Raw genomic sequence first — 72089 nt, 5'->3', positions numbered from 1 at the left:
GCATCGCCGCGTTCTTAACAGCCTAAACTATAAAAATATCAGGTTATTTAACCCGCACGGTGAAAAACAAGAAAAACAATGACAGACTTTCCTTTGTTGGTAACCTTGTCTCAAAAAAAAGGAATAAAAAGTGATCAAAAAGTCACAAGTACCCAAAAATGGTACCAATAAACAATAAACACGCAAAAAACAAGCCAGCTCAGACAACGGAAAAATAGTTTAAGTTATGGCTTTTAGAAAATGACTTGAGTTCAATAGGGTACAGACCTTGTAATAGCTAACATATGGGTGTGCCGTGCTGTAAGAGACGCCTTCTATGTCTCTGGATAACGTTGCATGTATAGTGAAGCACGGATCAGAAATGACAGGCAATTTCTAGTTGAGTAATGTGTATTTTTCAGTTGTAAAACAGCATATCAAAAAGCATTTCATAAAGTGGGTACAAAAAAAGGTATATCACCCATACATGCTAGAGTCCATGAAGTGCTCTGGGTAAATTTTATTTTATTCCCTTGGTTCTTCTCGTGGACTAGGTACCAGAGACCACACGTGGAGGGTTTGTTCGGTGTCTCACTACACCTGTGCGACGTTTCGGGGGTACGCCGCCTATCTCAAACATTTTAGAAAATGGCGACACGATTTAAAAAAATAAATAAATGTGTTTTTAACCCCTTAAGGACCCAGCCTGTTTTGGCCTTCAGGACACAGCCGATTTTTCAAATCTGACGTGTCACTTTATGTGGTAATAACTTGGGAATACTTTTACCTAGCCAAGCGATTCTGAGAATGTTTTCTCGTGACATGTTGTACTTTATGTTAGTGAAAAAATTAGTGGAAAATTCAGTATTTATTTCTGAAAAACTCCAAAATTTAGAGAAAATTTGAAAAAATGTGCATTTTTCTAAATTTTAACGTATCTGTTTGTAAAACAGATAGTAATACCACACAAAATATTAACTAGTTAACATTTCCCATATGTCTACTTTATGTTTGCATCATTTTTTGAATGTCCTTTTATTTTTCTAGGACGTTACAAGGCTTAGAACTTTAGCAGCAATTTCTCATATTTTAAAGAAAATTTAAAAACGCTATTTTTACAGGGGGCAGTTCAGTTCTGAGGTGGCTTTGAGGGCCTTATGTATTATAAAGTCCCCATAAATCACCCCATTTTGAAAACTGCACCCCTCAAGGTATTTGAATCAGCATTCACAAAGTGTTTTCACCTTTTAGGGCGTTTCACAGGAATTAAAGCAAAGTAGAGGTGAAATGTACAAACTTTTATTTTTTTTGCCGAAATTAATTTCTGCTGGACTGATACACAGGCCTCAGAAGAAAAGGAGCACCTAGAGGATTTTGGGCCCCCTTTTTTTTAGAATATATTTTAGGCACTTTGTCAGGTTTGAAGACGTCTTGTGGTACCAAAACAGTAGAAACACCCCAAAAGTTACCCCTTTTTGGAAACTACACCTGTCAAGAAATTTAGCTAGTGGTATAGTTAGCATTTTGACCACACAGGTTTTTCGCAAAATATATTGGAATTAGTCTGTAAAAATGAAAATGTACTTTTTTCTGAAACAACATAGAATTTTTTTATATTTACAATGAATAACGAAGAAAATGCACCCCAACATTTGTAAAGCAATGTCTCCCGATACAATGTGGTAATAAACTGCTTTTTGGACCCACAGCAGGGCTCAGAAGTGAAGGAGCGCCATTCAGATTTTGGATTTATGATTTTGCTGGAATGTTTTTTGGTGCCATGTCGCATTTGCAACGCCCTGGAGGGACTAAAACAGTGGAAACACCCCAAAAGTTTCCCTATTTTGGAAACTACACCTCTCAAGGAATTTAGCTAGGGGTATAGTTAGCATTTTGACCATTTTGATATTGGAATTAGTCTGTGAAAATGAAAATGTACTTTTTTCGGAAAAAACAGAGACATTTTTAATTTTTACAAGGAATAAAGGAAAATAAAAAAGAACCACAACATTTGTAAAGCAATTTCTCCTCATTATGGCAATACCCCATATGTGGTAATGAACTGCTGATTGGACCCATGGCGGGGCTCAGAACGGAGGGAGCGCCATTTGAATTTTGGAGCACGGATTTTGCTGGATTGGTTTTCAGTGCCATGTCGCGTTTGCTATGCACTGGAGGGACCAAAACCGTGGAAACCCCCCAAAAGTGACCCCATTATGGAAAAACTCTCAAGGAATTTTTCTAGGGGTATAGTGAGCATTTAGACCCCACGGGTCTTTTGCAGAATTTATTAGAATTAGGCCACGAAAATGAATATCAAAATTTTTTCCACTAAAATTGTTAAGGATCTGCCAGGCACAGCTTCTGTATCTAAGCCCATAGGTAATCAGTCTGCACCTGCTTCTATGTCTGTGAGACTGACTCCATCTTCCACCACTCAGGATGGCAGGCTTAGGAGTGGGAGAGCCTATCACAGCCTGGCCAGACGGAGCTAGCTCCCGCCCTCTGTCTATTTATACCTGCCTTTCCTGTTCCTCCTTGCTTGTGATTCTTCTCGTTTGGTTTCCTGGCCCTGCTGCAGCTTCTTGTACTATTTGACCCTGCTTCATATTGACCCTGGCTTACTGACTACTCTCCTGCTCTGCGTTTGGTACCTCGTACACTCCTGGTTTGACTCGGCTTGTTCACTACTCTCCTGCTCTGCGTTTGGTACCTCGTACACTCCTGGTTTGACTCGGCTCGTTCACCACTCTTGTTGCTCACGGTGTTGCCGTGGGCAACTGCCCCTTTTCCCTTGCTTCTGTGTACCCTTGTCTGTTTGTGTGTCATACACTTATTGAGCGTAGGGACCGTCGCCCAGTTGTACCCCGTCGCCTAGGGCGGGTCGTTGCAAGTAGGCAAGGACTGAGTGGCGGGTAGATTAGGGCTCACTTGTCTGTTTCCTTACCCCCATCATTACAAAAATGTTGAATTTTCTCATTTTCACAAGGGATAAAGGAGAAAAAAAAAAACAACCATTTTTTATAAAGCAATTTGTCCCGAGTACGGAAATACCCCACATGTGGTCATACGTTTTTCACTCCCCGCCTTCCAAGAGCCATAACTTTTTTATTTTTCCATCAATAGAGCGGTGTGAGGGCTTATCTCTTGCGGGAGGAGCTGTAGCTTCTATTGACTCCATTTAAAGTACCATAAAATATACTGGGAAACTGAAAAAAAATTATTTGCAAACTGAAATTGGAAAAAAATCTGATTACATTTTTTGGGGGCTTTGTTTTTACAGCTTTCGCCGTGAGATAAAAATGAAGACTTTACTTTATTCTGCGGCTCAATACAATTACGGTGATACCAAATAGTTTTTTTTATATTATACTACTTTTACAAAGAAAAATCTATTGGTTAAAATAAAAATGGTTTTGTTTCACCACATCCTGAGAGCCGTAACTTTTATTTTTCGGTTAATTGAGCAGTGGGAGGTCTTATTTTTTGCGGGACGAGCTGTAGTTTTTATTGGTACCATTTTTTGGTACATAAAAATTGATTAGAAAGTTGTATTAATCTTTTTTTTTTGAGAGCTAAGGTGTTAGGGATCTGCCAGGTACTTCATCTAGGTATACTCCTGGGACTAATCAATCCACACCTGAGGCCAGACCTGTTCCACTGACACCATCTCCCACCAACCAGGGTGGCAGGCTCAGGAGTGGGAGAGCCTATCGCGGCCTGGTCTGTCGGAGTTAGCTCCGCCCCCTGTCCTTTATTACCTGCCCTGTTCTCTCCCTCAGTGCTTGTAATTCTTTTGGATTCCTGGCCCCACTGCTGCTTGCTCCAGCCTGCTTCTGCCGTGCTTCTGCCTTGCTGCAGTTCTGCTTGACCTGCTTTGCTTTGCCCCTGGCTTGCTTCTGTCTCCTTGCCCGCTTGGGTGTACTCACTTCGTCCTGGTCCTGACTGTCCGTTCGCCGCTCCGTTTCCTCGTGGCGTTCCGTGGCTACTGCCCCTTCCCTTGCATGTTCCCTGTTTGTTTTCCTGTGCACTTAGACAGCGTAGGGACCGCCGCCCAGTTGTACCTCGTCGCCTAGGGCGAGTCGTTGCAAGTAGGCAGGGACAGGGCGGTGGGTAGATTAGGGCTCACTTTCCCTTCACCTCCTTCCGGCCATTACATAATTACAAGCCCTTACCTAGTCTACCATTTCTCCTACGCTGACGCTATCATGGACCCCCTTGAGACCCTGGCCCAGCAGATGCAGGGCCTCTCCCTACAGGTCCAGGCCCTGGCCCAAAGGGTCAATCAGGGTGACGCTGCTTTAGTAGTACCCCTCACCTCACCTCTAGAACCCGACCTCAAGTTACCTGACCGGTTCTCAGGGGACCGTAAGATGTTTCTCTCCTTCCGGGAGAGTTGCAGACTGTATTTCCGCCTAAAGCCCCACTCCTCAGGTTCCGAGAACCAGCGGGTGGGCACTATTCTTTACCAGATTTAATTTCTTGGTTACCTATAGGGCTGGGTCCAAGAATATTAAGGCTGATGCTCTGTCACGTAGTTTCATGGCCAATCCTCCTTCTGAGAAGGATCCTGCTTGTATTTTACCCCCTGGTATAATCGTCTCTGCCACGGATTCTGATTTAGCTTCTGATATCGCGGCTGATCAGGGTGCAGCTCCCGGGAACGTCCCTGGGGACAAACTGTTTGTTCCCCTGCAATACCGGCTGAGGGTACTCAGGGAAAACCATGACTCCGCTCTATCTGGTCATCCTGGCATCTTGGGCACCAAACACCTCATTACCAAAAACTATTGGTGGCCTGGGTTGCCTAAAGACGTTAGGGCTTACGTCGCCGCTTGTGAGGTTTGCGCTAGGTCCAAAACCCCTAGGTCCCGACCTGCGGGCCTACTACGTTCCTTGCCCATTCCCCAGAGACCTTGGACCCATATCTCCATGGATTTTATCACCGATTTGCCTCAATCTCAGGGCAAGTCGGTGGTGTGGGTGGTAGTCGACCGCTTCAGCAAGATGTGCCACTTTGTGCCCCTTAAGAAGCTACCTAACGCCAAGACGTTAGCTTCTTTGTTTGTGAAACACATCCTGCGTCTCCATGGGGCCCCAGTCAATATCGTTTCTGACAGAGGGGTACAATTTGTTTCCTTATTTTGGAGAGCTTTTTGTAAAAAGTTGGAGATTGATCTGTCCTTCTCCTCCGCCTTCCATCCCGAAACTAATGGCCAAACGGAAAGGACCAACCAATCCCTGGAACAATATTTAAGGTGTTTCATCTCTGACTGTCAATTCGATTGGGTCTCATTCCTTCCCCTTGCTGAATTTTCCTTGAATAACCGGGTCAGTAACTCGTCAGGGGTCTCCCCGTTTTTCTGTAATTTCGGGTTTAACCCAAGATTCTCCTCCGTCTCCCCTGGTTGTTCCAATAATCCTGAGGTAGAGGATGTTCATCGGGAACTGTGCACCGTCTGGGCCCAGGTTCAGAAGAACCTAGAGGCGTCCCAGAGCGCACAAAAGATTCAGGCGGATAGTAGACGTTCTGCTAACCCCCGGTTTGTCGTCGGGGATTTGGTCTGGTTGTCGTCCAGGAACTTGCGCCTTAAGGTCCCGTCCAGGAAGTTTGCTCCCCGATTTATTGGACCTTATAAGATCATTGAAGTCCTCAACCCTGTACCCTTCCGTCTGGAGCTCCCCCCATCATTTCGCATACATGACGTCTTCCATGCCTCCCTCCTTAAACGCTGCTCCCCGTCCTGGTCCCCCTCGAGGATACCTCCTGTTCCCGTTCTCACCCCTGAGGGGGTGGAATTCGAGGTGGCCAAGATTATGGACAGTAGGATGGTCCAGGGCTCCCTCCAGTACCTGGTCCATTGGAGAGGATACGGGCCGGAGGAGAGGACTTGGGTACCTGCCCGTGATGTTCACGCTGGGGTATTGATCAGGAGGTTCCACCTTCTCTTCCCCACTAAACCGGGTCCCCTTAGTAAGGGTCCGGTGGCCCCTCATAAAAGGGGGAGTACTGTTAGGGATCTGCCAGGTACTTCATCTAGGTATACTCCTGGGACTAATCAATCCACACCTGAGGCCAGACCTGTTCCACTGACACCATCTCCCACCAACCAGGGTGGCAGGCTCAGGAGTGGGAGAGCCTATCGCGGCCTGGTCTGTCGGAGTTAGCTCCGCCCCCTGTCCTTTATTACCTGCCCTGTTCTCTCCCTCAGTGCTTGTAATTCTTTTGGATTCCTGGCCCCACTGCTGCTTGCTCCAGCCTGCTTCTGCCGTGCTTCTGCCTTGCTGCAGTTCTGCTTGACCTGCTTTGCTTTGCCCCTGGCTTGCTTCTGTCTCCTTGCCCGCTTGGGTGTACTCACTTCGTCCTGGTCCTGACTGTCCGTTCGCCGCTCCGTTTCCTCGTGGCGTTCCGTGGCTACTGCCCCTTCCCTTGCATGTTCCCTGTTTGTTTTCCTGTGCACTTAGACAGCGTAGGGACCGCCGCCCAGTTGTACCTCGTCGCCTAGGGCGAGTCGTTGCAAGTAGGCAGGGACAGGGCGGTGGGTAGATTAGGGCTCACTTTCAGGTGACAAAAAAAACAGAGGTTTTGGAGGTTTCAATTATTCAATTTTTTTACGGTGTTCACCATGGGAATTAAATAATGGTATATTGTAATAGTTCTGACTTTTACGGACGTAGCCATACCAATTTTCTTCATTTTTTTTACATTACTTTAGAAGAAAAATGGGAAAAGTTTTTTTTTTTTTACTTTAAAAAACAAAAATCTCACTACTAATAACTTTAATTCTTTTACACATTTTATTAGATCATTGGATCGCTGGTACAATATACTGCAATACTAATATATTGCAGTATATTGTTATTTTTACAGGCTTCTGTAACAGCGCGATCGCTGTACCTGTCCGTTAGTCTCGGGTGTCAGCTGTAATACACTGCCGACACCCGCAGTGTATGGAGCGGGCTCAGCATGTGGGCCGGCTCCATAAATCAACCCCCGCACCATGACGTGCTATTAAGTCATAGTGCGCAAAGGGGTTAATGCAAAGCAGATGGTTCAAAGTGAAAATTGCAATTTTCCACTGATATGCATTTTAGTGCATAATATGTCGTGCCCAGTTTGTGCCACTGAAGACAAATACCTCATAAAACGTTAAACGGGTTCTGCCGGGTATGGCGATGCCATATATGTGGGCGCAAACTGCTGTTTGGGCATGCTGCAGGCCTCAGAAGGGAGAGACGCCATTTGACTTTTGGAGAGCAGATTTTGCTTGGCAGTTGTTCTGTTTGGGGTTTTGCTGGTGGGGGTGTATGTAAGCTGGGCAGAGTACATCAGGGCATAATAAGAGGGTATAATAATACGGTAAATAAAGAATAATTCAAAGATATGTGGCCGGTGTCGCACTGATAAATGATGTCCGATCTTATCCGCTTTTGGAACACTCTGCACATTTTGCATCGCCATATTCTGAGAGCCAGAACTCTTATTTTTTTCTCTACCGGAGCGGTGTGAGGGCTTATTTGTTGCGGGACAATCTGTACTTTTCATTGGTACCATTTTGGGGTAGATGCGATTTTTTTGATCACTTTTTATTTAATTTTTTTGCAATCCTGACCAAAAACCAGGAATTGTGACAATGTTTTTTAGTTTATTTTTTGTGGCGATCACCGTACGCTATAAATTACATTGTTTTATTTTTTTTTATTTCTAATTTTTTATTTTCATGAAAGGAAATGGGGATAGATACAGAAAAAAGAAAAGGGGTGACATGGGTACAGAAAAAGCCCATAAGGGCAGATCATTTCAACCTTTATTTCAACAAAAATAAGTAAATATGCAATTAAGGTCCTCCCAACATAATACCATCGATACACAGCAAACATTAGTATAGAGAGACATGAATACCAGCATTACGCCCTCATCCGACCCTCCATCACCCATCACCCATATCTCAATCAATTATTAGTGAACGATTGATCCAAAGAGGGAAGACGGAGTGTAGACAGGGTAAAAGGAAAAAAGGAAGGGGGGGGGGTGTGTAGAGAAAGTCTTAAAGGAACAGTGTCACCCCAATTTTTTTTTTAATATGTTAAAGATGTTAGTGCTTTATTAAAAACGTTTGGATTAATTTGTGTGTTTGTGTGTTACTTTTTTTTATTTTTACATTTTTTCTTCCCTATGGGGGCTGCCATTTTTTTTTCCATTTCTGTATGTGTCGATTAACGACACATACAGACATGGAATACGGCAGCTCCAGTCCCATAGGGACTGCGAACGGGGCCCGTTCCATCCACTTTCATGTACGCCGCTGTGTGGGAACGGCGCATGCGCCGCTCCCACACAGTTCAATTTGAAATGCGCGCCGTCCGGCGCCATTTTCCTGTGGACCGGAAGTCGCGGCCGGACAGTAAGATTACTACTTCCGGTCGCGGCTTCCGGACTTGTGCACATGGAGCAGCGGCAGCAGACGGAGCGGATGGACCGGAGGGAGCGGCGGCGACTGGAGCAGGTAAGTGATTTCTATGTATGTTTGTGTTCAGTGTGTGTTTACTACTGTATGTTAACCTTCTACACTGTGTGTTAGCTCAAAAAATGGCGACACACAGTGTAGGAGGTTAGACCGTTCAAACCCCTCGTTTATCCCGGCACTAGCCAGGATAAAGGAGGGGGGGATTCTGAGAGCTCACTAGAGCGAGGGATTTTTACCCAATTTTGCAGCATAAAGCAATGTGGTTGCTTTACCACATGCAATGCTGCAATTTTGGGAATGGCTCCATCTAGTGACCAGTGCTGGGAAATATTATCAATTGAATCCAATTGATAATATTTCCTGACTCGTGAAAAAAAATAAAAAATAATTAGAACAATGTTTAATCACCTATACACTAACTGTTTAATTAAAAAAAAAAAAAACATGTTTTGCTGGCAACACATTCCCTTTAAGAGGGAGAAAGGGAGATGTTCTCCCATCACTCTCCCCCCCCACAGCAAATCAAAGACAAGAGAGAACTCAGGAGCTCCCCGGCTCCCCACTAATCAGTTCACCCATGACCCTCTTGTATCTGTCCGACTTGCAGAAGGCAAACCAATACAACCAGGTGTTCTGAAACTGCGTTGCCCGTTCAGGTGCGGAATGGAGCAACTCCTCCATTCTCCGAATTTCGTGAATTCGCTCCAGCCATTGTCTAGTCACAGGAGGCTCAGAGGATCTCCAACCCACCGCAATACAAGCCTTAGCTGCGTTCAACAAATGTCTCACTAACATCTTCCTGTAGCACCCCACGGGTATGTCGTGGTGGTGCAGCAAAATCCATGCCGGATCATCTCCCAGCGAGATTCCCGTGATCTCAAGAATGATATCTTGAACCTCTGACAAATAGGGGCAAAGGCTCTCACAGCTCCAGAATATATGTAAAAGCGTTCCTTCTTCCCTGCCACATCTCCAACATAGAGGAGAAACAGCCGTGTTCTCGAGAGATCACGCTGTGTCGTCACTCACAGGTCCTGCATCGTGTCAGACGAGCGAGGACACCGGCACCAGAGGCTACAGTTGATTCTGCAGCAGCATCAGCGTTTGCAGGTAAGTAGCTACATCGACTTACCTGCAAACGCTGATGCTGCTGCAGAATCAACTGTAGCCTCTGGTGCCGATGTGTCCTCGCTCGTCTGACACGATGCAGGACCTGTGAGTGACGTCACAGCGTGATCTCTCGAGAACACACTGTTTCTGCACTGCCAGAAGCTGGGCGTTCTGAAGAGAAGTGGATGATACTTCTCATCAGAACGCCCAGCTAGTAAAAGTATTAAAAACACCCCGATGTACGCACATAATACACGCCCACTTGGACTTTTACTTTTAAACACACCCACTTGGACTTTTGCAAGCCTCATTTGCATAACTACAAAAATGGTCATAACTTGGCCAAAAATGCTCGTTTTTTAAAAATAAAAACGTTACTGTAATCTACATTGCAGCGCCTATCTGCTGCAATAGCAGATAGGGGTTGCAAAATCTGGTGACAGAGCCTCTTTAAGTGTGAGGAGCATGATCTTTTCCCTCTGCCCTTGTGTTAGAGTAATCCGAAGATCTCTTTCCCATTTCGTAATATATGGTGGGATGAAATCCTCAGCAGGAGTGAGCAGTACGCAGTAAAGACTGGACAGGGCCCGTCTCACATGCCCCGTTTGAGAGCACAAAGTTTCAAAGGGAGTTAGTGCTCGGTCATAGGAAGCCGGTGTAGGCAGTCGTGATGAGTCAATTGTAACGTCTGCCATTGGGACACTTCCTGGAGACCCTCTGGCTGGAAAAGGTCTCCTCCACACAGCCAAGTGTTGTATAAATTACATTGTTACTTTATTCTGCGGGTCGGTACGATTACGGCGATACCATATGTATATAGGTTTCTTTATGTTTTGCAGCGTTTGCGCAATAAAATCACTTTTTTATAAAATAATCTATTTTCTGTGTCACCGTATTCTGAGAGCTGTAACTTTTTTATTTTTCAGTAAAAAAAGCTGTGTAAGGGCTTGTTTTTTGCGGGACGGGTTGTAGTTTTTATCGGTACTATTTTTGGGTACATGCGACTTTTTAATCACTTTTTATTCTTTATTTTGGGAGGGGTGGTGACCAATATATAGCGATTCTGGCGTAGTTTTTTATTATTTTTTTTGGGGTGTTCATCGTGCGGGAAAAATAACATTATAGTTTTATAGTTGGGGTCGTTAGGAACGCGGTCATACTAAATATGTGTACTTTTTTAACGTTAATATTTTTCCTATAATAAAAGTCTTATTATAGGGGGAAAAAAGCATTTTTGGTTTATGTAACTTATAACTTATTTTTACACTTTTTTAAAACATTTTTATTACCTTTTTTTTTACTTTATTTACTTGTCCCACTAGGGGACTACGAGACTTGCAGCTCTGATCGCTGCTAGAGTACATTACACTACCTATGTAGTGTAATGTATTCTAACTGTCATTGTGACGTGACAGTCCCACTGACAGGAATGTCGGAGGACCAGCCTCCAACTGCTGCTCCTAGGCTTCCGTACATGGCAACCCGGAGGCCATTGTCTGGCCTCCGATTGCCACAACAAGCATCGGCAGCTACCGATGTGCTTCAAACCCAATAAATGCGGCGATCGCAATCGTTCGCCGCATTTAAGGGGTTAATTGCCGAAAGCAGCGGCGATGGTCCGCTGACCGGCAAGATTGTCGCGGTCTTGTCGCTCTGTGTATACACAGAGTGACAGTTTGAAATAGTGACGAAAATGAACGTTCTGGTGCGGGAACTAATATCCGATCATGACGTCATTTTCGTCATAGGTTTGGAAAGGGTTAATGTGGGAAAGTAATACAAAAAAGAACCCCTATATAAATTGTCGCCGTAATCGTGTTGACATGCAAAATAAAGTTAACATGTTGTTTATACTGCACAGTGTACACTGCAAATAAATTATAAAAAAAACAGTGCCAGAATTGCTATTGATTGGTTTCCTTGCCTCCCAAAAAATGAGAAAAGTGCTAAAAAAAATTACATGTCCCAAAAATGGCATACCTTCGAACTTGTAAGTATTACAAAGAGGGGCAACCGATGCAGCACGAAGAGCGCATGGGGACAATTTTTTTATTTTAAGCCACGCTTCTAATCCCACCCAATCCCCGCCCATACACACCTGATTCAGCCCACACAGTATCATGCTCCCATAGTATAATACCAAATAGCTGACCCCTACACAGTATACTGCCCTCTAACTGCCACCATACAGTATACTGCCCCATAAAAGGAACCCATACAGTATAAAGCCAACACAGATGCCCAGTACAGTATAATGCCCACACAGATTCTCCCATGCAGTATAATGCCCATACAGATGCCCCCATGCAGTATAATGCACAAACAAATTCCCCCATACAGCATAATGCTCTCATAACTGCCCCATACAGTATAATGCCCCCTTAGCTGCTACTTGTGCCAGTACCCTTGTAGATAGTGACACAGTGCCCACGTAGATAATGCCCATGCACATAACGCCAGAGTCCCCTGTTGGATAGTGCCAGTGTCCATGTAGATAGTGCCACCCCCCTGTAGATAGCGCCATTGGGGCTACCTCTAGGAGCGGAATCCCCAGTCAGAGCATAGGCCGGGGATTTCGCTCCTAGAGGGAAGCCCTGATGTCACTGTCCATATATGGACAGTGACTACTCCTTGAGTGGAATCCCCATTGCCGACTCTGGCCGGGGATTCCGCTCCAGTAGCCACGCAGCAGCATCTGGATAAGATTTGTTCGAATACCATCCACATGGCTAGATCTATTATCTGCTGTGGATTATTCTGTGTGAACCACCTCCCCCCTTGAATTGAACTGGCTAGCTACTTTTTAGCATCAGGACCAGGGAGATAGCCAAATGACATCACACTGAGTTGGTTGAACGCTACGGGGAGATTTCTCAAAACTGGTTTGGTAGTTGCCCATGGCAAACAATCAGGTCGCTGCTTACACTTTTCAATTGTTCTCAGAACATTGAAAGGTGGAATCTGATTACTTGCTACGGGCAGCTGCTTTACTATTGATTTGCACCAGTTATGACGAAATCACCATAATAACCATTCAGGACCCGACCACTTGATGACGGAAGAACTAGTCTCCAGGCAAGCAGCAGGACATGCATCGTGTGACTCTGCACGTCACGTGACGTTTTGACGTCACATGGTCCTTGCAGAGAAAAGGAACTAGCCGCAACCCTCTCCAGACTCCACCCTCTTAGCTGACTTCGCCTTGTCCCTTGTGTTTTTGTCCCTATTCTTGTCTTCTCGCGTCACTTCCAGCCTGAGATTTACATCCGGTACCTTGAAAACCTTTAACGTTCGGAGACGGGTAGATGCATTCGGGCGGCTTGAGTCCGTTCTTATCGTCGTGTTTCGATATTAATGTCGGTACTTGTCAGTAAGCCTCGGCTGGCTTGTAATAGCGGACTGCCGTGACTGGGGTTCAGCTCTAGTTCCTACGTTTGCCGTTACCGGAGCCGTTTATTATGGACACCGGGTAAACACTGGTGCGCAGAGAAACGGCGTGGCTGTACATTTCCATACACGTTCATAACGGTAGAAATGTTATTTTAACAGTAAACATTTGAAAGCTGCGAATGGTCGTCCTTGGTCGGTATGCGGAAATGATGACGCTATTTTACACTATATACGTCAGCCAAGTTACTTACTAAAATAGGTTACGGCCTTGGCAGACTGCAAGCTTTATACTAACCTGGCATCAATGCCCACTATGGGATATTGGCAATAACTTCTTTTGACTGAAACAAAGGATTTTTTTTTTCTTAGAGATGAACGGGTTTTCTATAAAGGAGTTGTGCTGTTTATTTTGTTGCCCACCATGTCCAGGCAGAATTGCGGCGAAATTAGCATTCTTGCCACCTATATCAACCTATGCCATTCTGCCAGATCAAGATGCCTCTTCAAGGGGTACAGCCGGGCGAGGAGGGACCGGGGTTATGAGGCGATGGAAAGTTCATCTGACCGACAGAGCCGACTTCCAGTACACGCAACGCGACCTGGACAATATAGAAGTGTTTATGACCAAGAGCAGCCGTGGAAACCGAATTGCTTGCATGTACATCCGATGTGTTCCTGGAGCAAGGTATTGTTCTAGTTTTATGTAGAAATCCTATACAAATTTACTTTTTTTTTTTTTTTTTTAGACCAGCTGAGGCCAACAGTTAACCCCCCCCCCCCCCCCCCCATCAAAGTATGTCACGAATATAGCTGATTGGACACCCCCTTTATTTCTGTAGCGCCAACATATTCTGGGGTGCTGTACCGATAATGGCATCGCTCCCTGTCCCCAGTGACACTCACAACCTAAATTCCCTTTCTCAAAAATGCATGGGCCAATTTCAGAGACAATAACCCATCAGTATGTCTCTAAATACTTAATGCTGGGTTCACACGTTGAGGTCAAAATCCGAAAATTATAGTAAAATGGCTTGGTTATGACGCAGTTTTACGGATATCTCAGCAAAAACTGCATTTTGGCTGTGACATGTGAATCCAGCCTCAGGCCATGGCATTGAGTGCAGCCAGAAATAGTTTGATTTAACCCCTTGCCCCTTCAGACAGAGAAACAGTTTTCAAATCTGACCTGTCACTTTATGTGGTAACTTTATAATGCTTTTACTTAGGCGGGATTCACACGAACGGGTCGTTCCCGAGCCCGAGTGCCGGCCGGTAAAATCGGCCAGTCTGCCCGGCCGGCTTGCATAAAGTTTTGCATCCGTGCCGGGCCGGGCAGATCCGGACAGTGACATCAGCGGCAACTCCTGAAGGGGAATTCCCATGTGTTCGGGGATTCCGCTTCAGGAGTTTCCCCTGATGTCACTGCCCAGATATGGACAGAGACATCAAGCGCTCTGTCCAGGAGCGGAATCCCCGAAAACACGGGGATTCCGCGGCTAGCACATAGCAGAGCGGGGAGATACCTCCCCGCTCTGCTATAGTGGCGTCGCTACAGTAGTAGCAGCCGCAGCAGCAGCAGCTGCTGCTACTAGCGGCGCCATCGAAGGTGTCGCCGGGCCAGGAAAACAAGCAGGGGACGGGAGCCAGCGCAGCGCTCCCTTCCACCTGCTGTACACCCCGGCCCTGCCACACAGTGTACAGCGATGCCATTCGTCCGAATGGCATCAAATCCTCCTCCTCACATGCACTCTGCGCTGTGAGGAGGAGGAGATAGAGTGCAAGCGCCGGGAAACCCGGCCATCACTCGGAACACATTCCGGTGATGGCCGTGTAATACCCGGCCCCATAGACTTCTATGGGAGCCGGGCGGCCGGGTACCCGGGCGAAGATAGAGCATGTCCTATTTTTTGACGGCCGGATTTCCCGGCCGTCAAAAAATTGGTCGTGTGAATAGCCCCATTAGGGGTCTATTATTCCTAATGCAGCCGGGTGCTGGCCGATTTATGAACGGCCGGCACCCGGCCGGGAAACCCTGCCGTGTGAATGAGGCCTTATCCAAGCGATTCGGAGTGTCTTGTTTAAAAAAAAAAAATAATGAAATAAATAAATTCTACTTTGTGTTAGGGCCTGTTCACATCAGCGTTTGCTTTCCGTCGTGGAACCCCTCATCTGAAAGTCAAACGGAAACCACAGCTTCCGTTTGCTTCACCATTAATATCAATGGTGACGGAAACACTGCTAATGGTTTCCATTTGTCACCGTTCCGGCAGGTTTCCGTTTTTTTTGACGGGATCAATAGTGCTGTCGACTGTATCGGAGCTGTTATGGTTTCCTAATATTTCTTTGTTTCTTAAAGTGGAGGCATGTATGTAGGCTAGTCCTGTAAACATAGCAACTTTTGGCATTTAGCTGTCCTCTCCATAGTAATTCTACGCACAGCATTTTGACCCCCCCCCCCTCTGAAAATAGGAGTATAAATCAATGTTCTAGTTTATAGAACTACAATAATGGCAGGAAAAATGCATTTACAAAATGACACTAGATAAAAAAAAAAGGCAGAAAAAATCATTTGCCTTAGAATTCCTTAAAGAGACTCTGTCACCACATTATAAGTGCCCTATCTCCTATATAAGGAGATGGGCGCTGTAATGTAGGTGACAGTAATGCTTTTTATTTAGAAAAACGATCTATTTTCACAACGTTATGAGCGATTTTGGTTTATGCTAATGAGCTTTCTTAATGCCCAAGTGGGCGTATTTTTACTTTCGACCAAGTGGGCGTTGTACAGAGGAGTGTATGACGCTGACCAATCGGCATCATGCACTCCTCTCCAAATCTCGTTTACCTCCGTAATCTCGCGAGATGTCGTATCCGTTACTGGAATCTCACAGAAAAGAGTCAGAAGTGTCAGGATTCTGAGTACACATGACGTCCAGGCTGGATGGTCATGTTTATTCATAATCAGGACACTGGATTAATGTTAATCAAGCAGAATCGGTGTGTATGTGGCTGCAGATCATGTTCTAGTAAGAACGCGATTCTGCTGTGTAAATGAATGGAGAGGAGTACATGATGCTGATTGGTCAGAGTCATACACTCCTCTGTACAACGCCCACTTGGGCATCAAGACACTCATTAGCATAAACCAAAATCGCTCCTAATGTTGTGAAAATAGATCGTTTTTCGAAATAAAAAGCATTACTGTCACCTACATTACAGCGCCGATCAGATTATGTAGGAGATAGGACACTTATAATGTGGAGACAGAGCCTCTTTAAGGAATTTTGTGGCAGATTTTGAACTGCCTGCTTGTATTTTTCTGCGGTTTTTGGCAGAGTTTTTCGTCCACGCCATTTGAAGCTAATGCAAGGATGGCAAAAAACGCCCAGAAAAACTCAGAAAGGAGTTCTGCCGGCCTATTGATTCAATGGGATGTCAGAGGGCGAGAACGTGGCAGAAAAAGGATGTGCCGCTTTTTTTCCCCGCGAGTAGCCAAGAGATTTCGGGCGTTTTTTGGCTCTGATTCAGGCGCGGTTATCGCCTCAAAATCAGTGCCAAAAAACTTTGTGTGAACTGACCCTAAGGCTATGTTCACGTAGGGCAGATATGCTGCGTAAAAGCACACAGCGTATCTGCCCTGGACACCGCAGAGTGTTCTGTCCAAAAACCGTTGTGGTGCAGCTTTTCGGACGGAATGTCCGCTGCAGAAAACTGCACAAATTAAAAAAACAAACACAAAAAACAACATACTTACCCTCTGACTTCCTGCAGCCCGGCCTCCTGGGATGACATTTTATCCTATGAGACCCCTGCAGCCTGTGATTGGCTGCAGCGGTTACATGGGATGAAACATCACCCCAGGAGGGCGGCCTGGATAATGAAGCACAGAATTCTGGGTAAGTAGATTTTTATTTTATTTTCTAAATTGCGTTTTTTGTGGTGGAATCGCTGCTTTTCCACCACAAAAAAGCGCAACATCTGCTATTTTGTTGCACATTTTACCTCCCCATTAAATTCAATGGAGAAAACCCGCAACAAAAAAGCAGCGATTACACAAATACATTTGACATTCTGCAGATTAAAAAACGCACCGCAGGTCAATTTCTGCGTTTTTTTCCACTTATTAGTTACACAGCGTGTGGATGAGATTACAGCGGTATTACAGCTTTTTCTCCTATTGGAGTGAATGGGAGAAGAAGGCTGCAATACCTGGGAATCGCCCAGATCCACTTACACTATTCAAAGTGAGAAGGTAGAAATGAAGGGGAAGCAGCGATCGTACTAGTGCTGCACCCCCTTCAAAACAGCTGATCGGCAGGGGTCCCAGGAGTCGGACCGAAACCCATCAACTATAGATGGCCATCAATTTTTAGGGACTGGAAAACACGTTTAACAACACAGTTCTGCCTTAGATGTGTATTTTGAGCACTTCATAACTTTTCTTTGCATTATTGTGTTATCTATTTTCAGGTTCACCCTCCTCTTTTCTCATGGAAATGCAGTGGATTTGGGACAAATGAGCAGTTTCTACTTAGGCCTAGGGACACGCATTAACTGTAACATCTTCTCATATGATTACTCTGGGTATGGGGCCAGCTCAGGGCGCCCCTCTGAAAAAAACTTATATGCTGATATTGATGCTGCTTGGCAAGCTTTACGTACAAGGTGAGTCAAAAATGGATTTGTTAAGTAAGCACCCTTTTATATAACTTTACAGAAAAATACTTTACGCTTCCTTCCCTTCTCTTTTTTTTTTTTGGGGGTTCGTTTTTAGGAAAAGCACAAAATAGTGAAACGATATTTTAAAGTTTTTAACCACTTGGCAACATGCGCTGTATTTATACAGATGTATAACACCTTTATATACTACCTAATAGGATGCCTGTCAGCGTTCTGCTAACAGGCACGATACACTACAATACAAAACTACTGCAGGGCATTATATGAGAGATCAACCGATCGCATAGTCTAATTCCCTAGTGGGACTCAAATTAGTAAAATAAATATATTTTGAGATTGTGTATGTGTAAGTAAAATAAAAAAAATAAAAATAAAAATTACACTAAAATTATTGTATCCTAAAATGGTATCTATGAAAGAGTCAACTAATCCCGAAAAAAGCAAGCCCTCACACAGCTCCATTGACTGAAAAATAAATTACAGCTCTCTGATGACCCGCAGAATAAAGTTTATGTAATTTACAATGTATGGTGAATGCCGTATAAAAACGAAACCCAAAAGATAATGGTGTAATTGCCGTTTCTTTGTGCCCCCCCCCCCCATTTTCCACACCAAAAAAAAGTATAAATAATTTTCAATACATTATATGTACCCCAAAATCTATTAAATCTATTAAAAAAAACAAAAAAACAAGAAAAACTTCTGCGAAAAGCAACTTCTTGTATGGATGCGTCAACAGAGAAAAAAAAATGTTACGGCTCTTAGAAGGCAGGGATGAAATAAAAAATAAAAAATTATATATATATTTATTTATTGCTGTCGGGAAGTGGTTCCCGCAAACCATCAAATCTCTGGCGCACATCTGTGTCTTTATGTGATACACTAAATAAAAAAATAAAAAGAGACACGGCGCCACATAGTGCAATAAACGAGGGAGATTATAAGCAATGGTAATTTTACGAAAATTGCTCACCTGAGAGTATGGATACCAAGGTATCACACAAGCAAAGCTGCAGCCAGGTCCGTGCACAAGCAAATAAATTTGCTGTCAATGGTATAAGGATAGTGGGATGGAAAAACGGGACCGCCGGCGCTGCTATGAATGAAGTACAAGCCAGAGATGGCCTGATGAAGACGCTAGTCCAGCGTCGAAACGCGTAGCCCATTCCTTGGTAATAAACAATTATCAATTCATAATCTCTGGCTTGTACTTCATTCATAGCAGCGCCGGCGGTCCCGTTTTTCCATCCCACTATCCTTTTATGTGATACAATCTGAATGTCTCCTGCAGTGTCTGTGGGTTACACCAATATTCTAGTGCACCCAGCTAGTAGTATAAATTGTAATCGAGGGAACTCCAGTGATGCAGGCTGACTGTACCTATATGTCAGGTAGGGATTTTTAAAGGGAAAGTGTCGCTAGAATTGTATTTTTATTTTTAGTTAAACAATTATTATTATTACGTTTTAATTTTTTTCACAAGTCAGGAAATATTATAAATTAGATTCTAATTTCTAACATTTCCATGTGCTGGTCACTAGAGGGAGCAGTTCCCAAAATTGCAGCATTGGCATGTGGTAAAGCAACCTCATTGCTTTATGCAAATTTGGGGTAGACACACTCGCTCCAGTGTCCTCACACAATCCCCCCTCCTTTATCCTGGCTAGTGCCAGGAAAAGGAGGGGGTTGAATCTTCAAACCTCCTACACTGTGTGCTGCCATTTTCTGAGCGACTGCACAGTGTAGGAGGAATAGATATACTGTCCGCTTAGCACTGTAACACGAACATAATACACACATCACATACACTAACATAAATTACCTGCTCTTGCCGCCTCCGCTCCTATGCCTTGCACCTTCGCTTCCTTGAACATATGGCCAGAAGCCGCGGACAGAAGTCGTCATCTTACTGTCCAGCAGCGGCTTCCGGTCCACAAGAAAATGGCGCCGGATTTCGCTCTGCTAACTAGCTTCTTTTTGGTCTGTGTGGGAGCGGCGCATGCGCCGTTCCCACACAGATGGCGTACGCTGCAGAGAATGGAACGGCTCCCGTTCACATTCTCTATGGGGCTGTATGTGCCGTATTCCATCTCTGTATGTGTCGTTAATCGACACATACAGAGATTAAAAAAAATATATCAGCCCCCATAGAGAAGAAAAAGTAAGAAAAAAGTAAAAAGAACACAAAAATAAAATGTATTTTAATATCATACTAAAAGCAATATTATAAAAAAAAATCATGAGCCCTTCCCTTTAATGGTGTAGCGGCAACGAATATTCCTGGCAGCCAAAATATACAGCGTGCAGTTCTCTTTTAAGGTATGTTCACACTGTTTTTTTGCAGGCAAAAAATTCTGCCTCAAAATTCCTTCAGGCACTTTCTTTGCCGCGTTTTTCGGCCGCGGGCAAAAAAACGCTGGGATAACAGCTTTCTCTGCTTCCTATTGATGTCAATGGGAGGTCAGAGCCGGATACGCGGGAAGAAAGAGCATGACGTGGGAATAACGCCTCTGACTATTTAGACCGGTTTTTGGTGATATTTCAGACGCAGTTTCCACTTCAGAAACATTGCCATAAAACTCAGTGTGAACTAGCCCTTAGGCCTTATTTACACGAACGTGTGCGTTTTGCCCGCAAAAAAAACACAGCGTTTTTTTTTGTGAGTTGCAGTTGCGTGTGTCATCAGTATATGGTTCGTGGTTGCGTGATTTTCGTGCATATTGCATCGTTATGGCACTGTTTTTCTGTTTCGAAACAGAAAAGGAGGTGCTTTTATTTTTACCTTCATATATTTAACAACTGTAGTGCGAATTACGCGCGGCACATGGAAGTGCTTCCATGTGCCGCGCGCGATTTTCACGCACCCATTGACTTTAATGGGTGCGTGATGCGTGAAAAACGGCCAAGAATGGGACATGTCGTGAGTTTTACGCAGCGGACATACGCTGTGTGAAAATCACAGACTGTCTGAACGGCCCCCTGATTTTCATGCTCGTATCACGGACGTAAGCTACGCTTGTGTGAATAAGGCCTTAGGGTTAGTGCTGATCATATGTCGCCGTGATCAGTATATTTAGCCCTGTTAGAAACATAGAAACTTTCTAAGTGGAATTGGATGATGCATAGTAACTGTGGTATGTTTTAATGTATATCTAATAAAATACAATTATTATAATCCACTAGAAAGCCAGTGATTTCACCACCTTATTATGCCTTGGTGCCTCCACATTATAAACTGAAATACCAGTAAAACCCTAAACAAAACTACTACCAAGCAGGATACATGCTCCGAAAGCCAAATGGTGCTCCCTCTTTTGTAAGCTCTACAGTATTCCCAAACAGCAACTTACATCCACCTCTATGGCATTGCCATACCCAGGAGAACTTGCTTAACAATTTGAGGTATGATTCTCAAGTGGCACAACATATTGCACACTGAAATAGCATTTCGGTGGAAAAATGTCAATGTTCACTTTGCATCATCCGCTGATCGTTATTTGAAAAATACCTGTGGAGTCTAAATGCTCACCACACCCCTTTGTTCGACGCCTTTAGGGGTGTAGTCTCTAAAATGGCATCACTTCTCCAGGGTTCCTTTTGTTATTTCACATCAGAACCTCTGCTATAGTGAACCAATTCTGTGTAAGTCGCCAAATTGGGCCTCAAATGCGTATGGTACTCTGGAGCCCTGTCATATGTCTAGGCAAAAGATTAGGGCCACATATAGGGTGTTTCTAAAGCTGGAAAACACAGCATAATAATTAAAGAGCTGTCTTTCCCAGTGGCACAAGCTGGGCACCACATATTGGAAACTGAAACTACATATCTTTTTAAAAATTGACATTTTCACTCTGCAACATACATTGTACACTAATTTATCCCTGTGGGGTCAACATGCTCCCTACACCGCTAGATGAATGCTTTGAGGGGTGTAGTTTCCCAAGTAAAGTCATATATATATCTCAGGGGTTTCCACTATACTGATACCTCAGGGGCTCTGTAAAGGCGACATGGTGCCCTGAAACTAATCTAGCAAGATCTGCATGCCAAAAGCCAAATGATGCTCATTCCCTTTTGTGCCCTACCGTCTGCTCAAACAGCAGTTTATGATCACATATGGGGTACTGCCGTACGCTGGAGAAATCGCTTTACAATTGTTGGGGTGCGTTTTCTCCTTTTATTCCTTAGTGGATATAGAAAATTTTCAGCTTAAACTACAGCTTATTGGAAACATTTTAGCCTTTTATGTTCATGTCCCAATTCTAATAAAATCTGTGAAAGACCTGTGAGGTGACAATGCTCTCTGCAGCCTTAGATTGAAGTCCTTTGGGGGGGGTGTGTAGTTTCCAAAATGGAGTCTTTGGGGATGTTTTGGGACCTCAAGGCCTCAGAAAACCTATAGTGGTGCCTAGAAAACCTCCAAATAAAAAAGAGACCCCAAAATCCACTAGGTGCTCCTTCATTTCTGAGGCCTATGTTGCAGTCAAGTAGCATACTAGGGCCACATGTGGGATATTTCTAAAAACTTTAGAATCAGGGTAATAAATATTGAGTTGCGTTTTTCTGTTAACAGTTAATATTGAATATCCGCAACTAAAAATTCAATTTTCATGTTTTACTTTGCTTTCTCTCCTGTGAAATGCCTGAATGGTGAAGAAACTCTTAAAATGCTGTCTTGTGTACTTTGTGGGGTGCTGTTTTTAAAATTGAGTTAGAACTGAATTGGTCCCTAAAAAAAATAGGTTTTGGAAATGTTCTTGAAAAATTGCGGCTGAAGTTATAAGCCTTGTAACGTCCTAGAAAAATAAAAGGACATTATAAAAATTATGCAACATAAAGTAGACATATGGGAAATGTTAACCCCTTAGTGACCAGCCCATTTTAGGCCCTAATGACCAAGCTATTTTATTCGTTTTTCTATAGTCGCATTCAAAGAGCTATAATTTTTTTTATTTTTTTGTCTACATAGCTGTATGAGGACTTGTTTTTTGCGGGATTAGTTGTACATTTTAATAGCACCATTTTTGGGTACATATAATTTTTTTATTAACTTTTATTAACTTTTTTTGGGGGGATTATAAAAAAAACCTGAAATTCCGCCATTGTTCTATGCGTTTTTAAATTGACGCCGTTCACTGTGCGACGTAAATAACAGGTTACCTTTATTCTATGGGTCGGTATGATTACGGCGATACCACATATGTAGAGGTTTTTTTTATGTTTTACGACTTTTGCACAATAAAAACTCTTTTGAACTAAAATTATTTGTTTTTGCATCGTCGCTTTCCAAGAGCCGTAATGTTTTTATTTTTCCATCAATGTAGTGATTTTTTGGGCTTGTTTTCTGCGGGACGAGACGTAGTTTTGATTGGTACTATTTTGGGGTGCATGGGACTTATTGATTCATTTTTACTATGACTTTTTTGGGGGGCAATGGGAAAAAATAGCAATTTCGCCATTGTTTTTTGCATTTTTTTTTACGGTGTTCACCTTGCGGTTTAAATGACATATTAACTTTATTAATGGAGTCATTACGGTCGCGGCGATACCACATATGTGTACTTTTTTTGTTTTTTACACTTTTACTAAATAAAACCACTTTTTATGGAAAAAAATGGTTTTATTTATTTTTTTACTGTAACTTTTATTATTAATCTTTATTTCACATTTATTATTTATTTCATTAGTCCCACTAGGGGACTTTACTGTGCGATCTTCAGATCGCTGCTGTAATGCTTTGGTATACTTCGTATACCAGAGCATTATTGCCTGTCAGTGTAAATCTGACAGGCAATCTCTTAGGACGTGCCTCCGGCGCGTCCTAACAGGCATATGTCCAGGGCAGACCTGGGGGCTTTTATCAAGCCCCTGGCTGCCATGACACCCCATCGGGGACCCGCGATTGCATTCGCGGGCCACCGATGGGTGACAGAGGGAGCTCACTCCCTTTGTAAACAAAGTTAAATGCCGCGGTCGCTATTGATGGCGGCATTTAACTGGTTAAATGGCCGCGATCGAGGTAAACTTCGATCGCGGGCGTTGGAGCAGGAGCTCAGCTCTCATCAGACAGCTGAGCCCCAGCTCCAGCCTTCACGGGAGACCCGTGCAGGACTTAGACTAGGCGAACGTTAAAAGGCGTCAGCCTAGCCTAAGGCCCCTTAGTGACCGACGTGAAAAGGCGTATTGGTGGTCACTAAGGGGTTAACTGGTATCTATTTTGTGTGGTGTTACTATCTGTTTTACAAGCAGATACATTTAAATTTAGAAAAATGAAAATGTTCTCTTTTGGTATTTTTCACAAATACTGAATTTAATCAACCAAATTTTTCCACTAACAAAGTACAACATGTCCCGAGAAAACAATCTCAGAATCGCTCGTATAGGTAGAAGCTTTCCAAAGTTATTACCACATTAAGTGACACGTCAGATTTAAAAAATAAGGCTCTGTCAATAGTGGCTGCAGCGGCAATGGGTTAAAGGGGTTGGCCACTATTACATAAGACTAGCTTATCTATGTGAATTTAACCCCGCAATGACCAAGCCAGAGTTTGGCAAATCTTGTATTTATGGTATTTATATCAGAAAAACCATCACATTGCTCCTAACAGCAGCGCTTATATGCCGACTGTGAGGAGCTCCGTGATAAATCTGTCTAGAGACACTCCATGTGGTCTCTGGTCATGTGATCGCTGTGACAACCTGTCACAGCGATCAGCAGTTGCAAGTTCTCCCTCTCTGGCAGGCTGGCAGAGAGGGAGAAGAATAATGTAATGTACGGAAGAAAAAAAAAACACGTAACGGAAAGAATGGGGGAAAAAACATCAATACCACCATCTTTTTTTCCTTGCTGGGTACTAGGAATATGAGGGCTGGCCATGCTGGGGGTTAGGAATGAGAGGAATTGCAACGCTTGGGACCAAGAATGAGAGGACTATTTATTTGTATGCTGTACATTTGGTGACTGCATTATGCACTTTTACTTGCATTCTGTGTACTTTTGTAATTGAGAGGACCACCACCATAAAATACAATTTTTCTGTGCAGTTTTGGGCAGCCAGCTCAAAGAGGTTTCACTGAATCTAATTTTTTTTTTTAAATTCTACTTTTTAGTGGGGGAATTTAATTTTATTAAATCTTATTGAACTTAATTATTTTTTCTCCCACTAGAAGCTGCAATCCATTGATCAATTTTGCCTTTTGCTTGCATTATTGCCTGTCAGAGTAAAACTGACAGGCAGACTATTAGGCCCTATAGGCATATGGCTCTGGCATAAGTGTCAGGCCCCCTTGCTGCCATTAAGTTATTGGTAGACTGACAATCTTCCTCTGTCAATCTCCTTAGATGCCGTGGTCACTATTGACTGCTTCATCTAAGGGGTTAATAGTCGATTTGTTAGGCCCACGCTGTCCATTTCCTGCCGCTGTGTCAGTAATTGTGAGCGGGATAAGAGAGGGAGCCCCAGAACTTCTAGCCATGGTGTAATCAGCGGAGGTAGATTTACGCCCTAATGGTTAGCAGCACATTGTGGGGAAGAGGTTAAGCTATGTTTCATACTGCGCCTGCACTGTTTTGATATAGCACAGGCACAGAGTGTGTATGATTGGAGTGAGATAGCAGTGCTGGTCGCTTGTCGTCCGGAATGCTGGCATCTTGAGTTGCTAGACAACAGAGCGCATTCCTAGCACGTGCGGTCATAGAGTACCATCTTTCTTTTACAACTACATTGTTTGTTTTTTATACCAGAATGACCTTCAGTAAAAAAATAACTGAATTTCCATAACGGACGCCAAAACTGTAGCGTTATATATTAGTAATAATAACTATAGTATAAAAAAATGTACTACAGTAAATTTACACTACAACTAATGAAACTTTACAGTATATAAAATTACCAGTGCAAACTTCAGTGAAATAATTTACACCAAAACATCTTCATCCAAAATCCTATATATATTTAACTAAAAAGATGTCGCTATCCTAACTATGTAGGTAACTAGGAACAGGTACTAAGTGTGAGGTGTGTCACTGTCCAGCACTGGAGCAGCAGCACCCAAACTGGGAGATGGGGTAGGGGTAGGAGGGAATCAGTCAATCAGGAGGGAAATGGGGGGGGGGGGGGATATACAAAAAACCTGCATTTCATGAATGAGCAGATGCTGATTGGTGACTTGTCACTCAGAGTGCAGCAGGCAAAACACAGCGTCAAGAGATTGTGGCAGTAACAGATTTTTATAGTACACTGCAGAAAAGTAGAGACAATAGAGGGGACAAATGATCGCTGGTAAAATGCCCAGATCGCTCTCTAAGGGTATGTTCACACGGCCTATTTACGGACGTAAATCGGGCGTTTTTGCCCCGAATTACGCCCGAAAATAGCGCCTCAATAGCGCTGACAAACATCTGCCCATTGAAACCAATGGGCAGACGTTTGTCTGTTCACACGAGGCGTATATTTACGCGCCGCTGTCAAATGACGGCGCGTAAATAGACGCCCGCGTCAAAGAAGTGACCTGTCACTTCTTGGGGCGTAATTGGAGCCGCTATTCATTGACTCCAATGAATAGCAGCGCTAATTACGGCCGTAATTGACGCGGCGTTCAAGCGCCTGCACATGCCGCTACGGCTGAAATTACGGGGATGTTTTCAGGCTGAAACATCCCCGTAATTTCAGCCGTTACGGACCCCCGCCGTGTGAACATACCCTAAATGTCTGGTCAGCACAGCAAAGTCACACACCCGCTCAGCTTGCCTTTTCTGACCGGTATGAGGCGGACAGAGCGGGAACCGTTAAATTAAAATAACCCCTGCTGAGATTGGTTAGTCTGTACAGACCAATTACAGGGATCACTAAAGTGGGACAACTGCTTCCCTCTCTGCACTTAGTAGTGACTGGTGCTGTGCAATCACAGCGATCACCTCCTGGGTGATGAGTGAAGATGGCCTGCTGTCAAGGACAGCAGCAATCTTTACTCGCTCCCTGTGTTCTCATTAAACACGGTGACCATCTAAAGGTCCGCCATACATGTATGGCGGATTTCGCTTAGTACTTAGAGGCAGTGCTGTAGATGTACAGCGGTTGTTATTTACTGATCAGGACTAGGCTCTCTTGCAGCTAAATGACATGGGAAAGTTTCAAAATTTTGATCTTCTAGTTCAGATGAATTTGACTTTTTGCAGGTGAAAGAATTTGACATTCTTTTTAAAGAATATCAGAAAAGAAAATGCAACAATCTCATTTTTTTTTAATCACACACAGTATGGGCCATGGCAAAAATTGATCTAGTTTTACCTTCTGCTACTTCTCCCGTGAATGAAGAAATTTTAATGTGTACTTTGTTTACTGTATGGGCATGTGCCAGGGCTAGGTATAACGAGGCTTTCTCAGCCTTTTGGGTTCACAAATTCTGCAGCTAATTATAAAGCAGCATATGGTTTTCTGAGGGCCCTGAACCACCTGGAGTTTTACAAACACTGCAGAATTTATAAAAGTAGGCCCCATAAGGTTTTTGTCAAGGCATTTTACAGCTTTTGTCCAGGTTTTTTTTTTTGTATGAGCTGGGAAGAAATAAAACTTGCATATTTTTGGCAAATGCTTCGGTTTATGCAAGCTGTTTTTACACACAATATGGGCCACAAGTAAAATTGATCTCATCACATTCTGCTACTTAAAGAGGCTCTGTCACCAGATTCTCAAATCCCTATCTCCTATTGCATGTGATCGGCGCTGCAATGTAGATAACAGTAACGTTTGTTTTTTTTAAAAAAAACGTTCATTTTTGGCCAAGTTATGAGCTATTTTATATATATGCAAATGAGCTTTGAAATGGACAACTGGGCGTTTTTTTTTCGTTATGTCCAACTGGGCGTGTTTGTGTATGACGCTGACCAATCAGTGACCAGTCAGCGTCATACACTCATCTCCATTCATTTACACCGCAGCGATGTGCAGCCACATACACAGAGATTAACGTCAATCAATTGTCCTGATAATGAATACACATGATCATCCAGTCTGGACGTCATGTGTATTCAGAATCCTGACACTTCTGAATCTTTTCTGTGAGATTCCAGCAAGCCACGCGTAATCTCGCAAGATTACGGAGGTAAACCAGATTTCGTTTCCCTTGCTGGAATCTCAAAGAAAAGATCCAGAAGTGTCAGGATTCTGAATACACATGACGTCCAGGCTGGATGGTCATGTGTATTCATTATCAGTATGGTCACTGATTGGTCAGCGTCATACACGTAAACACGCCCAGTTAAAAACACAATACACGCCGAGTTGGACATAACGGAAAAAAAACGCCCAGTTGTCCATTTCAAAGCTCATTTGCTTATATATATATATATATATATATATATATATAAAATGGCTCATGGAGGTTAAATTCATCACCCCTTGTGCCTCACAATAAGTGATAGAAAGCAGTTTTTATTTTTTATTTTTTTACAGCGTACACATCATAAATGATACAAAAAAAATTGTTGTGAAGGTTATTACGGCCGCACCAATACCCAATATGTGAATATTTTATGTATTGAGACTTATTTTAATGTTTATTGTAAAAAAGGTGTATATGTATTTTTTTTTAAATTTAACATTACTTTTGTTTTTACTTTATTTTTAAACTTTAATGTACTGGTATATATCTATATTACAGTGCATTAGCCTGTCTACGGATAGTACACAGGCAGTTGTTAGGACATACCTAAGTATGCCCTAACAGGAAATATGGTAGGACAGCCCTGGTGTCCTTCAATGGACCCTGGGCTGTCTGCCCATATATTGTATGTTCCTCAATCTCATTTCAGAGGGATTCCTGTGGCGTGATCCAGGGGCAACCCCCCCTTCTTTTTTTCCCCTGAATGCTGCAGTCGGCTTTGATCGCAGCATTCAGGGGAATAGCGGTGGAGATGAGAGGTTTCTCTCATCTCCGTCGTTATAGAGCGGGGCTGCGGCTGTGCCCCGCTCTTGACATTAAGTGCGCGCGCGGTCAGCATGAGGTGATGCGGCCGGCGCTGCACTAATAAGCGGCGGCGCATGCACTGAAGACAGAACATGGGGGTGTTTTGCAGTGCGCCCGCCATGTTTTGTCTTCACTGCCGCCGCTCATTAGTGCAGCGCTGGCCGCATCGCATCATCCTGACGGCGCGCACTTGTCAGAACTCAGGAGCGGGGCAATGACTGTATTACACAGCCGCAGCCCCGCTCTCATACATTCGTGTGTTACTATACTGAGCTATGCGGCCGCACAGCTTAGGATCGAAATACATGAAATAGCGGTATCGAACAGTTTGGGGATGCACGGTATCGAAACAGTATCGAAGTTTCAATGCATCGTGCATCCCTATGTTGGAATATATTACACTACTAGGTAGTGTAATGTATTCTAGCAGCGATCAGAGCTGCAGGTAAGAAAAAGTGTAAAAAGTAAAAAAAATAAAGTTAATAAAAATATTTTACAAAAGTGTAAAAATAGTTGTTTTTTTTTCCTATAATAGGTCTCTTCTTATAGGAAAAAAATGAAACCGTTAAACAGTACACATATTTGATATCACCACATTCATAACGACCCAAACTATAAAAACATAATATTACTTTTCCCGCACTTTGAACACCGCACAAAAAATAAACGAAAAACATTGCCAATGACTATTTTTTGGTCACCACCCCTCCCAAAATATAGAATAAAAAGTGATCAAAAAGTTACACCGCTTTTTTGACTGAAAAATAGTTATGGCTCTCAGAATATGGTGACAGAAAAGAAATTATTTTATAAACAAGTGATTTTATTGTGCAAGCGCTGCAAAAAATAAAAAAAACTATATACATATGGTATCGCCGTAATCGTACCGACCCGCAGAATATAACTGTAATTTTTAGCGCATAATGAACGCTGTAAGAAATAAAGAATTTAAAAGGCCAAAATCACAGGTTTTTTTTTGTCACCTTAGCTCTAAATAAAATTTAATAAACCGTGATCAAAAAGTTGTATGTACCAAAAAATGGTACCGATAAAAACTACAGCTCGTTCTCCCAAAAGTTATGGCTCTCAGAATGTGTTGATACAAAACAATTTTTTCTTTTTTTTTAACAAATAGTTTTCTCATTGTAAAATATAAAAAAACTATACATTTGGAATCACCGTAATAGTATTGACCAGCAGAATAAAGTTAAGTTGTCGTTTTTACCGCACGGTGAAAGTGGTATAAACGAAACCCAAAAAAACAATGGAGGAATCGCAGTTTTTCCCAACTTCACCCCGCAAAGAATTTTATTTTCGGTTTCCCAGTACGTTATATGGTACTTTAAATGGTGTCAATAGAAGCTACAACTCCTCCCACAATAAATAAGCCCTCACACCACTCTATTGATGTAAAAATAAAAAAAGTTATGGCGTTTGGATGGCGGGGAGGGAAAAACTAAAATGGAAAAGCAAAAAAGGATCAGTCATGCAAAGGTTAATTCATTTCTATTAAGAAAATCAATTACTACCACATGTGGGGTATTATACTCGGGAGAGATTGCGTTACAAATTTTGGGCGGCTTTTTCTCTTATCTATTGTGAAAATAAAAAAAATAAACAATTTTAGTGGACAAAAATCCATTAAATTCTGCAAAAATCCTGTGTGGTATAAATGCTCACTATACCCCTATAAAAATGCCTTGAGGGGTGTAGTTTCCCAAATGGGGTCACTTTTGGGGTGTCAACTGTTTTGGTCCCTCGAGGGTGTTGCAAACGTGACATGGCACTGAAAACCAATATTGCAAAATCTTCGCTCCAAAATCCAAATGGCGCTCCCTCCCTTCTGAGCGCTGCCGTGGGTCCAAACAGCGGTTTATTACCACATGAAGTATTTCCATTATCGGGAGAAGATGATGCTTTACAAATGGGGTGCATTTTCTTCTTTATTCCTTGTAAATATTACAAATTTCTGTTATTTCAGAAACAAAGTAGATTTTCATTTTCACAGACGAACTCCAATAAATATAGCAAAATACCTGTGGGGTCAAAATGCGAACTATACCCCTAGATAAATTTCCTGTGGGTGTAGTTTCCAAAATGGGGTCACTTTTGGGGAGTTTCCATGGTTTTGGCACCACAAGACCTCTTTAAACCTGACATGGTGCCTAAAATATAATAAAAAAAAAAAAAAAGCAAACCCCAAAGTTAGGAAACTAGGGCCACATGTGGGATATTTCTAAAAACGGCAGAATCTGAGCAATAAATATTTGAGATAAATTCAAAATGTGTGTGTGTGTGTGTATATATATATATATATATATATATATATATATATATACACACACACACACTACCGTTCAAAAGTTTGGGGTCACCCAGACAATTTTGTGTTTTCCATGAAAACTCACACTTATATTTATCAAATGAGTTTCAAAATGACTAGAAAATATAGTCAAAAAAAAGGAGATTTTTGAAGCAGCACTAGTCCCGAGTATGGTGCGGTGCACGCTGTCAAGCCAGGCAAACCCACTCCAGCACGATGTATATCCAAAGAAGTAGTAGGACAACAGCACACGTCTTCAAATCATCAAAGTGGTTTTATTGTCAAGACATCCACAAACGACAAGCAACGTTTCGACCCATAGTGAGTGAAGGGTCTTTGTCAAGCCTGCTTGACAAAGACCCTTCACTCACTATGGGTCGAAACGTTGCTTGTCGTTTGTGGATGTCTTGACAATAAAACCACTTTGATGATTTGAAGACGTGTGCTGTTGTCCTACTACTTCTTTAGAAAATATAGTCAAGACATTGACAAGGTTAGAAATAATGATTTTTATTTGAAATAATAATTTTCTCCTTCAAACTTTGCTTTCGTCAAAGAATGCTCAATTTGCAGCAATTACAGCATTGCAGACCTTTGGCATTCTAGCTGTTAATTTGCTGAGGTAATCGGGAGAAATTTCACCCCATGCTTCCAGAAGCCCCTCCCACAAGTTGGATTGGCTTGATGGGCACTTCTTGCATACCATATGGTCAAGCTGCTCCCACAACAGCTCTATGGGTTTGAGATCTGGTGACTGCGCTGGCCACTCCATTACAGATAGAATACCAGCTGCCTGCTTCTTCCCTAAATAGTTGTTGCATAATTTGGAGGTGTGCTTTGGGTCATTGTCCTGTTGTAGGATGAAATTGGCTCCAATCAAGCGCTGTCCACAGGGTATGGCATGGCGTTTAAAAATGGAGTTATAGCCTTCCTTATTCAAAATCCCTTTTACCTTGTACAAATCTCCCACTTTACCAGCACCAAAGCAACCCCAGACCATCACATTACCTCCACCATGCTTGACAGATGGCGTCAGGCACTCTTCCAGCATCTTTTCAGTTGTTCTGCGTCTCACAAATGTTCTTCTGTGTGATCCAAACACCTCAAACTTCGATTCGTCTGTCCATAACACTTTTTTCCAATCTTCCGCTGTCCAATGTCTGTGTGCTTTTGCCCATATTAATCTTTTCCTTTTATTAGCCAGTCTTTGATATGGCTTTTTCTTTGCCACTCTGCCATGAAGGCCAGCATCCCAGAGTCGCCTCTTCACTGTAGACGTTGACACTGGCGTTTTGCAGGTACTATTTAATAAAGCTGCCAGTTGAGGACTTGTGAGGCGTCCATTTCTCAAACTAGAGACTCTAATGTACTTGTCTTGTTGCTCAGTTGTGCAGCGGGGCCTCCCACTTCTCTTTCTACTCTGGTTAGAGCCTGTTTGTGCTGTCCTCTGAAGGGAGTAGTACACACCGTTGTAGGAAATCTTCAGTTTCTTGGCAAATTCTCGCATGGAATAGCCTTAATTTCTAAGAACAAGAATAGACTGTCGAGTTTCACGTGAAAGCTCTCTTTTTCTAGCCATTTTGAGAGTTTAATCGAATGTAATGCTCCAGATTCTCAACTAGCTCAAAGGAAGGTCAGTTTTATAGCTCCTCTAAACAGCAAAACTGTTTACAGCGGTGCTAACATAATTGCACAAGGGTTTTCAAGTGTTTTCTAATCATCCATTAGCCTTCTAACACAGTTAGCAAACACAATGTACCACTAGAACACTGGAGTGATGGTTGCTGGAAATGGGCCTCTATACACCTATGTAGATATTGCATTAAAAACCAGACGTTTGCAGCTAGAATAGTCATTTAGCACATTAACAATGTATAGAGTGTATTTCTGATTAATTTAATGTTATCTTCACTGAAAAAAACTGTGCTTTTCTTGCAAAAATAAGGAAATTTCTAAGTGACCCTAAACTTTTGAACGGCAGTGTGTGTGTGTGTGTATGTATATATATATATATATATATATATATATCGACCACATTTTTCCACTATCATAAAGTACAATATGTCACGAGTAAACAATCTCAGAATCGCTTGGTAGGTAAAAGCATTCCCAAGTTATTACCACATAAAGTTACATGTCCGATATGAAAAAATCGGCTGTGCCACAAGGCCAAAACAGGCTGCGTCCTAAAGGGGCTAATACGTGCTTGGAGTTTATCACAATGTGTTTTTGTTTGTCCACCCGTATTTTGAGGATTGATCACAGCTTCTCAATGGGATTGAGATCTGGGGAATTTCCTGGCCATGGACCTAAAACTTCAATGTTTTGTTTAGTCACTTCGTTATCACTTTTGCATTGTGACCTGGTGCTCCATCATGCTGGAAAAAGCATAGTTCATCACCAAATTGCTCCTAGATCGTTCGGAGAAGTTGCTCTTGGAGGATTTTTAGATAACATTCTTTATTCCTGGAAGTATTCTTAGGCAAAATTGTGAGCGAGCCCACTCCCTTGGATGAAAAGCAATCCCACACATGAATGGTCTCAGAATCCTTGACTGTTTGTATGACACAGGACTCATGGTAGCGTTTACCTTTTCTTCTCCAGACAATCATTCTTCCAGATGCCCCAAACTGTCTGAAGGGGGGCTTCATCAGAGAAAATAACTTTTACCCCAGTCCTCTGCAGTCCAAACCCTGTACTTCCTGCAGAATGTCAGTCTGTCCTTTGTTTTTCTTGGGAAGAAGTGGCTTCTTTGCCCTTCTTGTCAACAGGCCAGCCCCCAAAATCCCGTGCCTCACTGTGCGTGCAGATGCACCGACACCTGCACTGGTGTTGAACGATCCCGTAGCAGAATCCTCATTAGGAGACTGTCCTGGCACTTGCTAGACTTTCTTGGGTGCGCTGAAGCCTTCTTCACAGCAATTGAACCTCTCTCCTTTGAAGTTCTTGATGATCCGATAAATGGTTGATTTAGGGGCAATCTTACAAGCAGCAATGTCCTTGCCTGTAAAGGCCTTTTGATGCAAAGCAATGATGACTTCATGTGTTTCCTTGGAGGTAACCGTGGTTAACAGAAGAAGATAATGAGTTCAATCACCATCCCCCTTTTAAAGCAACCAGTCAGTTCCTATAATTCAATCAGTATGACAGAGTGATATCGGTTGCCTTGTCCCCGTGAACACTTTGTCCTGAGCTAACGAGAAGATCACTGAAGTTATGTTAGCAGGTGTTTGGGCAGGGCTAATATGCAGTGGAAATTTCTTTTTTTTGTGATTAAGTTAATTCTCATGGCAAGGAATAACTTTGCAATTGGAATTCATCTGATCACTCCTCATAACAATCAAGAGTTAATGCAAATTACCACTATAAAAACTGAAGCAGCAAACTCTAAAAACCAAAGATTTGTGTCCGTCTCAAAACTCTTGGCCAGGACTGTACATTTACCATGGGCTCCTTCTAGAACTTAACCCCTTCCCGACATTTGTCGTATGGATACGTCATGGAAAGTTAGTGCTTTCCGCATTTTGTATCCATACGCCAAATGCTTGGCACCGACTCAGAAGCTGAGCTGGTGCCATAATCCCCTGATGTCAGCGGTATATTACAGCTCACATCCGGCTGTAATGGCAGGGACCGAAATTCGCTTAGATTCCCGCCATTAGCCCCTTAAATACAGCGCTCAAACGCGATCGCTGCATTTAAGGTGTTTGCAGCTCATCGGAACCCCAGCAATGAAATTACTGGTCTGCCTAGCATGGAAGACAGTCAGGGCCCGCTCAGGAGCTGATCCGGTGTTATCAGCGGTGGAAGTCAGCTGTATGTTACAGCTGACATCCACCTATAACGGCAAGAACCGGAGCTAGCTCCAATCCCTGCAATTAACCCCTTCGATGCAGCGATCTGACAAGCAATCAGGACTGGCGACTGCTGCTATGGCAACAGGAGCACAATGGCCTCCTGCTTGGCCATTACAGAAGCAGATTAGGCCACGCCTAGAGGCGAAGCCTAATCGGCTTGCTGTCAGTGAATCTGCTTGCTGTCGGTGAATAACTGACAGATCTAATACATTGCACTACGTAGGTAGCGCAATGTATTAGAAAAAAAAAATCTAACAGTTGGACCTTGAAGTCCCCTAGTAGGACTTGAAAAAAAGTGTGAAAAAATAAAAGTTTGAAAACATGATAAGTTTCAAGTAATAAAATAAAACACAATCGCCCTGTTCCCTTCTCAAGTCCTTTATTACTGAAAAAATAATAATAAACCATATGTATTTGGTATCGCCGAGACCGTAACAGCCTGAGCTATAAAAATATTATAATATTTATTGCGCACGGCGAACAGCGTAAAAAAAACTATACCAGAGTTTCTTTTTTGGTCACTTTGCCCTACAAATATTGGAATAAAAAGTGATCAAAAAGTCGCACGTATCCAAAAATGGTACCTATAAAAACTATAGGTCGTCTCGCAAAAACACAAGCCCTCATACAGCTTAGTCGACAAAAATTTAAAAAAGTTATTGTTCTCACAACTTGACGACAGAAAAAATACATTCTTTGTACAAAAGTAATTTTATTGTGCAAAATGTTGTAAAACATTAAAAAGTGCTATAAAATATGTATCGCCGGAGTCTGACTGACCCGCAGAATAAAGTTAACATGTAATTTATAACGCATGGTGAACGCTGTATTAAAAAAAACGCTGCCAGAATTGCTGTTTTTTGATCACCTTGCCTCCCAAAAAATAGGATAAAAGGTGATCAAAAAGTCGCATGTACCCCAAAATGGTACCAATAATAACTACAGCTCGTCCCGCAAAAAAAAAAGCCCTAATACCGCTACGTCTATGAAAAATAAAATTAGTTAAGGCTCCAATAAGTCAGGAAATAAAAAATATGCAGTTGTGCAGCCCGAGGGGAACATTTCTTCTGTTTCAAGAGGCGACGTATCAAGGCCCTAAAATTAGGGAACGAGGAAGGCGAGGGCCCAAACATATCTGCTGGAAGTGAGGGTGCCCGTATTATACCAGGCCAACACTTTCCCAGCAAAATTCCCCAAATTGCAAAGGTGCAGAGTGTGGACCAAATGGGGCATAAGAAAGGACGCCATATATCAGTGCGACACTGGCCTGTGCAGAAAGGATTGCACCATGGCGTAACACACATCTATGGATTATTTTATTGTTTTTTCCCCCATTATTATACCACCTGACTATGCCCCTGATATACTCTGCCCAGCTTACATGTACCCCCACATTATAAACGGCAACACCACCAATACTCAAAACATTACTACTACCAAGGAAAATCCGCCCTCCAAAAGCCAAATGGCGCTACCTCCCCTCTGAACCCTACAGTGTGCCCAAACAGCAGTTTACTTCCACATATATGGCATCACCATAACCAGGAGAACCCTTTTTAACAATTTTTGGGGTGTGTGTCTCCAGTGGCATAAACTAGGCAAGACATATTTGCCACTGAAATGGCATATCTAGGGAAAAATATTATTTTTTAATTTGCGCCATCCGCAGTGCAATCAATTATGAAAAAGACCTGTGGGGTGAAGATGCTCACTACACCCTTAATAAATGCCTTGAGAGGTGCAGTTTCCAAAATGGGGTCACTTCTCAGGGGTTTCTTTTTATTATTTCACATCAGAGCCTCTGCAATTGTGAACCAATACTTTGTAAATCGCCAAATTAGCCCTCAATTTTACATGGTACTCTTTCACTCCTGAGCCTGGTCGAATGTCCAGGCAAAAGATTAGGGTCACATGTAGGGTGTTTCTAAAACCGGGGGAAATAGCATAATAATTAGAGAGCTGTCTTGTTATGGTGGCACAAGCTGGGCACCACTTATTGGCATATCTAAAAATCCCATTTTCTGTCCAACATCAAGTGCACACTAATTTCTACAAAACACCTGCGGGGTTAACATGCTCACTGAGGTGAATGCATTCAGGGGTGTAGTTTCCAAAATGTGGTCACTTCTGGGGGGTTTCCAATGTTTTGGTCCCACAGGTGCCCAGAAACCAATCCAGCAAAATCTGCATTCCAAATGGCTTTCCATCCCTTCTGAGCCCTGCCGTGTGCTCAAACAGCAGTTTATGACCACATATGGGGTATTGCCGTACTCTGGAGAAATTGCTTTACGAATGTTGCGGTTCTTTTTGTCCTTTATTTGTTGAGAAAATGAAAGATTTTGAGCTAAAGCTAGGAGGACTTATTGAAGAAAAAGGATTGTTATTTTCACTGGCTGGTTCTAATAAATTCTATGAAACACCTGTGGGGTCAAAATGCTTTCCTAGATTAATTCCTCAAAGGGTGTAGTTTCCTAAGTGGAGTCCCTTTTTGGGCGTTTTCATTGTTTTGTCCCCTCAGGGGCTTTGTAAATGTGACATGGCCTCCGCAAACCATTCCTGCTAAATTTGAGTTCCAAAAGCCAAATGGCTCTCCAATTTCTTCTAAGCTCTGCCGTGTGTCCAAACAGCCGTTTATGACCACATGTGGGGTATTGCTTCACTCGAGAAAAACTGCTTTACAAATTTTGCTGTGCTTTTTCTCCTTTAGTCTGTGTGGAAATGAGAAAAAACTAGCTAAACCTACATTTTCTTAGAAAAAATTTAGATTTTAATTTTCACGGCCTAATTCCAATCATTTCTGTAAAAAACCTGTGCGGTCAAAATGCTCACCATACCCCTAGATAATTTCCTTGAGGTGTGTAGTTTCCCAAATGGGGACACTTTTGGGGGATTTCCACTGGTTTGGCCCCACAAAACCTCTTCAAACCTGACATGGTGCCTAAAATAAATTCTAATAAAAATAAGGCCCCAAAATCCACTAGGTGCTCCTTTGCTTCTGAGGCCTGTGTTTCAGTCCAGTAGCACGCTAGGGCCACATGTGGTATAATGCTAAAAACGGCAGAATCTGGGCAATAAATATTGAGTTGCATTTTTCTGGTAAAACTTTCTGTGTTACAAAAAAAATGGATTAAAAATGAATTTCTGCAAAAAAAAAACGAAATGTGTAAATTTCACCTCTACTAAAGGGTTAAGAAACTTTCTAAATGCTGTTTTGAATACTTTGAGGGTTTCAGTTTTTAAAATAGGGTGACTTATTGGGGGTTTCGAATATATATATATATAAGGCCCTCAAAGCCACTTCACAGCTGAACTGGCCCCTGTAAAAATAGCCTTTTGAAATTTTCTTGAAAATGTGAGAAATTGCTGCTAAAGTTCGAAGCCTTGTAACGTCCTAGAAAAAAAAACTGATGTTCAAAAAACGATGCCAATCTAGACATATGGGTGATGTTAATTAGCGTCTATTTTGTGTGGTATAACTGCCTGTCTTACAAGCAGATACATTTAAATTGAGAAAAATGCACATTTTAGCAATTTATTTATTTTTGCAAAATTTTGGTGTTTTTCACAATTAAATACTGAACGTATCGAGCAAATTTTGCCAGTAACATAAAGTCCAATGTGTCAAGAGAAAACAATCTCAGAATCGCTTGGATAGGTAAAAGCATTCAGACGTTATTACCACATAAAGTGAAACATGTCAGATTTGAAAAATGAGGCTCTGTCAGGAAGGCCAAAAGTGGCTAAAGAGGGAAGGTGTTAAAGTACGATGTACCAATGAACTGACTGGTTTTTTTTTTGTGTTTTTTTTTTTTTTTGTTTTTTTTATTTATTTTTTTAACCCCTTTCTGTAGGTATGGAATCTGCCCTGAAAACATTCTACTTTATGGACAGAGCATTGGCACCGTACCAACAGTGGATTTGGCATCTCGTTATGAGTGTGCAGCCGTTATTTTACATTCACCTTTGACCTCTGGAATGAGAGTTGCATTTCCTGATACGAAGAAAACTTACTGTTTTGATGCATTTCCAAAGTAAGTTACCTGTAAATTACATTTTGAAAGATGAAGTAAGACTTAAAGTGTAGCTAAACGTTTAACAAACTTCTGACCTGTCAAGTTTTGATTGGTGGGGGTCCGACTACTGAGACCCACAGCAATCGCTAAAACGAAGCAGATGAAGCAGTCGTGTGAGCGCTCAGCGGCTGGCTTAGTTTCTGTTCGGCTTTTTCCAGAAGTCAATGTATCGGAGGACAGACTCAATAGAAAGTCTGTGCTGATCAGTACATGTTGGTGGCTCAGCAGTTTGTTGCAGATAGGGTATGTTCACCCTGGCTCCCCATGGAAAGGGAGTGATAACTGATTATCTTTAGTGCTGCATCAGTCACAATGGTTCTCTACTTGTCGTTCCTGTGCCTCTGCTGCTCTCCTTTACACTCCAGTCCCGTTAAATTGTCACGAAGTCCAGAGTGACACGGAGAGCATCAGGGACAGGGATGGTGCCCAAGATTCATAAGTTAGGCTAAGGCTGGGTTCACACGACCTATTTTCAGACGTAAACGAGGCGTGTAATGCCTCGTTTTACGTCTGAAAATAGGGCTACAATACGTCGGCAAACATCTGCCCATTCATTTGAATGGGTTTGCCGACGTACTGTGCAGACGACCTGTAATTTACGCGTCGTCGTTTGACAGCTGTCAAACGACGACACGTAAATTGACTGCCTCGGCAAAGAAGTGCAGGGCACTTCTTTGAACCGTAATTTGAGCTGTTCTTCATTGAACTCAATGAAGCACAGCTCAAGATTTACGAGCGTCTCAGACGCCTCGTAAATTACGAGGAGGAGCATTTACGTGTGAAACGAGGCAGCTGTTAACAGTCTGTCTTTTCACACGTAAATGCCTCTCATCGTGTGAACATACCCTTAGTTCACACTGCGTTTGGCCATTACTTTTAGCTGGATCGTTTAAATCCGAGGTGCGCTATCTTTTCTGGTCCGAGGGCCACGTTGTCAGAATATACCGCTCCCGATAGAAAACTCTTACTACCATCTATGGCAATCGCAGAATAAAAAAAAAAAATGCAATTTTACACGTTAGAAAACTTAAAAGCACAAATGGTCAGTACATATTGGAAAAGAAACCCTGTAGACCAGTTCGTGTTATGAAATTACATTTTAGCTTTTTTTAAAACTGCAGTGCGATAGAAGCTCTCCCTAAACCTGCTCTTTCATGCTTTAATAACACGATACCGCCTTCCAGATGCAATTCAAACAGACCGTTACACGTTTGTTATCAATTCCCCTAGGATTTTAGCTGCTGCACTACTAGCACACTGCTCCCAAAAAATACCAGATGATGGCAAAACTCTACAGCCTATAATGGTTTCAGCACTTTTACCAACCCTACATAACACAGGCTTTTCTTTCACTGTTGTCATACCAAACCAGACTGTGATCCCATCAAAACACACAATTGACGCCCGATCAAATGTTTTCAAAACAAACGGTTAGTGTTGAGGCTTTATGAACTCTAAAAAAAATATATATATATATATATATATATATATGCTGCTGGGGCTTTTCAACATGGGATATAATGTCAGATCATGCGACACCGTAAACGCCAGAAGCTTAAATTAATTTACCGCCTCGACTCGATTCCCGCCTATGCTAATAAACAAATATTCCTGCCCCCATTTCCTAAAATGAAAAATTTCCTTTACATAGTTGATAAGGTTGAAAAAGGCACAGGTCCATCAAGTCCAACCTATTATACAACCATGTTGATCCAGAGGAAGGCAAAATTCCCCCATGAGGTTGATGCCAATTGCCTCATTAGAGAAATTCCTCCCCGAATCCTAATATGGCAATCAGAATAAATCTCTGGATCAACGTCCCAAATCCAGATTATAGTACACATAACCTGTAATATTATATTTTTCAAGAAAGGCATCAAGGCCCTTGTGTATTATACACATTAACCCCTTAGTGACCACCAATAAGCCTTTTCACGGGGGTCACTAAGGGGACTTAGGCTAGACCGTTGCCTTTTCACGGCGGCTCAGTCTAAGTCCTGCATGGGTGTCCCATGCAGGCTGGAGCCAGGGATCGGCTGTCTGATGATCGCCAGGCTCCAGTTCCAACGGTTGCAATCGAAGTTTACTTAGATGTCGGCCGTTTAACCCGTTAAATGCCGCTGTCAATGGTGACCACGGCCTTTAACTTGTCTACGGAGGGAAGGAGCTCCCTCTGTCACCCATAGGCGGCCCGCAAATACAATCTCGCAAAAATAAGTAATAAATTTGAAATAAAAATTACAGTAAAAAAAAAACTATTTTTTTTTCCACAAGTGGTTTTATTTAGTAAAAGTGTAAAAAAAAAATATTAAAGTACACTTATATGGTATCGCTGTGACCGTGCTGACCCAAACAATAAAGTTAATATGTAATTTAAACCGCAAGGTGAACACCATAAAAAAAAAACTTTTTTCCATTGCCCCCCAAAAAAGTCATAATAAAAGTTAAGCAATAAGTCCCATGTTACCCAAAACAGTACTAATCAAAAAACAAAGCCCGCAAAAAACAAGCCCGCATATCACTACATTGACGGAAAAATAAAAAAATGATGGCTCTTGGAAAGAGACTATGCAAAAAGCAAATAATTTTAGTTCAAAAGTTGTTTTTTTTATTGTGCTAAAGTAGTAAAACATAAAAAACCTACTACATACACTACCGTTCAAAAGTTTGGGGTCACCCAGACAATTTTGTGTTTTACATGAAAACTCACACTTATATTTATCAAATGAGTTGCAAAATGACTAGAAAATATAAATCATGTCAATGTCTTGACAAGGTTAGAAATAATGATTTTTATTTGAAACAATAATTTTCTCCTTCAAACTTTGCTTTCGTCAAAGAATGCTCCATTTGCAGCAATTACAGCATTGCAGACCTTTGGCATTCTAGCTGTTAATTTGCTGAGGTAATCGGGAGAAATTTCACCCCATGTTTCCAGAAGGCCCTCCCACAAGTTGGATTGGCTTGATGGGCACTTCTTGCGTACCATACGGTCAAGCTGCTCCCACAACAGCTCTATGGGGTTGAGATCTGGTGACTGCGCTGGCCACTCCATTACAGATAGAATACCAGCTGCCTGCTTCTTCCCTAAATAGTTCTTGCATAATTTGGAGGTGTGCTTTGGGTCATTGTCCTGTTGTAGGATGAAATTGGCTCCAATCAAGCGCTGTCCACAGGGTATGGCATGGCGTTGGAAAATGGAGTGATAGCCTTCCTTATTCAAAATCCCTTTTACCTTGTACAAATCTCCCACTTTACCAGCACCAAAGCAACCCCAGACCATCACATTACCTCCACCATGCTTGACAGATGGTGTCAGGCACTCTTCCAGCATCTTTTCAGTTGTTCTGCGTCTCACAAATGTTCTTCTGTGTGATCCAAACAGCTCAAACTTCGATTAGTCTGTCCATAACACTTTTTTCCAATCTTCCTCTGTCCAATGTCTGTGTGCTTTTGCCCATATTAATCTTTTCCTTTTATTAGCCAGTCTCAGATATGGCTTTTTCTTTGCCACTCTTCCCTGAAGGAATTCACTGTATTTCAAAGATACATTCAATTGTGCTCCCACAACATAACAATTTTAAAGGATTCACTGGTGTGATATATGAGTAAAATATAACATTTATTTATAACTCTCTAAAAACAGGGGTAAAATCACCACTGTGAAAAAGCCCCACCGTGTGTATAAAAACGTATTAAATAATAAACTCTGAGTTCTAATTCAATTGTGAACCTCCTATAGCTCAGTGTTCAACAAGAATATCAATACGGAATCAGCATTTGAAAAATGGGCATAACAATAGTCTTGACCCTAATTCACACTAGAGTTCGTGATAACCGCACCGGAAGCTCCTAGTGTTGAGGTATACAAACAATGCTAGTGTTCCCAATGCTAAAAAATTCCTATTCACAACCGACCCGGGTCGGTTGTGAATAGGAATTTTTTAGCATTACAGCTGACACCCGGGACTGATGGACAGGAACAGCGATCACGCTGTTACAGGAGTCTGTAAAAATGATATTATACTACAATACATTAGTATTGCAGTGTATTGTACCAGCGACCTAATGATCGCTCGTTCCAGTCCCCTAAAAGGACTTTTGGGAGGTTTCCACTGTTTTGGTACCTCAGGGGCTTTGCAAATGCGACATGCCACCCGAAAACCATTCCAGCTAAATTTGAGCTCCAAAAGCCTAATATTATTCCTTCCCTTCTGAGTCTTGCCGTGGGTCCAAACAGCAGTTTACAGCAATATGCCATATGTGGTAATAATCACGACAAATTGCTTTACAAATTTTGGGGTGATTTTTGTCTCCTTTATTCATTGTAAAAATTAAACATGTCTATGTTTTTTCAGAAAAAAGTAGATTTTCATTTTCACGGCCTAATTCCACTAAATTCAGCAAAAAAACTGGGGTGAAAATGCTAACTATACCCCTAGAAAAATTCCTTGAGGGGTGTAGTCTTCAAAAATGGGGTCACTTTTGGAGGGTTTCCACCGTTTTGCTCCCTCCAGGGCATTGCAAACGCGACATGGCACTGAAAACCAATCCAGCAAAATCTGCGCTTCAAAATCCAAATGGCGCTCCTTCCCTTCTGAGCTCTGCCGTGGGTCCAAACAGTAGTTTAGTACCACATATGAGGTACTACTGTAATCGGGAGAAGTAGCTTTACAAGTTTTGGGGTGCTTTTTATTCTTCCTTGCAAATATTTTTTTTTTTATATTTTGTCAGAAAAAAAGTAGATTTTCACTTTCACAGGAAAACTCCAATAAATATAGCAGAAGACCTGTCGGGTCAAGATGCTAACTATACCCCTAGATAAATTCCTCGAGGTGTGCAGTTTCCAAAACCGTGTCACTTTTGGGGGATTTCCACTGTTTTGGCAATACAAGACCTCGTCAAACCTGACATGGTGCCTAAAATATATTCTAAAAAAAGGAGGCCACGAAATCCACTAGGTGCTTCTTTGCTTCTGATGCCGGTATTTCAGTCCATTATCACACTAGGGCCACATGTGGGATATTTCTAAAAATAAATATTGAGTCGCATTTCTCGGGTAAAACTTTCTGTGTTACAGAAAAAAATGTATTACAAATGAATTGCAGCAAAAAAAAAAAAAGTGTAAATTTCCCCTCTACATTGCTTTAATTCTTGTGAAACGCCTAAAGGGTTAAGAAACTTTCTGAATGCTGTTTTGAATACTTTGAGGGGTGCCGTTTTTAATATGGGGTGATTTATGGGGTCTATCTAGTACATAAGGCCTTCAAAGCCGCTTTAGAACTGAACTGGTCCCTGTAAAAGTAGCCTTTTGAAATTTTCTTGAAAATGTGAGAAATTGCTGCTAAAGTACTAAGCCTTGTAACGTCCTAGAAAAATAAAATAATGTTCAAAAAACGATGCAAATATAAAGTAGACATATGGAATATGTGAAATAGTAACTATTTTGTGTGGTATTTCTATCTGTTTTACAAGCAGATACATTTAAATTTAGAAAAATCATAATTTTTGCTAATTTTCTCTAAATTTTGGTGTTTTTCACAAATAAGCAATGAATTTATTGACCACATTTTTCCACTAACATAAAGTACAACATGTCACGAGAAAACAATCTCAGAATCGCTTGGATATGCAAAAGCATTCCAGAGTTATTACCACATAAATTGACACGTCAGATTTGAAAAAATGGGGCTGGTCCTGAAGGCCAAAATGATCTCGGTCTTGAAAGGGTTAAAATCCACAAATAAAACTCTTGCATAGTAACAACCTGAATCTAAATGTTTTAAAATTGTATTCATATCCAAAGCTACCGCATCTACTGTGAACCTGTTCTCTCGATGTGCAAATTGATGGCTATCCTACCTACCACTCTATCTTATTAACTTGTTCCCTCCGCAGCCATTTTTGGGATTTTCACTTTTTTGTTTTTTCCTCCCCACCTTCCAAAAGTTGTAATTTTTTTTTTATTTAGCCATTTGAGGGCTTGTATTTTACAGGACAAGTTGTAGTTCTTCATGGCACTATTTATTGTACCGCATAATGTACTGGGAAGTTGAATTTTTTTTTATTTGTGGGGTAAAATGGGCAAAAAACAGCAATTACGCCATTTGGGGGGGGGGTGTTTTTACGGTGTCCATCAGGCAGTAAAAACTATATAGCCACCTTATTCTACAGGTTGATACAATTACAGCGATACTATATTTATGTTTTATCACTTAAAAAAAAAAAATAATAATATTTGCTAAATGAAAAAAATCTTTTGTGTTGCCATATTCGGAGAGCCATAACTTTTTCCATTTTTCCATCAATTTAGTGATGTGAGATCTTAAATTTTTCAGGGTGAGCTGTAATTTTCAACTATACCATTTTGGGGTATATGCGACTTTTTGATCACTTTTTTTATTTCATTTTTTTCGGAGCGCTAAGGTGACCAAAAAACAACAATTTGCGTGTTTTATATATGTGTTTTTTTACGACATTACCCGAGCAGGTTAAACAACTCTATATTGTGATCGTTCGGACTTTTACAGACGCGGCGATTCCAGTTATGTTAACTTTTTTATTTTTTTCAACATTCCTTTAGGGGAAAAATGGCAAAAGGGGGGTTTTGTGAACTTTTAATACTTTGTTTTTTGGAACATAAATAATAAAAATTAGGTTTTTATTATTTTTTACTTTTATTTTTCCTCTAGGGGACTTGAAGCAGCGATCGTCGGATCGCTTGCATGATATACTGCAATACTAATGTATTGCCGTATATCGTGATTCTGACAGTCACCTATGAGGAATACCCTATTAAATTAATTTAATAGGGTATTCCCAAAATCCTAAATTATCACCTATCTAAAGGATAGGTAATAATTTTCTGATTTGCCAGCTGTCTTTCCAAAACCGTATAAAACCCTGAAGAATCATGTAAAGAGTCTAACCATGTTTGAGCAGCACCAACTGTATTGATATGTTCGTCTCGTACCAAAGCGTCCAGCTCCCCCATTTTGCTTTCTTGACTTCTGGCATTTGTGAACATACACTTTAACTTGGCTTTTAATTCTTCATGTTTAGTATCCGGTATGTGATTAGTTGGAATTGTGGGCATATTTATGTTTAATGTTTTATAACAAGTGGATCTACTTCGTCTTTTGCCTTATCCTCTCTCCACAGTCCATTTCTCCACCAACCAGTATAGTCTAATCCCTCTCTAAACGATTTACCCCTTTTATTTTAACACTGACCTCCTTATCTCTAGTTTAAAAACTCCTCTTCCCTTTTTTATACCTGTGAAACTCCTAAAGGGTTTTGAATACTTCAAGGGGTACAGTTTTTAAAGTGGGCTGATTTGCAGGGGCTTTCTAATATATAGACCTCTCAAAGCTACTTCAGAACTGAATTGGCCTCTAAAAAATAGAATTTTTGGAAATGTTCTTGAAAATGTGAAAAATTGCTGTAAACCTTCTAACAGCCTAGAAAAATAAAAGGACGTAAAAAACATTATGCTACCATAAAGTAGACCTATTGCAAATGGTAATTAGTAACAAATTTTCTCGACCTTTTGGTGTTTATTTTACATATAAACACGGAATGTATGTCGACCAAATTTTACCACTAATATAAAGTACTTTGTCACGAGAAAACAATCTCCGAATCCCTTGGATAAGGAAGAGCACTATAAAGTTTCAACCACAAAGTGACTCATGTCAGATTTAAATAATAAGTCCCTGTCGGGAAGGTCAAAACTGGATGCAGTTGCAAGGGGTTAATTTCTCACGGTTTTCAATATCTCCTTCTTGACAAAAATTGTTCACAATATTCCATGTGTGGTCTGACTAGTGATTTGTATAGAGGCAAAACTATGTTCTTGTCATGAGCATCTATGCCTCTTTTGATGCGTCGCATGGTTTTATTTGTCTTGGCAGCAGCTGCTTGGCACTGGTTGCTAAAGGTAAATGTACTGTCCACCAATATCCCCAAGTCTTTTTCAGTAGTAGTTTTACCCAGTGCTTAATGCATAATTGTAAAATTTTGTTCCTTCGGCCCAAGTGCATAACCTTACATTTATCGACATTAACCCTTTCATGACCAAGGGTCATTGATTCACCTGTCCAGGTAAAATTTTCCATTTTTGATATGCACGTCTTTAAACGATAATCTCTTTGCAACCGCTTTAAATATACAACTATTTTTACTTTGTTTTTTTTTTTTTTACAAGACTTATGACTTTCATATTCTAGATTAGTTTAATTCAGTGCTTTTATTATGAGCAGACAAATCACTAAAGAGAAAACTTTTTTGTAATTTTTTTTTAAAAAAATTTCTCTCTTTATTTATATATATATATATATATATATATATATATATATATATATATATATAAAAAAAATGGATGAATTTTATTCGTTAGGGAGTTTTTTGTCCCAACCCCCTTAAAAAAACACCATAGTGATGCAATCCACTGTAGATATTGCCCACATAAATAGTGCCAGTGCCCGCAGATACTGCCTACTGTAAATACTTTCTTTGGATGCCCCCGCTGTAGATGGCATCGCGCCAACTGAACTGACTCTAGGAGTGCAATCCCCGGTGTCAGATCGCACTGGCCGGGGATTCCGCTTCTAGACAGAGCCCCTGACATCACTGTCCATTTGGACAGTGACGTTAGTGTCTCTGTCTAGGAGCGGAATCCCCGGCCAGTGCGATCTGACACCGGGGATTGCACTCCTAGAGTCAGATGATGCTATCTACAGGGGGGGGGGTTTCCTTCTGCAGGGTGGGTGGCACTATCTACAGCAGGGATGGAAAGACGGCGTGGGCTCCCTCTAGGAGTGGAATCCTCGGCAGAACGCTGGCAGTGCTATCTACTGAGGGTTTTGTGGGGGTTGTGGGTGGCACTATCTACATTGGCGGGTGTATTCCGGGGCTCTCAAAGCCCTGGCACACATGAGAGTGCAGTGCTGCTCACACTGAAGCAGCACTACACTTATTAAACCCCTTCCAGGCTGCCGACATCTATACACGTGCTAACTGCACAGGGAATTGGCAGTTAGAACGTATATAGCCGTATGGCAGTCGTGAAGGGGTTAAACTTAATTTGCCATTTCTCTGCCCAAACCTCCAGCTTCCCCAAATCCCTCTTTAATATTACAGTAGCTTTTATTTTATTTTTTTATGTATTGCAACTTTTGCACAATAAAACCCCTTAAAATAATTAGTTTTTTGTGTCGCCATATTCAAAGACTACTAACTTTTTTAATACATTTTTTTCGGGACTGGCTGTCTTTTTTTTATTTTTTTATTTTTTTTTATTGGTACTATATTGGGGTAAATTTGAGCACTTTTCATTCCATTATGTCGTAGGAGATGGGACCTAAAAACATTGATTTTGGCGGTTTTCATTTTTTTTCTAAGTTACCGTCCGGGATAAATTCCAAAATAATTTTATAGTTTGGTCGTTACGGACGTGGTGATACCAATTATGTATCGTTTTTGGGGGTTTTGTTTGTTTTTATTAACTTTTTTACCAATAATAAAAGACTTAGGCCTCTTTCACACGACAGTGAAAAACAGCCATGTGATGGCCGTCCTTTTAACGGCTTTCACATGGCCGTTTTCAGAACAATGATGTTCTATGGGTGCATTCACACGGCCGTTTTTTTAACGGCCCATGAATAATGGCCGTCAAAAAATAGGACATGTCCTATTTTTGGCCGTTTTAACGGCCTGACGGCCCCCATAGAAGTCAATGGATCCGTTTTTAACGGCTGTCAATACATGTAACAACCGTTAAAAACGGATCTGTTACATGGGGATTGGCAAGGGAACTACTAGTTCCCTTGCTGGCTATCGTTGGCATACTCACGTTTGCGGCGCTTCTTCAGGTGTGGTCACTCGTCTGTGGTCACTCGGGTTTGAAGGCGCCTCGATGACGTCACCGCCCCGTCGCGCTGCCTTGCCAGATCCCGTGCAGACGAGTGACCACAAGTGAAGAAGAGGAGAGACGGCGCTGCTCTCGTGAGTATGTGGCACGATCTATAGGCAGGCTGGTGTGGCATCTACAGGGAGGCTGGTGTGGCATCATGTACAGGGAGGCTGGTGTGGCATCTACAGGGAGGCTGGTGTGGCATCATCTACAGGGAGGCTGGTGTGGCATCATCTACAGGGAGGCTGGTGTGGCATCATGTACAGGGAGGCTAGTGTGGCATCTACAGGGAGGCTGGTGTGGCATCTACAAGGAGGCTGGTGTGGCATCTACAGGGAGGCTGGTGTGGCATCTACAGGGAGGCTGGTGTGGCATCTACAAGGAGGCTGGTGTGGCATCTACAGGGAGGCTGGTGTGGCATCTACAGGGAGGCTGGTGTGGCATCATGTACAGGGAGGCTAGTGTGGCATCTACAGGGAGGCTGGTGTGGCATCTACAAGGAGGCTGGTGTGGCATCTACAGGGAGGCTGGTGTGGCATCTACAGGGAGGCTGGTGTGGCATCTACAAGGAGGCTGGTGTGGCATCTACAGGGAGGCTGGTGTGGCATCTACAGGGAGGCTGGTGTGGCATCTACAGGGAGGCTGGTGTGGCATCTACAAGGAGGCTGGTGTGGCATCTACAAGGAGGCTGGTGTGGCATCTACAAGGAGGCTGGTGTGGCATCTACAGGGAGGCTGGTGTGGCATCTACAAGGAGGCTGGTGTGGCACGATCTACAAGGAGGCTGGTGTGGCATCTACAGGGAGGCTGGTGTGGCATCTACAAGGAGGCTGGTGTGGCACGATCTACAGGGAGGCTGGTGTGGCACGATCTACAGGGAGGCTGGTGTGGCACGATCTACAGGGAGGCTGGTGTGGCATCTACAGGGAGGCTAGTGTGGCATCATCTACAGGGAGGCGTGTGGCATCATCTACAGGGAGGCGTGTGGCATCATCTACAGGGAGGCGTGTGGCATCATCTACAGGGGGCGTGTGGCATCATCTACAGGGGGCGTGTGGCATCATCTACAGGGGGCGTGTGGCATCATCTACAGGGAAGCGTGTGGCATCTACAGGGAGGCGTGTGGCATCTACAGGGAGGCTGGTGTGGCATCATATACAGGGAGGCTGGTGTGGCATCATATACAGGGAGGCGTGTGGCATCATATACAGGGAGGCGTGTGACATCATATACAGGGAGGCGTGTGGCATCATATACAGGGAGGCTGTAAATAGTGTCTAGGTGAACATGTGACCTTCCTTTGGTTGTTTTCAGGGGGTTGGGACAAAAAAGCCTGACCAATGAAATTCATCAGTTTTTTTAACGGCCATGAAAAACTGATGCAAAATGGATGTCAAACGGCCATTAAAAACGGACAGATGGACTTGAAATGGATGAAAATTTAGAGACACACTGATGCAAAATGGCCATGAAAAACTGACAGTTGATCAGTTTTAACTGGACATTTTTTTTCACTGTCGTGTGAATAAGGCCTAACTCTAGGAAAAAGGCAGTTTTTTTTTGTTTTGTTTTTTTAACTCAAAACGTTTTTTTTTTTCCCAGTCCCACTAGTGAACTTGAAGGCCTGAAGCCCCGATCTCTATTTTAATACACTGCACTACATGTGCAGTGCAGTGTATTAGTGCGGTCAGTCATACACTGCCGGAGGCGGGTCCTCAGGCACGTTACAGTTGCACCAGTTTGTGATGGACATTCAGTTTTTACTGAAGTTCGTTAAATTTTAGTTAGGTAGTGAAGATATTTTTTCTTTTTTTTTTAGATTGCGGTCATTTTTTTTTTTTTTTACTCAAGTTTTTTCAGTATATTTTTTCTCAGAGGTCTGACCTCTGGTACCCTTACCGATCCGGAGAATGAGAGTGCAGTAAAAGCTGATTTAGTAACTCATTCAACAGTATGGGGGCTGTCCTGCACTTCCCTGCACAAGTGGGTATCCAGGGAAGCTATGTAGGGGAAAATAGTGAAGGGTATGCATCGCTAAATCAACTCTGCATCGCTAAATCAACTCTGCAACCCCTTCATTCCTAGGATCAGCGGGGGTCCCAGAGGATAGACACCTCCCCCACTGATCATAAAGTAATAGCATGTCATAGCAATATGCCATCACTTCATCACAACATTAAAGGTGTATTCCCATCTTATAGACAGTTGTAGAGCTTCTGAAGAAGCCAAGGTAAACAAAGAGCTGGGAAAGTTCTGTATGATGTTACATTAAAATTATATGTCCAGTAATTTATTTGCATTTTATGAATGTTTATTTCTCTTTTCTGCATAAATTTTATTCATCTATTTTGCAGTATTGAAAAGGTTTCAAAGATCACATCTCCTGTGTTGATAATCCATGGGACAGAAGATGAAGTGATTGATTTTTCTCATGGGCTGGCACTTTATGAACGCTGTCCTAAAACTGTAGAACCTTTATGGGTAGAGGGTGCTGGACATAATGACATTGAATTGTACAGTCAATATTTGGAACGTCTGAGACACTTCATCTCTCAAGAGTTGCCCTTCCAGAACAATAACTGACATTGTGAGTCAAGTATTACCAACAGTACCTTGGATATTTCAAAATGAAGATTTTAAAATTGTTATTTTTACTAAAAGATTCAAGGTAATTTTTTTTTTTTTTTTAAAGAAAAAATATATAATAATGTAGCTATTGGCTATTTTCATAATTGTCTGTGTTGAAGGGGTTTTTCCTATGAGGGCATATAAATGTCATAGTGAGATGTCACCTGCCCGGAGCCCTATAATTAGTCATTCTATGGGTGCCATGTCAAACCTCATGCACACGACCGTAAATTTGCGGATTTACTGTCCGCAAATACGGATACACATCCGTAGCCGACCTCAATTGCGGAAGTGCCCATAAACTTCTATTGGCGAGTCTGTGACGCAATTGTAGAAAAAAATAGGATATGTTCTATCTTTCATGGATCGTTTCTACGGCATGGACACACATCTGTAAATATATGGAAAGGTGGCTAATAGAAATGAATTGATACGCAATTTCATCTGTAATTACAGATGAAAATTACGGTCGTGTCCATGGGACCTAATACCACATTTTTAGAGAAATGTGCAGCTGCTGGCAGCTTCCCCCAGTAGTAATAGTTGATCAATGGGTTTTTCTGGTGCCAACCCTCCAAATGATTACCGGCTGGGGATCAGCTGATTGCTGTAGAAGTCTATATAAGACTACCCTTGTAAGCAAATTTATGATCTTGTATGAATGATGATCCAGTATGATCGCCCCTGTCAATCGGGAGGGAAATGTTTCCTTTTTAGGGAAGATTGGCTAATGCCTTATGGTTTGTTTTGTTTCTTGCCTTCCTCTGGATTAATAATCCCATTCCTTTTTTCCATCCCTTGGTTGAAGGTGATGAACATACGTATGTCTTTTGTTTTATTTAAAAATTGTAATTAATTTTTGAGAAGACCAGAAAATACAAATGTATAACAAGATATTCTTATTATAAAGTACATAGCAAAATATTTCATATCACACCAGTTTAATTACAAAATACTGCAGACCAATTTAACAAACCTCATACATGGGGATATAATAAAGCAATCAATATAATGACCTCCTGGACCACCAAGAGACAGCTAAGATCCAAGTGCTGATGATGGAGATCATAGATGCTAAGTCAAATTGGAGAAGCAAAAGGGTTCCATGGGAGATCTCCAGATTTGCGGTGAAGACTTTTATTTTTTTTTATTTTTAAATGTACGAACTATGTAATTATGATGTTCTAACTACAGATTACCTAATTCATTTAAATACCTTACACCTAGAAATGCTATTCTTATTTTTTTATTTTTTTTCTCCTCCCTTTGAAGGATAGGTATAATGCATTTTAGTGTTCTGCATGAAAGAAAGTAGGTCACAATGGAACGTAAACCTGTCGGTGGGTTAAATTACATCCTTTTAAAGGCAAAATGCAGGGACATTTAGGTTGATGTTTCGTTCTGGTAATCACAGGTACCTACTTAAAGATTGGACAGTCTGCAATAAGGAGCTGCTATGCTCCATAACCTTCACAACCACAGAATGGAACATTGTTTTACAGAAATGACACTGTAAGCACTGATTAGAGTAGGTAGGGACACACTACATTGAGATGAACACCCCAAGTTGTCAATTTTTTTCATACATTTCCTGGAGAAATAACAGAGAAATGGTACAACGTGTTCTAAGAAAAGATGCTTCAGAATTGTCAGGAATGCAAGACATGGCAGGAAAGCTGATGAATATCTCTACAGTGCACTTTTAACGTGATCTTTTTGTGTGGAAAACCAGGCCTAATTCAAACTGTAGAGCACAAGCGAAGGTCCCATGCACACGAACGTGCTTTTGCAGCTGCAATTCCCCCGAAAATCCACGGGAGAATTGTGGCCCCATTCATTCCTATGGGGCCATGCACACGACCGTGGTTTCCACGGTCCGTGCATGGCCCAGGAGCCCGGACGGCACAAAGAACGGGCATGTCTTATTACAGCCGTGTTCTGCGGTCCAGGCTCATAGCAAATAATGGCTGTGGCCATGTGCACGGCCTGCAATTTGCGGGCGGCTCGCGGGTGACTCCGCCCCCCACCCGACCTGAAAATCACGGCCGTGCACATGGATACGGTCATGTGCCTGAGGCCTAAGGCCGTGTGCACACCACAGTAGTATTTTTCTGGTCCGCAAATTCCCCGACCTTGGTCTGTATTTTGCGGATAAAATGTCATCCGTAGTGCATCTGTGTGCCATCTGCAAAATGCAGATCATATAAAAAAGTGCAAGGAAATCTTCCTATCGTTGCTTAGCAACACTCCTGCAAATTACGTAGCGAATTTGCAGGCTGTAATAACACATGTCCTGAGTTTCTGCGGCTCATATTTGCGGTCCTGGAAGGAACAGTGAAATCCACGTGTGCATGGTGCCATAGCAATGAATAGGTCCGCAATTCACCTGCAGATTTGCGATTGACTTGCGGACGCAAAAACACGTTCGTGTGCATGAGGCCTTATAGATACATTCTAAACCTGTGCTATATTTCTTGCTCTTCGATTTTTAGATTTCCACATATACTATATGCATTCCATTTTCTTAAAGTTTTGTGAGACGTTTTCGAAATAAAAGATTATTTGGTTTATTGCTCAAAGAATTATAAGTGGTCAATAAGGAATAAAAATAGAAGAGCAATAACTGCAGATGTGTGTGTATTTGTTTCAGAGAACACATGAGGACAAAGACATCTTGAGGGGTTGAATTAAAGTTTGCTGACCAGTTCCATTTATTTGAATAAAGTTTAAGGTTTTGTTACCTTTTTTTCCTCCTTATAATCATGTTTGTGACAAAACTATTTGTGGTCAAATCTTTCACAGGAGAATTTCACTTTATATTAAAGTATATTGTATTATAAAGTGGCAAAACTTGCTCCTGCCGATTTTGGTCTGGAGAAAATAAATCTCTGGATTGGCTCTGGATGAGTGACTTCTTTTATCAGTTGTTAAAGGGAATGTGTTGCCAGAAAAACGTGTTTTTTTTTTTAATTAAACATTTAGTGTGTAGGTGATTAAACATTGTTCAAATTTTTTTAATTTTTTTCACGAGTCAGGAAATATTATAAATTAATTCTAATTTATAATATTTCCCATTGCTGGTCACTAGATGGAGCTATTCCCAAAATTGCAGCATTGCAAAATTGGGTAAAAAGCCCTCGCTCTAGTGAGCTCTCAGCATCCCCCCCCCCTCCTTTATCCTGGCTAGTGCCGGGATAAACGAGGGGTTTGAACGGTCTAACCTCCTACACTGTGTGTCGCCATTTTTTGAGCTAACACACAGTGTAGTAGGTTTACATACAGTAGTAAACGTACACAAACACGAACATACATTGAAATCTCTTACCTGCTCCTGCCGCCGCGGCTCCCTCCGGCCCGTCCGCTCCGTCTGCTGCCGCTGGTCCAAGTGCACAAGTCCGGAAGCCGCGACCGGAAGTAGTAATATTACTGTCCGGCCTCGACTTCCGGTCCACAGGAAAATGGCGCTGGACGGCGCCAATTTCAAGTTGGACTGTGTGGGAGCGGCGCATGCGCAGTTCCCACACAGACGGCGTACACAGAAGTGGATGGGACGGGACCCGTTCGCAGTCTCTATGGGACTGTGGCTGCCGTATTCCATGTCTGTATGTGTCGTTAATCGACACATACAGAAATGGAACAAAAAATGGCAGCCCCCATAGGGAAGAAAAAGTGTAAAAATAAGAAAAAGTAAAACACAAACACACAAATAAATATAAACGTTTTTAATAAAGCACTAACATCTTTAACATATTAAAAAAAAATTGTGATGACACTGTTCCTTTAAGGTACTGGTCTTTTTATAAAATGTGCAGTTCTGGTCTATATATCAGACGCACTATGTGATTGCTGCTGTGGATTTTTCAAGAACACAAATGATGAGACAGATAAGCATAGTAATTACCAAATCACACCCTCTTTAAACTAGCTCCCGGAACAGTGAGATGTTCTTAGTTAAAGAGGCTCTGTCACCACATTATAAGTGGCCTATATTGTACATTATGTGATCGGCGCTGTAATGTAGATTACAGCAGTGTTTTTTTATTTAGAAAAACGTTCATTTTTGAAGGAGTTATGACCTATATTCGCTTTATGCTAATGAGTTTCTTAATGGACAACTGGGCGTGTTTTACTTTTTGGCCAAGTGGGCGTTGTGGAGAGAAATGTATGACGCTGACCAATCAGCATCATACACTTCTCCCCATTCATTTACACTGCAGATAGCGATATAGCTATATCGCTATGTGCAGCCACATACGCACACACATTAACGTTACTGCAGTGTCCTGACAGTGAATATACATTATCTCCAGCCAGGACGTGATGTCTATACAGAATCCTGACACTTCGCGAACGTTTATATGAGATTTACAGCAAGGCAAGCGTGATCTCGCGAGATTACGCTGTAAAATGTCATTTAAAACGATATTACGTTTGCCTTGCTGTAAATCTCTATTCTGAATAGACATCACGTCCTGGATGGAGGTGATGCCTATTCATTGTCAGGACACTGCAGTAATGTTATAGTGTGTGTATGTGGCTGCACATAGCGATATAGCTATATCGCTATCTGCAGTGTAAATGAATGGAGAGAAGTGTATGACGCTGATTGGTCAGCGTCATACATTTCTCTCCACAACGCCCACTTGGTCATATAGTAAAACACGCCCAGTTGTCCATTAAGAAACTCATTAGCATAAAGCTAAAATAGGTCATAACTCCTTAAAAAATGATAGTTTTTCTAAATAAAAAACACCGCTGTAATCTACATTACAGCGCCGATCACATTATGTACAATATAGGCCACTTATAATGTGGTGACAGAGCCTCTTTCAAGAGGCTCTGTCGGCTTTCCTTACATATCTGCCTTAGGTCCCATGCACACAACCGTGCCCGCAATCACGCGGCCGGCCGCTGACTGACAGCTGCATTTTCGGGCCGTGCTCCCATACAAAGTATGGGAGCACGGCCCGCAAAATGCGAAAGAACGGACATGTTCCATAATTCCCGGAACATTTCCATGGCACTGACACCCTTCCGTAGTGCTCAAAAACGGAGCCATTCACTTTCATTGAACACTGACACCTTTCCGTAGCACTACGGAAGGGTGTCAGTGCCGTGGAAATGTTCCGGGAATTATGGAACATGTCAGTTCTTTCGCATTTTGCGGGCCGTGCTCCCATACTTTGTATGGGAGCACGGCCCGAAAATGCGGCTGTCAGTCAGCGGCCGGCCGTGCCCGCAATCGCGGGCCGTGATTGCGGGCACGGTCGTGTGCATGGGGCCTTAGTAAGTATTCCATTTCCAATGAAATAACAATGCTGGAGCACCTTTTCGTAGAGCTCTGCATTGTGCCGTTCCTCCTATAATCCTCTTAGAAATGTATGAAAACGACAAATGAGTGCTACCATTCCCCTTAGAATGTGGAGGGGCATATCCTTTTTTGATGATACGGTTTGCATTGCTTGGACAGTGTCTTACTGTGTAGGGACACATTGTATTAACAAGGGGAAAGGTAACACCCAGTTCGTTTATTTTTCATACATTCCAGTAGGAGTAACAACCATGTTATTTTTTAGGGGCATGCAAGAATTTACTAAAGCAGACATGCAGATGAGCTAACATGTACCAGGACAGTTTTCAAACTTGACATTTACAAATTAAATTTAAATGATAAAATAAAAAAAAACTATACTAATCTCCCATACACTTTTTGAAAGACACCTGGCACATTGTCTAATGCCACTTATCACGTTATATACACCAGCACCTTCATGGAAATTTTGCACCAAACAAACTTTTTTTTCAATTCTTTTTTTATTAAAAATGCTTAAAAAAAACTGGCTAATTTTATGACCAAAGCCAAAAATAAGCTGCATAACCCCTCCTAAAAATAAAAGTTCAAGATGTTCAGAGTTCATATATACCACCTATACCTATGTCCACATGCACATATCTTTATAAAATCACCAGAACTGGAGAGACCAAAATCTGGTTTCCAGATGGAGGTTTAACAAAAAAGTTACAATTTATAGAACACATTGATGAAACACCTTAAAAAGTGAGTGTATCCCTATCGCGCACACGATACCATCTATAAAAGTACAACGTAATAATTCATACACCACTGCCGTCAAAAAATCAAACTATGATTATAAGCAAAAATAGCTCAAAAATTCAACTTTGTTTGCAGAAGGGGCCTACTTTAGTACCAAAGTGCACTTTTTAAAAAAAACAAAAAACTGTTTGATGAGAAGTTAAATACATTTCACACGTGTGTATGTGTATATATAAGGAAATGGCAAATGAAATTGGGGATTTATATATGTATAGAATTTGCTAACCCTAATCCATGATCACAAATTCCTAATCTAATAAATTAACCCCTTAAGGACGCAGCCTTGTTTTGGCCTTAAGGCTCAGAGCACATTTTTCAAATCTGACATATTTCACTTTATGTGGTAATAATGTCGGAATGCTTAAACCTATCCAAGCGATTCTGAGATTGTTTTCTCGTGACACATTGGGCTTCATGTTCGTGGTAAAATTTGGACGATATATTCAGTGTTTATTGTTGAAAAATTGCAGAATTTAGGGAAAATTTATAAAAAATAGCATTTTTCAGAATTTAAATGCATCTGCTTGTAAAACAGACGGTTATACCACCCAAAATAGTTACTAGTTCACATTTCCCATATGTCTACTTTAGATTGGCATCGTTTTTTGAACATTCTTTTATTTTTCTTGGACGTTACAAGGCTTAGAACATAAACAGCAATTTCTCTTTTTTTTTAAGAAAATTTCAAAAGCCTTTTTTTTAAGGTACCTCTTCTGTTCTGAAGTGGCTTTGAGGGGCCTATGTATTAGAAACCCTGATAAAACACCCCATTTTAAAAACTAGACCCCTCAAAGTATTCAAAACAGCATTTAGAAAGTTTTTTTTAACCCTTCAGGCATTTCACAGGAATTAAAGCAAAGTGGAGGTGAAATTTGCAAATTTTCATTTTTCTTGCTGAATTTCAATTTTATTCAATTTTTTTTGTGTAACACAGAAGGTTTTATCAGAGAAACACTACTAAATATGTATTGTCCAGATTCTGCAGTTTTTAGAAATGTCCCACATGTGACCCTACTGCGCTCGTGGACTAAAACACAAGCCCTAGAAGCAAGGAAGCACCTAGTGCATTTTGAGGCCCCTTTTTTATTAGAATATATTTTAGGCAGCATGCCTGGTTTGAAGAGGTGTTGAGGTGCCAAAACAGTAGGAATCCCCCAATAGTGACCCAATTTTGGAAACTACACCCCTCAAGGAATTCATTTATGGCTGTTGTTATCATTTTGACCACACAGTTTTTTCACAGCACCTATTTTAATTGGGCTGTGAAATTAAAAAAATGAAATTTTTTCCAATAAGATGTATGATCAAAATTTCCTATTTTCACAGGGAACAAAATACCCCATTTTGTTGCCCAATTTGTCCTGAGTGCGGCAATACCCCATTTGTGGCGATAAACTGCCGTTTGGGCCCATGGGAGGGCTCAGAAGGAAAGGAGCGCTATGTGTTTGTTGGAGTCCAGATTTTGCTGGATTGGTTTTCGGGTGCCATGTCGCATTTGCAGAGTCCCAGAGGTATCAAAGCAATGGAAACCCACCAGAAGTGACCCCATTTTGGAAACTACACCCCTCAAGGAATTCATTTATGGGTGTTGTGACCATTTTGACCCCACAGTTTTTTCACAGAACTTATTTGAATTGGGCTGGGAATTAAAACAAAATTATTTTTTCCAATAATATGTAGTTTTGGCTTAAAATTTCTAATATTCACAAGAAATAAAATACCCCATTCTGTTGCCCAATTTGTCCTGAGTGCGGCAGTACCCCATTTGTGGTGATAAACTGCCGTTTGGGCCCATGGGAGGGCTCAGAAGGAAAGGACCACCATTTGGCCTACTGGGGATTTTTTGGTGCAAAGTCATGTATGCAGTAGCCCCTGAGGTACCAGTACAGTTGAAACCCCCAAGAAGTGACCCCGTTTTAAAAACGACACCCTTAAGGCATTCATCTAGAGGTGTAGTGAGCATTTTGACCGGAGACATACACCCCATAAACTGTAATGTGGGTTCTCACGGGTACGTCAATACCCTACATGTGGCTGTAATCAGCTGCCTAGGCACGCAGCAGGGCTCAGAGGGGAAAGACGAGGGGGGATAAGCTGTGCAGAGTGCATCAGGGTAAGTAAAACTGGGGTAGATGAAAAATCATGGGATGTATGATAAATTTTGAAGCACTCTTTCATACGGAGCCTTAGCTTTTCGGGACACGTGTCACATTGATATATTGTGTCCTTCCTTATCCTCCTCTTATAGCAGACTTTGTACCTCTTTTTACTTTTTTCTTTCTTGCCAGTTTGGGGAACTTCTCCTGGTAAGTGTTGCCCTGGTACGATGCGTGTGGCCTCGCTTCCAGAAGTACTGGGTGCCCCCCCCCTTCTTGGTCCATAAAAATTAGTTTCTTGATAACCACCTCTTGAAATTCCAGGAAAGTTCCCGTCTGGCCTGTACATCGATGTAGCACGTACGCGTTGTACAATGCCATCTGTATGATGTGCCCGGCCAGCTTCTTATACCACACCGCATAGCGCTGTAGGGCTTCAGGACTTGATCTGACAAGTCCACTCCTCTCATGTACCTATAGTAGTCCAGGATGCAGTCTGGTTTGGGGGTCTCTGTACTGCTACCTCGTACAGGTACATGGGTACTGGTGTGACATCTCTCTTGTCCTTGTAATTGAAACATAATATGTTGCTGCTAGATTGTGCCCTGCTCTCACCCCTTCTGAGCGTTTGCCCTGCAGAGTCTTAGGGAGGCCTCTCAGATTTCTTCTAGCAGTGCCGCATGCCGCAGGACTTCTGGAAGCGAGGCAGTTGAAGAGTGGGACGCTGGTATAAAAATTATCCAGGTAGAGGTGGTAACCCTGGTCCAGCAGTGGGCGCACCAAATCCCACACAATTTTTGCATTAACTCCCAGTAAGGGGGGGGGGGGCATTCTGGGGGCTGAATACTGGTGTCCTTCCCTTCATATATCCTAAATCTGTAGGTATACCCTGATGCACTCTCGCACAGCTTATACATCTTCACCCCATACCTTGCCCTCTTACCCGGCAGGTACTCGCGGAATTGAAGCCTCCCTTTAAAATGTACCAAGGACTCATCAATAGAAATACACTTTTCGGGGGTGAATGCTTGCCAAAACCGGGCACTGAAACGGTCTAATAGGGGTCTCCATTTATACAAACGGTCAAAACTGGGGTCATCTCGGGGTGGGCACGGCTCATTATCAGTATAATGTAAGAAGCGAAGTATTGCCTAATTTATTTATTTTTTTAGGTTCCAGTTCAGTTCTGAAGTTGCTTTGAGGGGCCCATATATTAGAAACCCCAATCAAACACCCCATTTTAGAAACTAGACCCCTCAAAGTATTCACAACAGCATTTAGAAAGTTTATGAACCCTTTAGGTGTTTCACAGAAATTTAGAGCAAAGTAGAGGTGAAATCTACTTTTTTTTTTTGTCAGAAAATCCTCTTTATACCACTTTTTTTTATAACACAAAAGGTTTTATCAGAGAAACGCAACTCAATATTTATTGCCCAAATTCTGCAGTTTTGAGAAATATCCCACATGTGGCGCTAGTGCGGTAATGGACTGAAGCACCGGCCTCCGAAGCAAAGGAGCACCTAGTGGATTTTGAGCCCTCCTTTTTATTAGGCACCATGTCCGGTTTGAAGAGGTCTTGTGGTGCCAAAACATTGGGAACCCCCCAAAAGTGACAGCATTTTGGAAACTAGAGACCTTGAGGAATTCATTGTACTTTTCATGGGATGCATGCGACTTTTTGATCAGTTATTCTATTTTTAAGTGGCGCGGTGACTAAAAAACAGCAATTCTACTATTGTTTTCTTATTCTATTTTTTTTACAGCGTTCACCGTGCGCTATAAATGACATATTCACTTTATTCTGCGGGGCGATACGATTACGGCGATACCAGATGTTTATAGTTTTTTTTTATGTCTTATGGCGTTTGCACAATATAATACGTTTGGTAAACAATCATTCACTTTTTGTGTTACCTTATTCTAAGAGCCATAACGTTTTTATTTTTCCATCAATAAAGCCGTGCGAGGACTTATTTTTTGCGTAACGAACTGTAGTTTCCATCAGTACCATTTATAGGTACATGCGACTTTTTGATCTCTTTTTATTCCATTTTTTGCGAAGTGAAGTGACCAAAGAATTGTGATTCTGGTACGGTTTATTATTATTTTCCTTTTCGGCGTTCACCGCACGGGATAAATGACATAATAATTTTGTAGTTCAGGCCGTTACGGACGCGGCGATACCAATTATGTATAGTTTATTTGTTTATATATTTTTATTAATAATAAAGGACTGATAAGGGAAAAAGGGGGATTTTTACTTTTATTACTTTTAAATCTTTTATTTTCTTATTTTTACACATCTTTTTTTAACTTGTTTTAAACTTTTTTTTACTTTGTCCCACTAGGGGACATGAGGGCAGGAGGCCCTGATCGCTATTCTAATACACTGCACTACATGCGTAGTGCAGTGTATTAGAACTGTCAGCTACTCACTGACAGCAAGCATAGTGGGTCCTGACTTCGTCAGGACCCACTAGGCTTCCGTCTATGGCATAGCCGGACGCCATTGTTTGGTGTCCGGTTGCCATAGTCACCATCGCCGGCCGCTATCGTGTAGCAGGCCAGCGATGGCTGCTTAACCCCTAAAAAGCCGTGATCGCTATTGAACACGGCTTTTCAGGGGTTAATCAGCGGGGACACAGCGATCGGTCCCCGCTGTTGGAGCTGTGAAAGCTGCTGTACGAGACAGCAGCTGTCACAGCTCCTGTATGTGTCGGGAGGACGGCCGAAACGGCCGTTACTCCCGAGACGTACTATTCCGTCATGGAGCGCGAACAGGGCGCTTACCATGACGTAATAGTACGTCAATGAGCGTTAAGGGGTTAATGAATACAGATTTTTTTTTTCTTCTTGGCACTAATGTGAAACTATTGTTTACAGTGTCAGTCAGTGCATGGAGATATAATTTCTTATTGATTGGAAATCTGTTAGGAATATATTAGATATAGTGAGAACCATTATTATTAACCCTTTTATGACCAAGGGGTCATTGATGCTCCTGTGTCCAGGTCAAATTTTCTTTTTATGATATGCACTTCTTTAAACGATAATATCTTTGGAACCGCTTTGAATATCAACTATTTTTACTTAGTTTTTTACAAGACTTAGGCTGGGTTCACACGAGCATGTTACGTCTTTAAAGGACGGACCGTATTTCGGCCGCAAGTCCCGGACCGAACACAGTGCAGGGAGCCGGGCACCTAGCATCATAGTTATGTACGATGCTAGGAATCCCTGCCTCTCCGTGGAACTACTGTCCTGTACTGAAAACATGATTACAGTATGGGACCGTTGTCCTGCAGCGAGGCAGGGACTCCTAGTGTCGTACATAACTATGATGCTAGGCTCCCTGCAGTGTGTTCGGTCCGGGACTTGCGGCCGAAATATGTTCCGTCCTTTACGGACGTAACATGCTCGTGTGAACCCAGCCTTAGGCTTTTATTTTCTAGATTAGTTTAATTAATTCAGTGTTTTAAATTTTTATTATGAGCAGACAAATCACTAAAAATTAAAGAAAAAACACTTTTTTGTAATTTATATATACACGCACGCACGCGCTCTGTAACAATTAGTCCTCTTCTCCCTCCGTCACTCTGGATAGCTGTGAGGGGAGAGTGAAGAGTACTATATACACACATGATCGTGGAAAAAAATGGCCGTCAACAATGAATCAACTGTCAGTTTTTCATGGCTGTTTTGCATCAATGTATCTCAAAATTTTAATCCATTTCCCGGCCGCCTGACCATTTTTAACCGGCATTTGCCATCCGTTTTTCATGGACTCTTTGTCCCAACCCCTTGAAAGCATCACAGTGCCCATGTAGATAGTGACGCAAAATACCACTGTAGATAGTGCCACAATTCTCCCTGTAGATAATGCCCACTTACTGCTACACACAGTGCCCATGTAGATAGCGCCAGTGTCCCCTGTAGAGTGCCAATATGTCACAGTACCCATGTAAATAGTGCCACACACCCTGTAAATAGCGTCACCCCCCTGTAGATAGCAACATCCTCCCCTGTATTTAGCAATATCCCCGCTGCCGATAGTGCCATCCCCCCCCCCCCCCCAGTAAATTGCACCCCCTTCCTGTAAATAGCACAACTGTATCTCCCTGTAGGAGCGAAATCCCTCTGGCTGAAGATTCCACTCCTACAGGAAGCCATTGACCTCACTGTCCATATATGGATAGTGACACCAGGGGCTTCTCCAGTAGCGGAATCCCCGACACAGAGCGATCTAACATCGGGGATTCCGCTCCTAGAGAGGGCCACAGACGATATTGTCCATGTATGGATAGTGAAACCAGGGGCTTTTTCAGTAGCGGAATCCCTGGCCAGAGTGTCGGGTGGGGATTCTGCTCCTAGAGAGACAGCCACTAATGTCACTGTGCAAATGGACAGTGACATCAGGGGCTCTGTCTAGACGCAGAATCCCAGGCCAGTGCGATCTGACATGGGATTCTGCTCCTAGAGTCAGTTCAGGTGGCGCTATTTACATTGCGGGGTGCGATGCTAGATAGAAATCCTCCACTGTAGATAGCATCACACCCCCCACTGTAAATAGTGACACCTGAACTAACTCTAGGAGCTAAATCCCCGCTGTACGATCTCTCTGGCCGGGGATTCCAGTTCTAGACAGAGCCCCTGACGTCACTTTCCATTTAGACAGTGACTCTAGTGGCTCTGTCTAGGAGCGGAATCCCCGGCCAGTGCGATCTGACACCGGGGATTCCTCTCCTAGACTAATTTCAGGTGGCGCTATTTACAGCGGGGGTGTGTAATGCTATCTACAGCGGGAGGGGGGGGGTTGGCTGTCTGCACGGGGATGGCACTATCTACAGCGGGGACGGAAAGACGGTGGGGGCTCCCACTAGGAGGGGAATCCTCGGCCAGAACGCTGGGCGGGGTGGCGCTATTTACAAAGGGTTTTGCGGGGGTTGTGGGTGACACTATCTACGGTGGGGGGGTGTATTCCGGGGCTCTCAAAGCCCCGGCACACATGAGAGTGTAGTGCTGCTTACACTGAAGCAGCACTGCACTCATTAAATCCCTTCCAGGCTGGTGATGTCTATACACGTGCTAACTGCACGGGGCATCGGCAGTTAGAACGTATATAGCCGTGTTGCTGTGGTGAAGGGGTTAAAGAAGAATGAATGGTAGTGTCTAAGGTGTATTGCAAGAGATAGGCAGACAGTTGATTTTATGCTGAAGTTCGGCTACAGACAGGATAGGAACAAGATAAAATGTAGAATGTGTGTGTGCATGAGGTGTGAGTGTTTGATGTGATGTGAACGCGGGTTTATTTCTTGGTTGAGAAGTCAATAAACACCCTAGTTAGGCACTATTTTTCATCTCCCATTTTTTTTTTTATAGGTATCCCTTTATATGAAAATTGGGGACCAAGTATGATTTCTGATTGATAGGGGTGGTGATAACATAAACAAAAGTTCATGCTCTCCCTGCCCCAGGGGTCGTCTAAAGCCATATAGGGGCAGGAGCAAGATCTCAGATCCTGCCCTTCTCCCTGCACGCTACCAACATGTCCCCCTCTGCCCTTCACACAGGCTTATGGGAGGGAGAGCTGCATGCATATGCAACTTGCAGTTCAACCTTCTCAATCTCAGGCTATATCGTGGCCAGAGCCAAGATCATGACGCTAGCTGCTATCAGGCCTGAGCTTAGAACCTTTAGTAGCAGGGGCATATGAGATGTTCTTGGCTGCCGAAGTTCTTCCATACCAGGATGTATGAGATACATCCTAAACAGACTGTTACGGCCGCGGTCACGGACCGCGATCTCCACTAACCGGCATCCCGCAGATCTTCCTCTTCCTGCCGGCGTCTCCCTCCCCGGGTCCACATACCCTTAGATGGTGACTATTTACTGAAGAGTACAACTGTTTTTAGGTCATTAGTTTAGTTAGATTGTGTTATTAGTTTAGATTGTCTATAATTGTGATTTAGATAATCAGACCACATTTTGTTTGTAATCCATGCAGAAATCCAGATAATTCTTACTTTTTCTTGCAACTGTAACTTGTAATATTATTTCCTCCCAGAAAGGAATCCAGGCGCTTTTTGGTCTTCAATGCATTACTATGCCAAATTCCTTTGGGAGAGAGTTCCATACTCTCACTGCTCTTAGGCTATGTTCACACAGGTCAACTACGCTACGTGAAAGTACACAGCGTTTCCACCCTGGATCCTGGAGGGAATTTCGGGCCAAAAACCGCACCAAATTGTGGTGCAGTTTTTTCGGGCGGAATGTCCGCTGCAGAAAACAGCAAGTTAAAAAAAAATTCCTGCAATCTGGCCTCCTGGGATGACGTTTCGGCCTATGCGACCGCTGCAGCCTTTGATTGTCTGCAGCAGTCACATGGCATAAAACGTCATCCCAGGAGACCAAGCTGCAGAGAAGCATAGAGATCTGGGTAAGTATAAGGTTTGAAATGTTTTTGGGAGTTGGGATTTTTGCAGGGGAATTGCATTTTTTTTTCCCGCACAATAGCAACATCTGCTTTTTGTTGCGGGCTTTACCTCCTTATTGAATTCAAAGGGGAAAACCTGCAATAGAAAAGCAGCGATTCCAGAGCATAATTTGACATACTGCAGATTTTAAAACAGAACCACAAGTGTAACGTCCATGGTCGCTGACCACGAACTCCTTCCATCCAGTCAACGCCCTTCTCTCAAGAGATGTCTGCACATACGGCCATCCTGCTCCACAGTGACCACCAGGGTGCGCTCACGAGCTCAGTCCAGACTTGAGAAGCCAGAGTGCAAGCATGTTGGTGATTGAGCTAATTGGTCCAGGGCACCCTGGGCTATAAGAAGGTCCCAGCCCCATCCTCCCTCGCCTGAGCTTTGTTGTTGTATTCCTAGTCTGTCTTGCAAATGGTCCCCTAGTGCTTCCTGCTCCCAGTGGTTCCTGTATTCTGATGTAGTGCTGTGCTTAGCTGTAGCCGTGCTGTGCTGTATACCACGCCTGTCCTGCTTCTCCACGCCTGACGTCTACCTGCTGCCTAGTCCCTTCCAAGCCTGCCTTGCTACTGTCCGAGCTGCCACAGGTACCCTATATAAACTATAGACTCTGACCTGCGCCCTGTTGGCCAGCTGCCATACTGCCAAGGCGGTACTGCCCAGTGGGTCCACGAACCCTACGTGACAACAAGTCAGTTTTCTGAACTATTTTTCGTCGTATTTCTTACGCGGCATGTGGATGACATTTTTTTAAATCTCATTCGCTCTGCTACTGCGTTACGCTGCAGATTTTCCGCTTTGAAATCTGTTCGCGAAAATCCGATACGCTACGTGTGGACATAAAGTAAACAGTAGTAAATAACCTCTTCTGTGATCGTCAAATAACCTTCTTTCCTCTTGACATAGTAATGTCTAGAGGAAATGTTATGGTTACAGTCCTGGATATAAAAAGATCTGTACTGTACTGACCTTTGATATTTTTTTACAGTTATAAGGTCGTCCCAAATCCCTTTCCTATACTAAGTAACCCCAATTTTTATAATCTTTCTGGGTACTGCAGTGCACCCATTACAGTTACTTTGGTTACTGCATTTGAACTTACTCAAGCTCTACAATGTCTTGTTTTGTACATTGGTGCCTAAAGTGTTAGAACTTTGTTCTCATCATGTGCATTGTTAAAGGAGGTAGGGTAATAGCGGGATGGCACGGGAAAACACAACACTCAGGCAATGAGAGAAGGGGCAGGGCCCTTATAGTCCAGGGAGTCCGGCCCCTTAAGGCCAGGACTGAGCTCGCACACGCACCCTATTGGTCACTGCAGGCCAGGATGGCACATGTGCTGGCATCTCCGGGAAGGAAGGCGTCGGCAGGATGCGAGGAGCCTGCGGCCGCGGACATTAGAGGATTACCCCCTTCTTACGCCCCGTCTTCTTGGGACTAGAGCGAGAAAGGAACTTCAGCCGGATATTCCTAGAGAACAGTCAGACCTTGGTACCTGGAAGAAACTGAGGTGGCTTAAGGAGAACCTTTTATCTGCCTTATGCTTCGTAGCTGACACCGGGAGAGGAATTCGTGGGTGTTGGCCGTAAACGATGAAGAACGATGTGACAACAGTGGACTTGCTTGTGTGGTTGTTATAAGAGAACTCGGCCCAAGGAAGAAGCTGCACCCAGTCATCATGCTGCCTGGACATGAAGTGTCGTAGGTAGTTCTCCATGATCTGATTGATCCTCTCGACTTGACCATGGGACTGGGGGTAGTAGGCTAAGGAAAAATTCAACTTTACATCAAGAAGTTTACAGAGGGCTCTCCAGAACTTTGAGGTGAACTGAACCCCCGATCAGACATGATATGCAGAGTTAAGCCGTGCAGCCAGAAGATGTGTTAGATGAAGAGGTTGGTCAGTCAAGAAGCAGAAGGTAGGTTGGTCAGCAGAACGAAATGAGCCATTTTCGAGAATCGGTCTACCACCACCCAGACTGTACTGCATCCAGCAGAGGGGGCAAGTCCATGACAAAGTCTATTGCTATATGATGCCAGGAGGCATTAGGCACAGGCAGCGGCTTGAGCAGACCAGCAGGCTTGGAGTGAGCAACCTTGTTAGCTGCTCACACCGTGCAGGACGAGACAAAGTCCACGATGTCTTTGGGCAGCGTGGGCCGCCAGAACTGACGGGCAATCAGATCTTGTGTTTTACGAACACCCAAGTGCCCCGCCAGTTTGGAGCTGTGTCCCCAGGGAAGGATTCTCCTCCTGTCTGCTAGGCGTACAAATGTCCTCCCTGGAGGCATTTCTCTAACTTGCAGGGGATTAACAGAAATGATGCAGGACGGATCAATGGTATTTTGCAGGGACTCAACTGTGTTCTTTGTCTTGAACGACCTGGACAATGCAGCGGCCCTCACAGTTATGTCGGCAGGGCGATAGTGGTGCACAAATTGGAACCGAGCAAGGAACAGCGACCACCTGGCTTGACAGGGGTACAGTCGTTGGGCCGACTGGAGATAGCTGAGGTTCTTGTGGTCAGTATATATCAGGATGGGGTGAGCTGCCCCCTCTAGTAGATGTCTCCACTCCTCCAGACCCAAGAGATCCACTTTTTTTCTTGACAAAGTAGAACTCGGCCCCCAGCCGGGGAGGAAGACTTCCGTATGAAACTCCTCTCCAGATTCTCCTTGATGTAGATCGACATGGACTGCGTCTCTGGCAAGGAGAGAGGGTATACCCCGCCACGGGGAGAGGACGCATCTGGAATCAGTTCAATGGGGCAGTCATAAGCCCGATGTGGAGGGAGCGTCTCAGCCCCCTTCTTGCTGAAGACATGCGCAAATTGAGAGTACTGAGGAGGCAATCCTGCCAATGACTGAGGCAAAGGAGACTGTACTGGATGGATCTGAGACAGACAACGATTGCGACACTTGAGACCCCATTGGAGAACCTCTTCGGAATTCCAGTCCAGAACTGGGGCATGTAGTCGAAGCCAAGGCTAACACAGCAGCACCGGGTTGACGGCTTTGGGCAGAATGAGAAATGAGATTAGCTCCGAATGAAGGGCTCCAACTTGGAGTTTCAGTGACTTGGTCTTAGCTACGATTGGGTCGGGCAGAGGCAGTCTATTCACCGAGGCAACAGCCAAAGATGTCCCCAGGGGGACTGTGGGCAACTGAAGAAGATCCATTAGGTCTTTCCGGATGAAGTGTGCTGCGGACCCAGAGTTCAGATATGCAAAGACCCGGTGTATTTTTTTACCAGACACTATGGTCACGGGAATGGACAGTTTAGAGGAGAACTTTCTCCCTAGCGCCGTTCCATCTAGGGTTGTCTCTCCAACCAATCCTAGACACGGGAGTTTTGCTTGCCTCTGCGGACACCAACGCACAATATGGCCTCAGAGGCTGCAATACAGACAAAGTCCTGAAGTGCCTCTGCGGTGTCTCTCCTGGATGGACAGTTTAAACCGGTCCACCTGTATAGACTCCTCTGGTCGGAATCTTGCCTCCCGGCAAGCCTCTTGGGATCACTCCTGGATCTTCATGTCAATCCGGGTGGCAAAAAAGTATGAGGTCATCCAGGGTAGGTGGCAGATCACGAGCGGCGAGCTCGTTTTAATCTTAGGAGACAGTCCCTGCCAGAATGTAGCCCCCAAGGCCTCGTTGTTCTAGGACAGCTCTGCCGCCATGGTGCGGAACTGATTGGCATACTCGCCGACGGAGGTGTCCCCCTGGCGAAGGGTCAACAGAGATGCAGCTGCTGAAGAGACTCGTCCAGGTTTCTCAAACACCATGCGAAAAATCTGTAGGAAACACTGGAAGTTCCAGGTATCTGGTCCTTGACGTTCCCAGATGGGATTCGCCCATGCAAGGGCCTTGCCAATAAGGAGAGAGACAATGAAAGTGACCCTTGCGCCATCAGTAGAAAATGCTCTGGCATGTAGGCTGAAGTGGATCTGTCACTGGTTCAGAAATCCCCTGCAGGTCCTTGCGTCTCCATCATAGCGATGAGGTAGTGGCAGAGAAAATCGGGGGGGCCAGCACTGCCAAGAGGTGTAGCCGGGGGGTCAGTACTACCAGGAGGTGTAACAGAAGGAACAGCAGAGGCAATAGGAGCAGGTGTCAGGGAAACTGCAGCTTGCACAAAGCAGAACAACGCTCAGGCAATGAGTAAAGGGGCAGGGCCCTTCTTATAGTCCTGGGAGTTTAGACAATCCTAAACATGTATGCGTGCTGGCCCTTTAAGACCGTGACTGAGCCCGCGCACCCTAGTGGTCACTACAGACCAGGACGGCCGCATGTGCTTGCATCTCCTGGAAGGAAGGCAACGGCAGGATGAGCGGAGTCTGTGGCCGCGGACGTTACACCAATCCTTTTGTCCATATAGTGTATATTTATTTGAAAAATGACTCCAGCTCCTTCACAAACTATAACGGAGATCTTCCGCACCACGAGGCAATCCATCATGGCCGACCCGGCCGCAGCTCAGGTCAGTGAGAGTTCGTCAGCGGTGGATACATCCCTGCCGCCCTCACCTTCAGCAACCACAACTGACACTGATGATTTATTCAGGAATATTGCAGCATTGTTCCAAACGGAACTAACACAGGCGGTGGCCGAATTTTCACGCCAAATACATGAAGTGGGCCAACGAGTCTCTGACATAGAGACTCGAGCTGATGACATGGTGGATGCTCTGGAGACGGACCGCATGGATATTGACACACACGCAGCACAGTTGGAGGCACTGGAATTGAAATTAGAAGATCTTGAGAATAGGTCCCGGAGAGGGAATCTGCGTGTCAGAGGCCTACCAGAAACCGTTACAGAACTGGAACCCACTCTCACCACGCTGTTTCGTACTCTCGTAGCTCAGGCTTCCACTGATTTATTTCGGATGGATAGGGTTCACAGAGCCCTGAAGCGACCACGCAACCCGGATTTACCGCGTGATGTGATACTGAAATGTCATTATCCAGAGGCGAGAGATCTGATCCTAATGGCGGCACGGAATCTCTCACCCCTACCGGGTATGCCACCCTCAGTCCACTTGTATGCGGACTTGGCACCCTCTACACTCCAGCGTCGGAGAGAAATGCGAGACATCACTCAAGCTCTACAGACGGCCCAGGTCCGTTACCGATGGGGATTCCCCTTTTCGCTTAACTTCCAGGTGAACAACAGAACCAATGTGGTTAAATCGCCGGCAGAGGGTCGAGATGCCTTGCGTTGCGCTGGACTCAAAGTGGTCCCTGCCTCAGCCGTACCGCCCAGACCTCAACGACCGACTAGGACCTGGAAGCCCGGGCCGAGAACCTCGAACTCTACTACTAGGCTGCCCGATCCCCGGGGGCTAGGAGGACACAATGTATAAGGATCTTCTTCTTTCACTTGGCATCCAGATGAGTATCATGCCCTATGGGGAACTACATTATTTCTGTATGCTCCGCCTTATCTAGGCTATAACTGCTATTTCTTGTACCAAGGAACTTTCTGGCTTGATCCTATCACCAGGCTTAGTGCTGCTGGCCACCATGCTTGCCTTTTTTGTGAGAATTGCTGTAGCAGAGATGTGCACCCCGGGAGGTACTACCTGTCTGCGGAATACTCCACGGAATGGTTGGACACTTGGCCGTTGTTTTTTGTTTAATTTGTTTATTTCGCTCTCTATGCCATATATGAGCTTATGTGCAAAAAGTACCAGTCACTTACTCCTGCTTTACTGTATGCCTAGTAATTCTCTGCTCTGTGTAACTAGCGGGCGTGTGCCACTTCCTTCCTTGTACTATGTGTAGAGTACTAAGTCATAATGTGAGGGGATTCAATTCACCGCAGAAAAGGAGAAAAGCATTTCTCTCCTATGTTAAGCATAACCCCGATGTTATTTGTTTACAGGAATCCCATTTCACACCTACGTCTCATCCTAAATTCTTTCATCCCCAGTATACTACATTTTACTCTGCTACATTTCCCTCTAAATCACGCGGAGTGATCACCTTACTTAAGAATAGTTTT

At 42.9% G+C, this 72089-nt stretch overlaps 1 protein-coding gene across 1 annotated transcript; it reads left to right on the top strand.

The window, feature by feature from the left end:
- Positions 1-12684: 12684 nt before the first annotated feature.
- ABHD17A (abhydrolase domain containing 17A, depalmitoylase) lies at positions 12685-54290 on the top strand. The gene is made up of 4 exons (XM_075863720.1): positions 12685-13632; positions 17418-17612; positions 38627-38806; positions 51115-54290. The coding sequence occupies exons 1-4, from the start codon at positions 13319-13321 to the stop codon at positions 51341-51343; spliced, it is 918 nt and encodes a 305-aa protein (XP_075719835.1). The 5' UTR covers positions 12685-13318; the 3' UTR covers positions 51344-54290.
- Positions 54291-72089: the final 17799 nt, after the last annotated feature.

The sequence above is a fragment of the Rhinoderma darwinii genome, chromosome 1 (genome assembly GCF_050947455.1).
Source record: "Rhinoderma darwinii isolate aRhiDar2 chromosome 1, aRhiDar2.hap1, whole genome shotgun sequence".
NCBI classification, from domain to species: domain Eukaryota; kingdom Metazoa; phylum Chordata; class Amphibia; order Anura; family Rhinodermatidae; genus Rhinoderma; species Rhinoderma darwinii.
The sequence above is the reverse complement of the archived record's forward strand: the minus strand, read 5'-3'. Positions and strand labels throughout refer to the sequence as shown.

Bases quoted from the DNA above. Each gene is read 5' to 3' on its own strand.
- ABHD17A (XM_075863720.1), top strand. From the start codon at position 13,319: ATGAACGGGTTTTCTATAAAGGAGTTGTGCTGTTTATTTTGTTGCCCA. The intron at 13,633-17,417 runs GTATTGTTCTAG...ATCTATTTTCAG, and splicing joins CGATGTGTTCCTGGAGCAAG to GTTCACCCTCCTCTTTTCTC. The intron at 17,613-38,626 runs GTGAGTCAAAAA...CCCTTTCTGTAG, and splicing joins TGGCAAGCTTTACGTACAAG to GTATGGAATCTGCCCTGAAA.